Consider the following 72,089-nt stretch of genomic DNA (forward strand, 5'->3'; position numbering starts at 1 on the left):
TGTTTAAAATAAGTTTAATTTTATTGGCATATTATTCAGTAAAATAAAAACATCCGACGGCTCGCAGATTTATTTATAGGTGTTGTAAGCCATTATACTCATAATGGAGCAGTAAGGATACCAGGTAACCACAGACGCCGTGAAGGGACATAACTCGTTAACAACTTTCGTTTGGTCGTGATTGACACGTCTCAAATTACAGCGACGTGTCTCAAATTACAGCGCGGCACACATCTCTGGTTAGGTTATTAAGCCGTTGCCAGTCCATGTATTATAAGGTCCATGGTAATATTGCTGATACAGCAGATAGTGCAGAACTATTTTGCAGTAAATTTGGCATGTATAGCCCCACTTACACTTGGTCGGTACCAAGAAATTGACACGTTTACATTACTGTAAAATAACCGGTCTCGAAACTGTGCCAGGCAAGCCAAATGTGGAACTCTTTACAGAAAAGTTAATTTCAGTCCCTACTAAAATGACCCGAATGAAAACAATTATGGCCATTGATTTAGTTTGAGCAGCCATTTTGACAGAACTGATGAAAGACCTGTCAAAGGTCGCGGGATAAAAGGTCAAGGTTCATTTGGCGCATGCGCAGTAATCGTACTGAAACTATGCTCTGACCGGAGAACGTTTACGAAAATTTAACCGTGCCATGCCTCGCAGCGTGCCGAGACCACCTCACTTCAGTGAACCAAATTGGCACGGTTCTCAGTACGGCACGCTTATGTTTGACCCGCTTACACTACAAAAAAACTAAACGTGCGGTGCCTTATGGTGGCTGAAAGCGTCCATTTAGATCGACTTGCTTAACGCCGACTCTCGCCTCGGAAGTTTATAGTTAGTTACATGCGCAATGGCTACATTTTACTTCTTGTATATAACATGGGGGAGCTTTTGGATGAGTTAGGACTTGTAGGCTAGCCTACTTTCTGCCACAGATGGAGCAACATGTGGCAAACTCTTGCACAAAAGCATGTATGAGGTTTACCATGAAAAACTTGAAATACACAAGCTGGAAGTAGGGACAAGTAAACATGCAATTTTCGGCCCTACATTTCAACCTAACCGACCTCTCAAAATCATGAATATTCACCAAAACCTGGCAGAAAATGTATTTTCAAACCCCTTTCTTCGATTCTACACCAAAAATCGCCATGCAAAAGGGGAAAAGGGAAAGGGAGAGAAAGACAAAAAAAAACTTTCGCCCTACATTACGGAGTAGAAATATTTGATGATCTGTGTGCGTAAAATGTAGCCATTGCGCATGTAACTAACTATAAACTTCCGAGGCGAGAGTCGCCGTTAAGCAAGTCGCCGAAAAAGGCGCCGATTTTTTCGGCGACTATTTCCGCGCGTGGCTTAACGGCGACTCTCGTGTTGTGAAAGTCGCGGGTCGCCGATAAGGTAGTACGACGAAAAAGTCGCCGATCGGCGCCTTTTTCGTCGTGCTGGCTTAACGGCGACTCTCGCGTTGTATCTTGAAACCCGCCGATCTAAATGGACGCTTTCAGCCACCATAGTGCCTGGTACGTTTAAAATTTGTAATGTAAACGGGGTTTATGAGAAACTGGCAGCTGTAATTAAATATGGAATTGACCCAGGTAATGCAGCAATCATTAAAGAAATCATGTGTTTTAAACCAATTGTAATATTGTGTTGGTGAGACGTTAAATTCCTTTCCTTTTGATTTCAGACGAAAATTACAAGTTCAGTTACGCATTTGTGAGTTGCTCGCGTTAGATAGATCCTTGGCAATATTTATTATACAACCTGTATCCGTTCTCTACCGGAAATGAACTTGGGGGAAAGAATACAGACACGTTTTACTCTTCGTTGTTTTCCCTTATTTTGTAAGCAGAGTTTGAATCTCGCGAAAGGACAGCTTACCAGGCAACTGATCATTTAGGAACAGAACTTTACAAACAAAATAATGGTGCGTATTACTGTTACTATCCAAGTCACATGGCATATAAACAAAACGCCAGGGATGGCCCGACGGTACCCGGACCACTCGGACCAAAGACCAGTCGGACCAAAATAAAAGACCAGTCGGACCAAAACGGAGACCACTCGGACCAACCCAAAAGACCACTCGGACCAATATTTATGTTGCCTCTCGGACCAATCAATTTATTTTGGAAGACCACTCGGACCAATCAATTTATGTTGGAAGACCACTCGAGCAAGCGCTGAAATAAGCGTCCGGATACGGACAATGTCCGGGCGAATTGACCCCTTTTGACAGGCCAAATTGCCTTTCGTCCGGACATAATTGTCCGACCGTGTTTTTGTAAAACATTAAGTCAAAAATATTCGAGTCGATCGCTATTTATTATTAGACTCGAAAGTCCAGGACCAAAAATATCAATGACCCGAGTCATAGTGAAAATGTTACTATTTATATCTCAGCCGCGTGCAGATAAAATCTTCAGTAAGTTTTAGAATCGACTCTTTTACACTGGTTATATCAACGACCCGAGTCATAGTAAAAATATTACTATTTATACATGTATCTCTCTCGGCCACGTGAAGATAAAATAATGAATAATATTGAGAATCGGCTCTTTTACACTGGTTATTCGAGTCTCGTAGCTAACTTTGCGTTACTTTCGTATATGATTAGCTCTAAATCACACCTAACATGACATGTAATTATAGAAATTATTAGTAATAAAAGTAATAATATTTTAAAATTAGTTTACAAGAAAATGTTCAAGTTGACTATGGATGTAATTAGGGACAGACTTTTTATACGAAAATATCTCACTTTGTTGGACACTTCCGATGTGAATGTAAATAGAAGAGCCGTGAAAACATGTCGAATAAAATAACTTCTTACTTTTCCCAACCCTCGGACACGGATATCCCGGCTAGTGGGACCGTTCCAGAAAATTCAAAGACTGGTACTGTGTCTTATGTCTCTCATAAACACACTTCTAAACTGGGGCCGTCGCCGTCACCAGTTCGAAAATTACAAACACGAACCGTAGACTAGAAAAGTGGATCAAAAATGACTTGGCAGATTCTGAACCATTTACGACAACTCAAGATGTCTATTCTTTAGTTAAATTTGAATCTTAATCAGAGTTTTTAGGATTTAGTCCCCAGCCCCACCAAAGAGATTAATGACATTATTATATGAACTATAGAGTTGTATTCCATATACATATAAAAACTTAAAACTCCAGGTTGTATGTGAGTCATCAATTTATTTTATTAATAAATGTATGTATAATAATATATATAAACATAGTAAATTTCAACAGTTTTTTTGTTTAATATACTTTATAAAATATTTGTCAGGCTGAAAATCTGAAATGTCCGGCCGAAAATCAGTTCAGCCTGCATGATGTCAGGCTGAACCTTAGCAGTTATTTCAAGGCTTGCACTCGAGCCAACCCAAAGGATCGCTTCTTGATCCAATTATTCACTTAAGAAATAAAATACAGATTTTAAATTAAATAAATATTATTTATTAAAAAATAACAATACAAAGAAGCGAATAATTTAAAGGTGTATCTATACATAATTTAAAAATGTCCTCCTTCCTTACATAAGAGCAAATATTCATATTTACTACATCAACAATTTATAAAATAATTTTTTATTTTTAATATGCCCGTGACATATGGTACAGGTAAGTAGCATATTCATATTTATTACATCAACAGCAATGGTTTTAAAATCGTTTAATTTTACATGATTCGATTGAAGGGCTTGGACATTACTCCAATCACACCAATTAAAAATGAATCAATTTTCTTTCATGTGCTTCATCTACTTTATTACTATGTAACATGGGTGAGTACCTTATCAATACATACTAATGTCTTAATCACTACTCATTTATCGTTGTTTTGTTAATTAATCTTCTTTGATGTGCTTCATTATGATCAAATACCACGGGTAAGTACATAACACTTATAATTTTCATATTAAAACAAACACAATTTATTAAAACAACAATTTATTAGCGATCCGAGTAGTCATATTAAAACAAACACAATTTATTAAAACAACAATTTATTAGCGATCCGAGTAGTCATATTAGAACACAATTTATTTAAACAACAATTTATTAGTAGTCATATTAAAACAAACACAATTTATTAAAACAAAACTTTATTATTGGTCCGCGTGGTCTTTTTGTATGGTCCGAGTAGTCTTTTTGTTTGGTCCGAGTGGTCTATCAATTGGTCCGAGTGGTCTTGGTCCGAATGGTCTTTGGTCCGAGTGGTCATGCATTCGGCCCGACATGCTTATATAGTTATACCTTTTTTTTACCTTTTCTTCGGTCTACCATTAAACCTCGATGGTTTGTTGACCACCTTAATTATATCTGGTACTGAATGGTTTGTGCATGATCGAACCTAAACGTGTCATATTAAAATAAAATTCTAAACGGTGTTTGGTCTAAAATTACGAAAAAATTGTACTAATAACGGCTTGGGTTGAACTATATTTCATCATTTTTATATGTCGCCTCTGTCCGTCCACACCTAAAATATAGGTCTATCCCAATAAGATCTTGGTTCTTTTCGATATTGGCATGTATCGGACTGTAATTTCCTGGATTATGTAAGAAAAAATGCGTTTTTAGCTTGTGGACCCTATAGAGGTCACAATTTTTATCTGGTTTTGTTGAAATTTGAAATGTAAGTTTATAACCCAAAGATCTTGGTTCCTTTCATTATTCGCGCATATCGGATCGTAACTTCCTGAATTATTGTCCCTGATTGTATTAAAAATTATGTTTTTAGCTTGTGGTCCCTCTAGATGTCACAATTATTATCCGATTTAACAAACCGTTCGAATTTATCACCGTTACACCATAATGTCGGTCAAGTGTGAATTTCTTAAAAATGGGCCAAAACTGCCGGACAAAATGGCCACCCCTTGTACGCAAATAGTGTAACATCTGGTATATCAAGGTTGTGGAACCTCTAGAGGTCCCAATTTTTATCCGATTTTGATGATACTTACAACATATCTTTATATCCCAAAGATTGCGTTTGTTTTTAGCTTGTTCTCTATCCATCTCTTGGAAAATGTGGGCATATCCTGCCTGGCAGCCGCTGGTTCCAGAATTGGTTGATGCATGACTTGAACTGGTTAAGGGTTTCAGCATTGACAACATAGAATGGTAATGTATTCCTATCGTTGATGACTGTGACTGAGAAATTGTTTTATGTATATCCAATCTAGAATGATGTTTTTCTATGGTGACGTTTAGCATTTCTTTGTTTACAGCCACATCTCTTCCTGGAAGAATCCTATTAACTTGAATAATATCATATCCCTTCCTCGTGTAATCCAAGAAGGGTAAACTAAGACATGGGTTGTTGGTAGCTGAGTTTTTTCTAATTCCTTTACTAGTTTAGTTGCTCTGTTAGATGTTTTCAACTGGCCTGATATCTTTCTTAAGTATGGGGCACATAAGTGTCATTGAATTAAGAATTATATCATTGTTACAACATTTCTTTATTTACTTCACTGAAGGTTAGTCATATCATTCCCAAAAGACGGTTGGCTTTCTTTTTTACATTGGTTGCAATATGGTCATTAAATTTTAAGTTATCCTGAAATATTACCCCTAGATCTTTTGCAGTATTGACTTGTTGAATTTCCATGGTTTGTTGTTTATTCTACTTCCTCTTTGTGTTATTGTATCGGGGGGGGGGGGGATTGTGGATGGCCGAATGGTTAGCACGTGCGTGCTGTATCATACGCCCTGTCATTGAGTCAATTGGTTTCGCATCCCTGGTTTTACGTGACAAGGAGTAGGGTCGCCTGTCCGACCTCGTGGGTTTTCTCCGGTCAAGCGAATTACTGAAATAAAACTAAACCATATGTTAGCCCTGAAATGACCTAGTTTGTATCGAGTGGATGTTAAACCCCATTTCTCTCTCTCTCTGTTATTGTATCAAAAACATAACGACTTATATTTCTCTAGGTTACACTATAAGATTGGTATCCTTTATAATAGGGTTTATAACTCTAAAAACTATGCATAGCCTTTAATTTCAAAACATCGTTTGATAATTGATAATAACAAAAATGGTTTAATTAGTGCTATGACTTAATTTAATGGTACACCGTTTAATTTCTCCGAGAGGGGTTAAGAAATGGACGACTCGAAATTAAAGGCTATGCTTAGTTATTAGATTTATAAACCCCATTATAAAGGATACCAATCTTCTAGTGTTAAAATGGAGTTGGTTGACATCTCTTTCTTTGCATGGTGTTTGATTCTTCAAAAGATCCACTTTGACTATATTATCAAAATTAATCAGTCAGCTTTAAACTGGACACAAGTACAAATTAGATGATTTTTGGTGATTTTAAACGATTTTTACGAATTTTTAAACAAAGATTTGATATTAAACGATGTGAAAGAAATTAGTGCTAGATACACAAGATTAAATGATACCTGGGTTACAGTAGTAAAATTCAACTATACAAGTAACCACCTAAATGCTCTAAAACAATCAAGAAACGTTTCAGTATTCAATACATATAGGTGATAAAAAATCATAATAATAAGGGCGATAATCCAGATAAAATAACGTTAAAAGCTTAAATCTATAAGTTTTAGCGACTAATCGGAATTATTAAGTTATGTAATTGTACGATTTATAATATATTAATATAATACCCTACACAAGAAATGCAAAACAGGTATGCTGAAGAAATTGTACGATGTAAGTGTATTTATAAAGGTATAAAAAATAAGGGAGGTAATTCAGACAGGATTAGGTAACTACAGAAAATCTAAAATAAAATTTAAATTGGATCATTATCCAGTATGTAGTCGGTTATATACTTATGAGAAATGTCAAACTTGGTATGTTGAAGAAATGGAAGTTTTGAAATTTCTTTTAAAATGCGTAATTGTGTGCCGCCTTTGGCAGTGCATTTAAAGTAAAGAGATTTTATTCGAGAAAGAAATAGTTCTTTATTGTTACATATTGTCAAAAATCGTAATGTCTGTGAATAGAAAACACTATATAGCGTGGTATCTGGTATGTTACTACTTCAAAACCAAATTTGTCCGTTTTGTCGAAAATACCGACATTAAATTTATTGTTAATTAGATTGATGTCCAGGTGGGTTTTGCAGCCAATTCAGGACTAGAAATTCATGCGAATCTCCGAATCTAATTCGCGCAAGGATCCCCACAAGAGCTAGCACTGCGAATCGACAAGGATTCGTGTAAAATTTTTCTAAAAGGGAGAAATAAATCTCGGAGAATTGTCGAGTCCAACTATTGAATGTTAATCATGGTCAGTGTTCATCATGGAGCTGTATTTTGTCGGCTTAGCAAATTGGTTAAACAACGAATCGGCCACTATGGTATCGTAAATAATGAATCTACTTTTGGCTAAATTACAACGGATTAATTATTACTCGCTAAGAATAAGTTCGCGAGAGAATCATGCAAAATTTAAAAAAAACGGCACAAGCAGTGTCGGGCGAATTTGGCCAAACTTTGCAGATTTGGTCATTGGGTACCCCGTATACCCCACATGAAATATGAGGTTCACCAACCTTGTAGTTATGGAGAATCAGCTATGGCCATTTTAGAGTAAAATAAAACGTCATTTTTTAAAAAAAAATCCCTAAATTCAAATATTTCCCATAAATTGCCTACTGATTTTTTATTTTTTTAAATAATTTTTTTATGAATGATCTTGTCTACTACTTCAATATATGTGACTATTAAATTTTTCCGAAACCATTTGAGGCTATGAGGAATTTATTTTGAGATGTAGTTTTTGCTATATGCTAAAACATATAAATTTCATGATGCTATATCTCACCCACTGCGGGGCTGAGGACAATTCTATTAATAATGGAAGTTGGGGACTACTTATACTAATATTTGCTTTTGACAAAATGACTGGCACAGATTTCTTTCATATTAAATTTGATGGTCGAACGTGAAGAAAATGACTTCATTTTTGTCATTTTTCCAATAAAATCATTCATTGCCGGGATTATTAGGCCAGATAATGCCCCACGCAACCAACTTCCAGCAACCCTGTGTAGGGCCGGTACAGATGATTTGGACTTCCACAAGGATCAGTCCTTGGACCTGTCTTTTCTTTAATGTATACTAAGAATTTAGGACAACTATGCAGATGATACACAGCTGATCGCAAATTACTCCCTTTCAAAAACTGTTCCGTCCCCTAATTGTACACATGACATTAAAGCATAGAACTAGAATACTAGTTCTAAGATTAAAGATAGGATGACAAGAAATATGTTGAAATTAAATTTAATTGAATTAAGTAAGTCAGAATGTATTTTATGTGGTCCAATACACATCTGAAAAATACAAGTTCAAATGATGTGGTTGTACAAGATGCAATATTTGTATCATGAGACACTGTACCATGAGCATGGACAGTCACATTCGTGAAATTTGTCGAAACTGTTATCTTCTAGGTAATGGGGGACATCTCCGAATAACCGTACCGTTGAATTCAAACCGTTTAACCGTCCAGTTCTAACCGTTTACGGCTATCCGACTAGTCGTAGGAGCACTAGTTGCGACCCATTTGGGTCAATTTCTAGGTCCCAAATATTAGCAATTTAGCTCCTTTAAATATGATGTGATAAATACGGCCCCAAACTATAACAGCCAAAATTCACTTTGGTCAAAACAGCCAGAAAATACTAATTTATTGGTAAAACAATATATTTGATGAAATGTTTCTATCAATTGTTTTTTCAAGTGCAATTCAGATTTCAGAAACGGGAACAAAATTGCTTCTGTCTGTCCAATGTTTGTCTTTAAAACTGTCACAGTTTCTTTCCATGAGTCAGGGCTTGCCATGAGACACGAGCGATGGCTCACACAGATTTTTTTTGCGCGAGCAACTATCTACTATCAAAGGATAATTTTTACCGTACCAAACTCGTCGCTTTTTGGGTTAATATTTATCGTTTTTACAAATCAGTCTAAATTACAGCAAGTTAATTATTACTTGTTGATTAAGAAGTCAATCAGCTTAAATATCGACTCAAATAACAGTCATAACATGTGGTTCAATTAATCCGAGTAATTAACACATTTAATGGTAATAATTATGATAATCCAGTAAAAAAAAAAAACAAGCTTTCTGATTATTCATAAATGGTCCAGTAAGTTGCCTTTTATGACAAAAAGCCAAGTGGTGAATGAAGACGTTCTCGGCATTGTGAATCTTGGGTTTCGCACCATTTTTGACACTCAGTCAGTACAAATTGCAGGTAGATATTAAAATAATAATTTGATTATACATTTAATGGTTTCTCTGACCAGTTGTTAGTGAAAGTTAAATCTTTATTGAATATAATCCACTGATCGAAAACCGAATGCACCGAGAAACGGTCATTAATAATATATTTTCCAACAGACTCTCCAATGCTGACTCCCTATGACACGTGACATGCATGGGTTGGAATTAGGTCAATAAACCATCGATGCTAGATTAAGTTTTAGATAGTGTTCACCATGTTCAAACATTTCACTTTATCCTTAGAATAAATGAAGACAGTAATTTATTTGTGAATTTTACTGACGTCACCTTCAAGCTGGTACGTGAATTAAATAGGAAAAATTTCCAGAAAGGTGTACAATGTACCTAAAACTTTCAAAAGGATGTACAATGTACCTACTTGACATTAGTTCTTGTGGTAATCCCATATATTAGCCTAACAAATTACTAAGAATTATTTTTGTTGGAAGTCTGGTTATGTTAAAGGGAATCCTCATTTGGCCAAATTCTGGCAGGTTTGTTACTGATTAAACAACTATTTTATCCCACATACAATTTTTTTGTCTGATATGCGGCCTATTGCTCACGTAAAGCAAATTTGCATGAGTGGTTAAAACCACTCGCCATACTGTTGCAAGGTTAATTTTGTGGAAGTGCTTAATTGCTCTTAACTTTTATATTACAGGAAACTAATGATGTTATCACCGAATAGTGATATTAATTTTTAGTCCTTTTTCAAATTTTATTTTAAGAATACATAATTTAATTCTTAACTCTTTATTCATGTACATAGGCAATATAGCTAACATTAAGGTTATTAGTCTGTCTGCCTTTTCTTTTAATGTTAATAATTTGATTTAAAGTCTATACAGTAATTGCCTAAAATTGCCTAAAAGCAACAATGGTCTTGACTGTGTTATAATCTTTGGATGCCTTGAGCAAAGAGTTATGGTTAACAATGCAGTCAGATTAATACCAAACAAGTGTCAAGGCTTTTATTTAGGACTTAAAGCTTATTAACTAATTACATTAATTATATTTCATTATGAAACTTTTACCCAATGAAATTTATATATTAATTTAACTTCTATCATTTGATTTGTTACAATATATTTTTAACTTTAATCTGATTTGTTGAAATAAGTGTCCTTTTGTCTGTATGCAAATTAGTTTGTTTAAAAGATCCCCTACACAGACAGAATGACGATGGAAAAATATACAGGGAGATCAGATGAGATAGGAGATAATGTTAAGAGATTTAGTAACCCTTTGATATGATCTTGTAAATAATGTATTTTTATTCGCCCACATTTTCATGTGGACGTATATTGTCGTCGCCCCTGTCCGGACATCCGTCCGTCCACAATTGTTTGTGAACATCCTACAGGTCACAATTTTTATCCGATTTCAATGAAACTTGAAATAAAGGTTTATCACCCTAAGATCTCGATTCCTTTCGATATTGGCATCTATCGGACCATAACTTCATGGATTATGGCCCCTGATTGTACGAAAAATCACGTTTTTGGCTTGTGAACACTGTAGAGGTCACAATTTTTATCCGTTTTTGTTCAAACTTGAAATATAAGTTTATAACCAAAAGATCTCGGTTCCTTTTGATATTCGCACATATCGGACTGTAACTTCCTGAATTATGGGCCCTGATTGTACGCAAAAATGCGTTTGTCTTGTGGACTCTATAGAGGTCATAATTTTTATCCGATTTCAAAAAACGTATTATTATATCACCGTTAAACCCTAAGGATGGTTAAGTACGAATTTCGTGAAAATCGGCCCAAAACTGACAGACAAAATGGCCGCCGTTCGTTCTCAAATAGCGTAAAATATGGTATATCAAGGTTGTGGGACCCTATAGAGGTCACAATTTTTATACGCCCACATTTTCATGTGGACGTATATTGTCGTCGCCCCTGTCCGTCCGTCCGGACGTCCATCCACAATTGTTTGTGAACAGTCTACAGGTCACAATTTTTATCCGATTTCAATGAAACTTGACATATAGGTTTATCACCCTACGATCTCGGTTCCTTTCGATATTGGCATGTATCGGACTGTAACTTCATGGATTATGGCCCCTGATTGTACGAAAAATCACGTTTTTTAGCTTGTGAACACTGTAGAGGTCACAATTTTTATCCGATTTAGTTAAAACTTGAAATGTATGATTATAACCCAAAGATCTCGGTTCCTCTTGATATTTGCGCATATCGGAACGTAACTTCCTGAATTATGGTCCCTGATTGTACGAAAAATTGCGTTTTTAGCTTGTGGACCCTATAGAGGTCATAATTTTTATCCGATTTAAAAACCCGTATTATTATATCACCATTTTACCTTAAGGACGACTGAGTTCGAATTTTGTGAAAATCGGCCCAAAACTGACGGACAAAATGGCCGCCTTTCGTTCTCAAATAGCATAAAAATATGGTATATCAAGGTTGTGGACCCTATAGAGGTCACAATTTTTATCCGATTTTGTTGAAACTTTAAATGTTAGTGTATAACCCAAAGATCTGGGTTCCTTTCGATATTTGCGCATATCGGACCGTAACTTCCTGAATTATGGTCCCTGATTGTACAAAAAATTGCGTTTTTAGCTTGTGGACCCTATAGAGGTCATAATTTTTATCCGATTTAAAACCCCGTATTATTATATCACCATTACACCTTAAGGACGACTGAGTTCAAATTTCGTGAAAATCGGCCCAAAATTGACAGACAAAATGGCCGCCGTTCGTTCTCAAATAGCGTAAAAATATGGTACATCAAGGTTGTGGACCCTATAGAGGTCACAATTTTTATCCGATTTTGTTGAAACTTGAAATGTAAGTTTATAACCCAAAGATCTCGGTGCCTCTCCATATTCGCGCATATCGGACTGTAACTTCCTGAATTATGGCCCCTGATTGTACGAAAAATCGCGTTTTTACCTTGTGGACCCTATAGAGGTCATAATTTTTATCCGATTTAAAAACTGTATTATTATAACACTGTTACACCCTAAGGACGACTGAATTCGAATTTCGTGAAAATCAACCCAAAATTGACAGACAAAATGGCCGCCATTCGTTCTCAAATAGCGTAAAAATATGGTATATCAAGTTTGTGGACCCTATAGAGGTCACAATTTTTATCCGATTTTGTTGAAACTTGAAATTTATAACACAAAGATCTCAGTTCCTTTCGATATTCGCGCATATTGAATTGTAATTTCATGAATTATGACCCTTGATAGTAGGAAAAATCACTTTCTTGTTAGCTTGTTCTCTATCCATCTCTCGAAAATGTGGGCGTATCCTGCCTGGCAGCCGCTGGTTAAACTGTATATAAAGTAATATTGAAATGGATTTGGAATTGGACTTTTAATGCAGTGACCGCCTTCACTATAATACTTCTCCACAAATGAGCTATACACTCCCAATCCTAGCTCATCTACAAATATTACATATGTATCACCTGGGTGCATATTCTAACGCAGAATAGCCCTGAAACGTGGGTGATAATGTTATAACTTTTATATATTACAGGAAACTAATGATGTAACTTTTATACACATGATACTAATGATGTTATAACTTTTATATTTTACAGGAAACTAATGATGTTAAAACTTTCCATCTGTGTATTGTATGTGATGCGATTTTTCAACAGTCTGTTGATTTAGAACAACATTCCAAAATGCATGTTAAAGAAGATAAAACCGATGATATAGTTGGATATTGGGATGTTAAAGAAGAGAAAACTGATGATGTGGATGAATATTGTCATGTTAAAGAAGAGAAATCTGATGATGTAGATGAATATTGTCATGTTAAAGAAGAGAAAACTGATGATGTAGATGAATATAGTCATGTTAAAGAAGAGAAAACTGAAGATATTGAAACTGTTTATCAGTGTAATTTGTGTGATGAAGACTTTAAATTAGAAACTGATTTAGAAAAACACTGTGAAATACATGTTAATCAGCAAGGGCAAACAGGTGAAAAACCTTATAAATGTGATGTTTGTAGTAAATCATTTACTTCAAACAATAAGCTAAAGATACACATCAGAATTCATACAGGTGAAAGACCTTATAAATGTGATGTTTGTAGTAAATCATTTACTTGTAGTAGTCATCTACAGAGACACATAAGAATACATACTGGTGAAAAACCTTATAAATGTGATGTTTGTAGTAAATCATTTATTGATAGTAGTCATCTACAGAAGCACATGAGAATTCATACTGGTGAAAGACCTTATCAATGTGATATTTGTAGTAAATCATTTACTTGTAGTAGTCATCTACAGAGGCACATCAGAATTCATACAGGAGAAAAATCCATATAATTGTGATGTTTGTAGTAAAGCATTCACACTAGTGACAGGGCTTGCCACGAGACGCGAGCAGTTACTCGCGCTCGCGTAAATCTACATTTACGCGAGCAACGAACCGCTCGCGTAAATGTAAAATTTTAAGAAAAACCTGTAAAAATAATCAAAATATTGATAAGGTTATTGCCGAAACTAACCCGACAGTGTCAATAACGTCATAAATTCGTCTGTCAAACTGAGATTCACCCAGCTGCACGCGTCATTTCCTCCTTAAATTTGATTGGCTAATGAAGTTGCTCACCACTCGTGTTACTAAAAATACACTTGAGACCTGAACATCATGACTGGTTTTCCCACGAACACCAGTAACAAACGCGTGATAATCGAGTCTAAAGTAAAGAATGGTTACATCCGGCATTTGGCATTCACGCTAAATAAACACGTTTCAAACTAATATTTATCGGTATTTCTTATTTTATCAGAACTTCAGTTTTTATTCCATTGTGCAGTCGTATAATTTTAAATCTAAGCGTAATAATGGCCAAAGGAAACCCGATTGCCCTATCTACATTGATGTATCCACATTTATGTCGTGGGGTGAAGAAATCCATACGGTGATTGGTTTTAAAGAAGAGTCGTATGACTATGACTGTCAAAAACAGAAAGCGATGGTCACACATGTTTACTGCAAAGCCAGGAATAGCAATTTCATATGATTTTAAATTGAAACAATGTTACAAAATGTGTGCTCACGGAAACAACATTTTGCGTGAGCAATTTTTATTGCTCGCCTTGCTCGCCCAAGCCTAAATTTGCGTGAGCAGTCATCTGCTCGCCATCAATTTATTCGTGGCCAGCCCTGAGTGATGGTCCAATATGGCTACTATCGGTTTTACCAATATCAGATGTTGACAGAGAAATATAACGGCTGATACAGATACAATTACCGATAGTGCTGGATATGAAACTATTACACATTAAAATGTCTCGAATGGTACCGTATGGCATGATAGTCAATGTATATAAATATCCTTGTTAGTTGCATTGCCCAAGAAAGTTCATCAGGATTTTCCACCGTGGTTTCCCCTTGTCAGTGGTGCAGGATGGAGGGCCTGACAAGAACATTGGCGTGCACGTAAAAGATCCCTTGGCAGTTGGAATTCGATATAAGAGTAGGCCATAGTGTCGCTGCCCGAGCAAAATTTCCCTGTATGGCGTATACCGGTCTTCATTAGCCCAGTCAGAGTTTTACATTAAACCCCATTTGATTTCATTTCCTTGTTAGTCGGGGAAGCGTCTAGTACTATTTTACCTCGGAGAATCAAACACAAACTCAATTTTTTAAGGGAATAATTGGATCACGCTTCCTACGCAGTCCCGTCTTCATTAGCCCAGTTCGGAGCAAAACAGTAGGACGTTAAACCCCATTTCATTTCATTTCATTTCTTCCTACACAGTCAAAAATACACATCATTTATTTGCTGTATGATTAATTAATAAAGTCGAGATTATCAGTTATTAAATGTTGATTACGAGTAATGATACGAGATCAGAGTGATAGTTTCCCTGTCTGTCAACAGTAGCAATCACGTGACATTCTCCTGCCATTTCTGTAACTAGAGATGAAAATAAAACCATCTATTGTTTGTAATATTATGAATTAATAAAGTATGGTCTATATTTTATGAGTTATTAAATGTCGATAACGATAAAATTTATGTCTACATATTTAAAGCTACAATTTCATATGTTTAAGTTATATTTTTAAAATTTATTAAAATAAAGCCTTAAAATAGATGGTATCCAAAAACAGTCCTACCTTGTTAAAGAATAATCCTTTTCTTCTCAATCACACGTAAGCAAAGAGATATTTTCCCACCTTTTTTAAAACTTCTACTCATCATGACAGTGTGCAGACAATAGTGAATTAGATAAAACAAAGAAAATAATTCTGTGAAGTAAGGTCAAATGTAAGACTTGCGATGCTTCAATTTCCCGGGGCGGTACTAGTGTAAATAATTACACTATATCAAATTTGATGAGCCACCCACAGTTCTTTTGCACATGACAATGGTTGACAATGATGCCAGAAGATATACTGTTTATTGAAAATAACCCCGTTTACATTACAAACTGTAAGCGTTCCAGGCACGGTACCAAGTATGGCACGGTTCCTTCTTTTTTTTTTTGTAGTGTAAAAGGGTCCAACATAAGCGTGCCGTGCCTGGTACCGTGCCAATCTGGCCCACTGAAATGAGGTGGTCTCGGCACGGTATAAGGCGCAGTTAAATTTACTTAGTGTAAACGCTATCCGGTCTGAGCACAGTTTCAGTACGGATAACTGCGCATGCGCGAAATGAACCTTGACCTTTTTCCCCCGCAAACTTTGACAGTTCTGTCATCAGTTCTGTCAAAATGGCTGCTCAAACTAAATCCACCATCATAATTGTTTTCATCTGGGTAATTTTTATAGGGACTGAAATTAACTTTTCTGTGAAGAGTTCCACATTTGGCGTACCTGGCACGGTTCTGAGACCGGTTATTTTACAGTAATGTAAACGGGTCAATTTCTTCAAATTCATCGCGGCCTGGTACCATGCCCCTGTACGGCACGCTTATCACGGCCAAGTTTAAACAGGGCTAATGAGTGCAAAGACTTTTCAGAATGCAGTGATCTGATATAACATTGTGAGTGATTTGTCATACCAGGGTACATTGTTAGGACAATTCAATATAAGCCCTTACCCTTTAAGCTCCCTTAAGAATGAGATGTCAAACATCTTTTCATTGATTATATAGAAACAATGTATCAAATTTTTAACTTACTAGGGCGCCTGTCCAACCTCGTGGGTTTTCTCCGGTTTCCTCCCACTGCTAAAGACCCCTAAGCGCAAGCGAATTATTGAAATAAATTAAACCATATGTTAGTCCCGAAATTACCTAGTTTGTGTCGAGTGGACGTTAAACCCCATTTCTCTCTCCCTCTCTTTAACTTACTATATCTGAACACATAAATATATTAAGCTTACTTAAAGATACATTATGGGAGATAAGATAAAGAGATGGCAGTTCTCGCTATAATAGTTAAAAATTAGATAGTGTAAAGGTAATTTGCTGAAAATTTCAGTCAAATTGATCCACTATGAGCCGAGAAATAAGCGGGTGAAATTTTTGCATAGTCTCGGTCATCATTATTAAAATCATTTATATAAACAGCATAGTCTCAATTATCCACTTTTTCTGATTTAATTATCAATGGCCGTTAGCGGCATATAGGAATCTTATCCAGCCAACATCGAAGGCTGGCCTTGACATCGAGAGTTTATTATGGTCTGGGTAAGTTAATTAATGTCTAATTGATAATTTAGATAACATTTCTGGCCTAAAGAAAGACTTGTAATAAGCAGATTTTGCTCTTGAATAATGCATGTTTAAAGCTCTATTAGAATGGATTTTAGCGGCCAGTTTGAAGAGCGTTCTCATTTTTTACCTCCATATTGATTATTTGTCAGACAAGTAGATTCTTTTCAAATTACTTTATGTTAAACTAATGCAAAAAGATGTCAAATGCACCTGAATAATATTTTCATTACCTACCCAGGCCCATATCCTTTTATCAAAGTTGTAAGCAGCCATTTTGAAGTCCACCCTCATCATTTTACCTCTTTATAAAATGTGTGGTCTAATAAATGCTTAATAAAAATACATACAGTTTATCTATCATTTTGGCAACCACTTTGAAGAGCGCTCTCGTTTTTTATCGCTTTCTAGAGTCTGGGGGATCACAGTAGCTAAGTGGGTAAGATGCTGGCTCGATAGCCTGGGGTTCGAGTGTTCGATCCCTGCATTGGTCGAGGAAGTTCATCCAGATTTTCCGACGTGGTTCCCCCTTGTCAGTGATACAGGACGGAGGGCCTGACAAGGACAGCTGTCTAGTCATTCAGATGGGACGAAAACCGAGGTACCGTGTACACATTAATGTGCATGTAAAAGATCCCTTGACAGTTAGAATTCAATATAAGAGTAGGCCGTAGTGCCGCTGTCCGGGCAAAATATCCCAGAAGGAGCAGAACAGCAGGACATCAAACCCCATTTCATTTCATTTCTAGAGTCTAGAATACAATCGTAGCTTGTTTGGAAAAAACTCTAATAAAAACGAATGCAAAAAGTGGTCCAACATGCATCATTGTTAATTATTTAACCCACATAGTCACTATATATGAGATTTTGGAGGCCATTTTGAAAAAAGCGCCCTCACGGAAAAAAGGATCAGAAAGCAGCCTGTTTACCTCATATTTTCTTGTTCAGAATAAAAAACTGGTCTAGAAAAACCACATGAGAATTTCTACCTCTCCAGGTGGCACCTCCCTCAATTATTACCTGGACTATTTAATGTATCAAATACATCAATAAGTAGGCGGAGGACTGGGAAGTTCTAACTTGCTTAGTTTTCAAAAGTCGTTGCAACTCACCGCTGTGGAAAGTTTTAATATTTATTTCTCGAGAAATAACCCTAATGTATTGTAAACAAAACTACCACACTCCGATTTATGTGCCAGAAACGTTTTAAATAAATAATCTAAACGACAGCATTTTTTGTCCTCGCAATAATAAAAGTAGTGAGATGGCGAGCTTTCAGCCAATGAAAATCTAGTAAATAGCGAATAACAGTAAATACACGTGACCTTAAGGAGAATTTAATAGATCAATGTTGTTTTTCTATAATATAATTAGGTCGATTTTTTTTAGCCAAACTCGTTGTAAATCATATTTCTAATGAAAAGAAAGTGCGCACTATTAATAGTGGTATTTACCGGTGTCGGCTAAAATGTAATAAGTGCATAAATGTGAAAGATTTAGGTCAGCGATGGCTCATTGGGTAGAGTGTCCAACTGACAGCTGCTTACCACTTGGCAATTATGTCACATGTGCCGTGTTTTCGGACCCTCCACCCCATCAGACGGACAGTTTTCCCCGATGCCAGACAAGCTTTACCCCTCTTACCCCCGTGAAGACGCTGTCAGTAATACCTGACAGGCTTGTCCTCTCTCAACAAATTTTAAACTGTTTGTAGCCTGTGTAAATGTGATGAATCAATTTATTATTCTTAAGAAAGTAGGCCAACACGACACTGTGGATTTAATTTTTGCATGCATCGCGTTTAACGTCCCACCACAGCTCCGAGTATTAAGATAATTTGAGAAGGGTTGGAAATGTTGTTTGATAGCAATGATATAGGCCTATATATAATCGAATATAAATATAGATAATTGCCAAATATCAAAATCAATGAAGGTGTACGTGAAGCTATATTTTATCAGAGGCTCTCTTCCTACTGTAGTCTTTGCGTGTGTAGACATATGTTACGGTCCAGGCGATTCCAGTCTTTCGCACGTCGTTTCCGACTGAGAGTGTCAAAAAAATGAGACCAGCTCCCTTGTAGAGTTCACGCCCGAAACACATTTATATAACAATGTCATACATTACCATGTATCACAATATAATGCCCGATATCCATCTTGTCCTTTTCACATAATTATATTTATAACATTCCTGTTAGGCCGATGAATTGACACAAATCAGTTAGCGAAACAAGCGACATCAAACAGCCGGCGGCCATGACACTTTGGCGCGGTCAAGGCTATAACGTCGTCATTGTTAGTAACGCTCGCATTGATTGGTCGACAACTGACGTCATCGGAATCCCCTTATAAATAGAAGCAGACGACAAGGAAATCCTCAGTGGACACTCGGTGCACTCGGGAAAGCTCCTTACGTAATTGGCAGCAATCCAGCTATTTTAAATTGGATATGGATCACCAAAAATGGGTAAGGAATTAATATCCTAGCTTTGGCTGTGGTAATTTATCCATAACTGGTCTCCTATTTAAAGACTCATAGGTTGGTTTAACCTTGACTGGCTTGATCCAAGATAGGCCTAGTTGTGGTTCACCCATTCCCCCAAGGCCAAGTCTTACCAATTCCTTATGTCACCAAATCTCCGATTTAATCCCGTCATATCCACCGGCCTGACAGGGCAAATGTATTTATTTACCTAATTCCTGTTTCCATACCTGGGAATTTATCCAAAGGGTTGGCGTCTCACCCAAATTATCTCCCCTTAATGCGATGTATCCCAATTATAAATTGATCCAAATAAAGATGTTTATTTTTATCTACACCCGAGTTTGTTAGTTCTTTCGATTGAAGTGCTAGGCTGGAACGAACCCCTAAAAAGTCTCTAATAAATGTTGAGACGTTACATTGGTGTCAGAAGTGGGATTCAAATTAAATTGATTTCATTGAAACTTATTCCAGTGTCTAGTGGATCGGAAGTTCTAATAAACACAAACTCCAAATAAATAAATAAATTAGGTTCCTTTATTAATATTAATAATAGTAATAGATTCTAAATACATCTATAAAAATGGCCACCAAAGCCTTGTCCCCAGAGTTCGAAATTATCCCAGACACTGATCCGGATATGCCCTCGGTAGAATCAGTTGATGGTGATGTCTCAGGAACTGAAATAGAAAATCAGAATATGGGTGACGATGGAATTCTTAAAGAAATTAGCCGACAATTTAATCAATTCTTCCTGGAAAATGCTCAGGTTCAAAATGATTTTTTAGACAATTTAAAGGAATTAAAGGAGGATGTTAGATTACTAAATGACCATGTTAATAAATTGGATGAAAAAGTAAATGATCCAAATCCTGCCACATTTTACTCAAATGGAAATGGAGATGCTCAAAACAGAAGCACACCAAGCCATAATCAAAATTCTAATCATACCTCAATCCAAGCACATGTTCCCACCAGTCCTAGAATTAATAACCCCCTTAGGATCAAACCACAATCATATGATGGAAGTGAAGATTTTGAGGAATATATCTCCCAATTTGATATAATAGCTACGAAGAAAAATCCCTTTACCTAGCCAGTAGTTTGTCTGGAAACGCCAGGACAATCTTGTCAGAATTAAATACTATCCAGAGAACGGATTTCCATACCCTCACAACCCTCCTAAGTATTCGTTTTGGATCAACGGAAAAATCTGAAATATATAGAGCAAAATTACAAACTCGTATTAGAGGAAGAAACGAATCCTTATCTGAGCTGGCTCAATCCATTCGCAAACTAACGAGACAGGCCTACCCCCTGGCAGATGCATCTCTCACCAATATTTTAGCCTTAGAACATTTTATAGACTCCATACCAGACTCAGAAATGAGATTACGAATTAGGGAACTAAGACCCAAGGATATCAATGAGGCTGAGATACATTCTATTAGACTCGAAGTCCACAGACTGGCAGATAAACAAAGAGGACGTTCAGTTCATTCTGTAGATCTAAATCATAATATAAACCAGGTCGGAGCTGGAGCTGTAAAATCTGATGATATGGGTCAAAGCAAAATTGATATACTTACCTTGAATGGTTCAATCACATCATTGGATAAAACTACCAAACACTTGATAAATACCCTAAATAAGGGACAACCATTGCAGCAATCATCACGTAGCTCCTGGAATAAAAATCTCAATTACAGTCGGAGTCATTGGCCAAATAACCAACAACATACAAACTCTAATAATAATTATGGCGGGTATCAATATAACTCCAATAGGAGAACAGATAGGCCTCAGCATATGGCAAACACAAGAAATGGATGGTCTCGTCCACCATATAATTGGAATCAACCTAATCATCAAAACCCTGATGAGGAGTCACAATCCAAACCAAGGGAGACAACCTATAATCCCCATTTACAGAGGAAAAGGGATCTCCAAAACCAGGAAAACTAAATGTTGCTGAACTCGAGGGTCAGAATTCAGCAGAAATTGAAAATAACAAAGGGCCCAATAATGTAACAATAAGTAATATTAATGATGATAAACATGGATTTTTTATTACTGCAAATATAATGGGGAAATTTATATCCTTACTTGTAGACACTGGAGCTAATGTGTCTATACTTAGTACGCAATTTATGAAAACATTAGGGGCTTTGGATGAATTAAATATAAAGCCTGTTAATTTTAACCTGGTAACTGCCACTGGCGAAAAGAAACCGTTCCATGGTAAATGCTGGATCGATATAACCCTTGGTACTCATAGGATAAAACATGAGTTTTTAATAGCTGATATTACACAGCAAGGAATTATTGGCATTGACCTACTTACTTCCAATTCAATAAATATATTTCTCGACAGGAATTGCCTGAATATTAAAGGAGATGATCTACCATGCTATAGATTTCAAAGTTCTATGGAGCAAACTTGCAGTAGGATTTGCATGAATGAGGATATTACTATACCCGCTAATAGTGAGACTTTTGTCTTTGGGATCTTAATGGATCCGATACCTAGAAGTGGTGGCGCAATTGTCGAACCTACTGAGAATTTTCTGGAAAAGACAGAACTGTTAATGGCAAAAAGTGTTGTTAACCCTAGCTCGGGGTCTGTGCCCGTACGTTTAATGAACGCTACCAACACAGAAATAAGAGTCCGAAAAAACACAATTATTGCCCGTATTGACACAGTTCAGCTGGTCTCAGAAATGAAAAGTAATATTCCCATTAATGAAATAGACACTAATCAATCTCCTGCATTGGATTCAGACATCCTTCCTGATTATTTGATGGAAGTTTATAATAATTCAATAGATGAATTAACTGAGAACGAGCAACGTTCATTCAAATCCCTTTTGTTAAAATACAAACATACCTTTTCCAAAGATTCATCTGATATAGGCATCACCAATGAAGCTGAGCATTGGATTAATACTGGTTGTGCTCCACCAATTCGTCAGCATCCTCGTCGCGTCCCCCTGGCAAGCAGAAAAGAGGTTGAATTGGAAATAGAAAGCATGGCACAGAAAAATATAATAGAAAAATCTGATAGTCCTTGGTGTTCTCCTGTCGTTTTAGTTAAAAAGAAAGACAATACACTACGGTTCTGTATTGATTACAGACGTCTAAATGATGTCACCATAAAAGATAGTCATCCATTACCTCGGATTGACACTACTCTTGATGCCTTGTCTGGTTTCTCTTGGTTCTCAACGATTGACTTGAGATCGGGATATTGGCAAGTCAAGATTGCCGAACAAGATAGGCCCAAAACTGCTTTTTCTGTACCCAGATGTGGACTGTGGCAGTTCAAAAACATGGCATTCAGATTGTGCAACGCGCCGGCCACGTTCGAAAGACTGATGGAGAAGGTCTTAGCTAACTTATCATGGGAAATATGTATGGTGTACCTGGATGATATCATTATCTTTGCAAAATCCTTTGACGAGCACTTATCCAATTTAGAAAAAGTCTTCCAGAGGCTCCAACAAGCAAACCTGAAAATGAATCCAAAGAAATGTTTTATGTTTAAAAAACAAGTATCATTCTTGGGTCATATAATTAATCAGGATGGAATTACCACTGAATCATCTAAAACAGACGCAGTACGCAATTGGCCTATTCCTCAAAATGTTAAAGAGGTCAGACAATTCCTTGGGCTATGCTCATACTATAGGAAATTTGTCAATAAGTTTGCAGATATCGCTAAACCCCTTCATAAACTAACAGAGATAAGAACAAAATTCCAATGGTCCGATGAATGCCAATCTGCCTTCGATAATCTCAAAGAAGCTTTAACCAGTCCGCCTATACTTGCATTCCCTAAATTAGAAGGGCATTTTATTTTGGACACTGACGCATCCAATAATGGTTTAGGTGCTGTGCTCTCACAAACACAAGATGGTGTAGAAAGAGTGATAAGTTACTATAGTAAAGCTTTTAGTAGAACGGAGAGGAAATATTGTGTAACCAGAAGAGAATTACTAGCAATTATAAGTTCAGTGAAACAATTCCACCATTATCTCTATGGTCAACCGTTTACAGTCAGAAGTGACCACGGTGCATTAACATGGCTTATAAATTTTAAAAATCCTGAAGGACAACTTGCTAGATGGTTTGAGTTCCTGTCTTCCTACCAATTCACCATTCAGTACAGGGCAGGACGAGTACACAATAATGCAGATGCACTATCTCGACGACCATGCATAGTTGACTGTCTCCACTGTACCAAAGCGGAACAGAGATACGAGCATAGTATTATCGAAGATCCACGTACCTCCAATGAAAACCTTAATGTTTTGGCTTGCACAAGTGCTCCAATAGACCAATTAAACAAAAATCCATTATCTTCCTCTTCCCTTCCAGAAAATATAAATAAAGAAATAAATATATATGACGACAAATTAATAATCAACCTACAGTTGGGAGACCCTACACTCCATGAAATAATCCAGTGGGTTAAGCATAATGATAAACCTTCGTGGCCAAACATATCGGACAGAGATCAGCGCACCAAATACTATTGGATGCGGTTCGAATCCCTTTTTTAATTGATCACGATCGGTTATGCTATATCTGGGATAAGGGGAAAGGCCAAGATCCAGCCATCTTAATTATTCTCCCTCATATCCTGAGAAATTCTGCATGGTCCCAACTTCATGAACACAGAACAGGGGGTCATTTAGGCTATAAAAAAACATTATCTAAGATCAAAAACCGATACTTTTGGTATCAAATGCATAATGACATAAGGAAATGGTGTGAGACTTGTGATATTTGTGCCTCTCGCAAATCCCCTGCCAAGGTAGCCAAAGGCCCTTTAAAAACCTACAACGTGGGTTTACCTATGGAAAGATGGGCTATAGATGTCCTGGGTCCATTACCGGAAACAAAGCATGGAAATAAATACCTACTAGTGGCAGCCGATTATTCTCTAAATGGGTTGAGGCTATGCCAATACCTGATCAAAGAGCTATAACAATAGCCCAAACCTTTATTGACCGAATTGTAACAATTTTTGGTACCCCCATGCAAATCCATTCCGATCAAGGACCAAGCTTTGAGTCTGAGGTGTTCCAAGAAATGTGTAAAATTTTAGATATTGAGAAAACTCGAACCACCCCCTATAGACCCCAATCCGATGGAATGGTTGAGAGGGCCAATCGTACCATAAGTGCCATGTTGTCAGCATTTGTAAATATTAATAAAAATGATTGGGATGATCACATATACTTACTCATGTCAGCGTATCGTTCTGCAGAACACGAATCACTGGGCGTTTCTCCATGTGAAATGGTCTTCGGCCGCAACATCCGTCTTCCAGTAGATCTCATTCTCGGATCAGTGGAACCTACAAATTTAAAAATAAAGTCAGACTATGCTTTTGACTTACAAAATAAAATAGAACGAATACATAGTTTTGCTAGAGGGCGTTTAAAACAAGCCACGGCAAACATGAAAGTTGATCACGATAGATCTATTCAATTAAATCCATACAATGCAGTCCTGTATGGTATTATAACCACAAATACAAAGGTGGAGGTTCAAAGTTAAGGTGTCCATGGGAGGGACCCTACCTGGTGACAAAATGTCTTAATAATGTAGTCTATAAAATACAAAAATCCCCAAAGACCCAACCTAAAGTGGTCCACCATAATCATCTGAAACCGTATACGGGAAATAATATACCCAATTGGTTAAAGATGTCATAAATTATCAACTCTTTATTTTTATTTTTTTTTATAGAACATACGGTATGGGTGTAAACTATGTATAAACGCAGAATTCGCCAAATATCAGTATGCGGAGAGGCACGTCACTTCATGTCATAGTAACTTTGGCTATCAGTGCACGCACTGTTTTGGACTGGCCGCGAGAGCGGACATAAAACATCCAAAATGTCCTGGAACTGCCAGGATGAAACTGATCAATAAAGCAACCATGACCTTCAATCAAAACGACGAGGATGAATATAAAGCTTTCTGTGGAAGGAGAAGGGCATTAATAATTACACGACAATCTTTACCTACAGATAAGCATCCACAAGCCCCGTTTCGAAAGCGTACGATACCAGAAAAACCATACAATAGGATGAAGCACCTGAAACTATCGATTGACCCGCCTGCCCCACCTATTCAGTCAAACAAAAATTATATTCATCCTAAAGTTAAATTACCAGTTCCTACAATACCAAAAATTACATTAAAGAAGATACCCGATACCGTACAGAAGACATCAGCTGCATCAGACAAGACATCGGTTCCTTTACAGAAAAAAACAATTTCGTCAGAAAAAACACCAGTGTTGTCAGAGAAATCACCAATTTCACCAGAGAAGACGAAGACACCAGTTTCCATAATCCAAGATCTACTTTTATCATCAATATCGTCATCGTCGTCATCATCATCCTCATCATCATCATTGTCATCCGTGTCGAAATCTAATAATAATTGTAACAATAATAGTAATACAATTAACCCAGCCATTCCTGGGGCTGTTGCCTTACACCCCCACAGTAGCGAACTCCAATCCCCCACGTACATCCCTACGAACAGAATAACCTTAAAACTGAAATCCTTTCAAACCGCCCAGGACAACCGTATTGCGTTAAATGTTGGAGGTACCCTATTTTACACAAGCAATTTCATTTTAAGCAAAGACCCATCCTGTATCCTGGCCAAGATGATAACCCCTGACTCCCCTTTTCAACCCTACAAACAAGACAACTATTATTACTATAGTTATTATTTTTTAGACCGTAGCCCTGATCATTTCCCCATTATCTTAGAGTATCTTCGAAATTTAAACTCCCCCATATCTTTTAAACATTTGTTACCTATCCAAGGTCTTAAACTCGCTGCCATAATCCAGGAAGCGAAATTCTATGAACTAGATGCCTTACTAGAAGTCACTAAAGAGAAAATGAGCGAATATTAATGTATTATACCTGTTATTAAAATCTTGTTATAAAATTATGTTAATTCCATATTATAATATTAATGCTCTTATCATTGTGAATTTTGTTATCATTATAATAATATAAACATATCTAATTCAAAATTGTAATTAACTTAAATGTAATTTTCAAGTGAGGATGTTAAACTTTAACATATATGAAATTGTATATACTATTTTTACTCAATATTATTACCCCGTATGTTAATATTAATGTTTATAATATAATATTATATTGAGCCACTCACCTGTATTAAAATAAAAATTAATCTTGTGGCAATAATATCCACGTTTACCACTGCAGAAGTGAGTTGTTCTTTCCTTATTTCCAGTCATCACATGGAAGATAACATTGGCAAAGTCAATCACGTCAGAGTCAGTGTGTGTTGGAGAACCGTTTTAGCGTTCGGGACGAACTTCTCTGAGGAAGGGGGCAATGTTACGGTCCAGGCGATTCCAGTCTTTCGCACGTCGTTTCTGACTGAGAGTGTCAAAAAAATGAGACCAGCTCCCTTGTAGAGTTCTTCCCGAAACACATTTATATAACAATGTCATACATTACCATGTATCACAATATAATGCCCGATATCCATCTTGTCCTTTTCACATAATTATATTTATAACATTCCCGTTAGGCCGATGAATTGACACAAATCAGTTAGCGAAACAAGCGACATCAAACAGCCGGCGGCCATGACACTTTGGCGCGGTCAAGGCTATAACGTCGTCATTGTTAGTAACGCTCGCATTGATTGGTCGACAACTGACGTCATCGGAATCCCCTTATAAATAGAAGCAGACGACAAGGAAATCCTCAGTGGACACTCGGTGCACTCGGGAAAGCTCCTTACGTAATTGGCAGCAATCCAGCTATTTTAAATTGGATATGGATCACCAAAAATGGGTAAGGAATTAATATCCTAGCTTTGTCTGTGGTAATTTATCCATAACTGGTCTCCTATTTAAAGACTCATAGGTTGGTTTAACCTTGACTGGCTTGATCCAAGATAGGCCTAGTTGTGGTTCACCCATTCCCCCAAGGCCAAGTCTTACCAATTCCTTATGTCACCAAATCTCCGATTTAATCCCGTCATATCCACCGGCCAGACAGGGCAAATGTATTTTTTTACCTAATTCCTGTTTCCATACCTGGGAATTTATCCAAAGGGTTGGCGTCTCACCCAAGTTATCTCCCCTTAATGTGATGTATCCCAATTATAAATTGATCCAAATAAAGATGTTTATTTTTATCTACACCCGAGTTTGTTAGTTCTTTCGATTGAAGTGCTAGGCTGGAACGAACCCCTAAAAAGTCTCTAATAAATGTTGAGACGCTACACATACATACTTTGCATTGTCGAGTTCACCCTAATATTAACTGGTTAGAATAGATCCCCTAAGCCCACCCTTCCTCATCTCTAATAAAGTCGACACTGTAGCATCCATATAATATAACTATGCATAAATCAAAGGCAAGGCCCAGCACCCACCCCCCCCCCCCCTCATACACTGCTTAATCTCCCACCCTTTTAATATCAATATACCCACAAAACGGAAATTCCTAAAGCCCGACCACATCCATACCAAAAGCACCCCTAATAAGGTTTGACAATGTAATAACAATTAACTGATGTTTTCTGGACAGTTATTTGTGTTTGCTAAATTATGACTTTTTGAAATTAATGCATAGGTATAATACAGGTTGTGTTCTAACAACTGGCTAAAATGTCCCTTGTTTGTCCATACCCCTATTTTCAAAAATATATATAGACTACTTGGTCTTTATTTTTTTTAACATTATTTATTAAAGATAATTGGATTATAGAGCAGGCAACCCCACTCTCCAAAAAAAAAAATACAGATATAAATATTACAATCAAAACATAATGAAATTACAATAATAAATCAAATACATAAATATACACATATATATATTACATACACTCACACACACATGTACACACTACATATACACTAATTCATTGATAATTAACATCAAACAACTGAGAAAAAATATGTATGCTGCACATGTCTGATATATAAAGAAATAGTTAAGATTTTTAATACATGTAGTTCAAAATATAAACATTAGAGTAGCTAAGTCTCTAACTCAATATCATCCAAAATCTTCAACATTGAAAACACGATTTATTTGTCAAATTAAATCAACATTCATGTTGTGATCTTACCGGAAAAAGATGGGCTTTTGATATCCAATATTTAAGAGAGAGAGAGAATTGGGGTTTAACGTCCACTCAACACAAACTAGGTCATTTTGGGACTAACATATGGTTTTTAATTTTATTTACATAATTCGCTTGCGCGTAGGGGTCTTCAGCAGTGGGAGGAAACCGGAGGACCCAGAGAAAACCCACGAGGTTGGACAGGCGACCGTACTCCTTGCCACGTACAACCGGGGATTCGAAACCACGCCAGTCGACTCAATGACAGACTTTATGATACAGCGCGCGCACGCTAACCATTCAGCCATCCACCCCCCCCCCCAATATTTAAGACAAAATAAACATTTAACCATTTGTACACGAATCGTGTACCATAACGCGCTTCAGACCCAGTTGTATCAAGAGACTCGAGGGACGAGGCTAGACACATTGCACCAAATCAAACGGCGTATGTAGACTGGAATAACCAGACGCTAGAAATTTGCACTCGCTTGAGACTGCTGGCTTATTTCGCCAAACATAGATGATTTGAAATTGGAGTAAAAATGGAAACTATTGAATGTAAATCAGTTTATATACATTCATACTAGGTCTCAAGTGTTAGCGATTTAGCTCCTTTAAATATTACTGTAATGACTTTAATTGACAAAAGTTCTGATTTTAATGAAAATGAATATGGAAAAAAACAGTATGTACAAGCTCTGTTGATAAGATATGAATTTATAGACTTGAATCAGCATACAATAGGTATGTAAAAACTTATATACAAAGTCATTTTAAAATTTAATAAAACATGTTGATTTTGATTTTATAATTATACTAAATCATTCATGGACTAAAGTGTACAAAATATGCATAATGAATTTGTTATGGTTAATATATGTTATAGCGAGTTCAATGATAGGTTCAATATTAACAAAGATTACTTGAATTGTAAAACTGTTCAAAATTTAAACTCGACTAATGATACAGATTTAAAACATTAGTTTTACATAAGATAAAACAAAATTATAATCCGATGGAATAACTTGATTTTAAAAATATCAGAAATTAAGAGAAAAAAAAAAATCACTAAACTTCAGCCGATCATAAGGGACAGACACAAAAAAAACCCTGATGTAAGAGTTATAAACTATGTGAGAATGTACGTTCAACTGAGGATAAAATCCATGCTCCCATATATTGCTTTAATTTTAGTAATGCCAGGTTAAAGGTGTACAAAGAATTGGGGATAGAAAATCATTTTAAAGAAAAGGAAAAAATAATAATACTTTTAAAACAAATATTTGTTGATGTAATAATGAAAATATATATATTTATTTTTTTTTATTGAGAATGTATTGATTATTATCTTTGTAACAATATATAGTTTTTACATTCAACATTCTTCTTCATCATCATAATCATCCATAGCCATCTCTGTGGGTGTAGGTGTGGAATTTTGACAGTCTTTACATCCACATAGATCTGTACAGGAAAGAGCAGTAACTTTACAGGAACATCTTTTTGATTCACCTTTGAAGCTTCTTCCTTTGTTCCTAAAGAAAATAGGAAATATGATAGAAAAAACATAATTGTATGTCACATGTGTGAATTTTTTTTTTGAGCAATGCAATCTAAAATTGCTTATTTAAATAACATTTCCGCCTGTAGGATCAATAATCTTTGCAGATCTTTTTACGGCTTAGACTAATTGCCTTTGATTTTTCTGTAAATTTAGGCTTTTCCAAACTATGCTCCCACAAGATGGCAGGTTTTGTTTTAGACCAATCACCGACAGAATATAAATTTGACAAAGTTCCATGGAACCTGACTAAAATGATTCTAATAAGAATGTAATTTTAAATATTATGTGCTGTACTCCATATTTCTAATATTACTTTATTGAAAATGATACTTCATAACCCTTGACATTGTAATTAATGACTAATGTAATTTGTTAGTTATGTTTCATAAAAATGTTTTGCCCTTCACCAGTTTAGGCTTCAGTTTTGTTTGAAAACTTGCCCACCACTGGTTTGCGTGATACCATGTATTGTGAACAAGTACTTTATATATATTTTTAACAACAACCCACGTGAACACTCACAGCCTAGAAAAAATTTAAATACTAAGACTAAGAAAATAATAATAATAAAATAACTAATAATAACATTAAACATACATACCTTCGAACACATCTCGATACGTGATTGCAATGTTTTTTTTCTTCTCCATCCAAAGTCTGCCACTGTTTTGAATATTCCACACAATGCCTTCAGGTGTTGCCGTTAAAAACCAGTAACTTGCAGGGCTGTGTTGCATTCTGATGAATAAGGCACTTCATTTTTCTGGTCAGAATGCCAGAAAAATGTGTCCTTGTTGACTATGTACGCCATGATTGAAGGATCGGAGCTAAAAGTTTTCTTTATTTTGATTGGCCAAAATGGCACTCGGCAACAAACTTCGCGTGTATTCCTACGTGTGTAATGTTTATTTTTTAGGTGATTAGGTTAAAAAGAATTCCATTTTTAAAAAATAATTATTAAATACTGGCACATGCCGAATGTGTGGAGATCATGGTTTTTAAATTAGTAAAAAGAGACGTGTAATTTAAATAATTAAAATCTCCCACAGAGGTTGTTGCAACGAACTTGAACGATAAATTGCTTCGGTCTTTCGCCTAAAGAGACTGCAAAGTTTTGTGTTTCTGGATCAAAGATATTTCTCAAAGACAATGATTGAAAGTTGAGTAAATTCTTAACTTAAGTCTGAGAATAGTTAGTGAACGCAGGACCTGAAGGAATTCCCTTTAAGATGTGATTATCCAGGTCTACTTATCTATCACGAATGGAACCTGCCTAAAATAAAAAAAATTTGAGGGTCAAAGATTACTATTTTTTGAATGCATAACACAAATTTTATTTCAAAACTTGTGGAAGTATTCAAAGAATTAACCCCAAATCACAAAATCTTGTTTGAATGTAAATAATCAACAAAAATATTAAAAGATGTGTCAAAATGTTGCATATAACCGCTACTTTCTATCTAATAATAACGAAATTTATATTGTGCAACAATTCATCCCACTTGGGGATGCTCTAGGCCCATGAAAGTGTTTCCATGGGTTAGTTATAGTGCCTAAACAGCCAGGTTTTCACAGTTGATTTGAAGATAGACAATGCTTCACATTTTCGAATGGAAGGTGGTATCAAATTCCTTAGAATTGATGCATTATACTGAAAAGTCTTTGAACCAAATTTCTTCATCTTATAAACCGGTACATCTAACAATCATTTATTCTCTGATCTCAGTGACCTGTTTCGTTGGTAGTGTGTCAAGAGATTCTGAAGATATCTTGGTGCTGTTTTATTTAATGTTTTGTATGTCAGAGTTAAAATTTTAAAGTTATTTCTCTCACGCACTTGAAGCCAGTGAAGATTATTAAAGATGGGAGGGATGTATGATTTTCATCTAGCTTTAATCACAATTCGTACAGCACGATTTTGGAGTGATTATCGATATCTCTTTTTAGCATGTACAAATAGAATTTACAAGAAAACTGATCGTTTTATTTTTGCGTTTCCATAGATACCAGACAGACCACAGCCTATAGCCAAAAAATGTCGTACTTTTTTTTGACTGACAATTAGCATATTGCTCATACAAATATGGTGAAAATCCAGGCAGACATAACTGAGAAATTTTGACGTTTGTTTTCATCAGCACCCTTTATTATCATGCTTAGGGGCCAGGTTTGGAACATAGTTCGTAAATGAAATTGGTATTTTTTTGGTCATTAATATGTAGTTTATCACCCCAAATAAGAAAACATTTCATATCTTATCAACAAAAATTAAAGTGCAAGCTTTAAAATGTGCATTTATGACTGCTCAACGCCCTAAACAACAAAAGCTTAAATTTATTTAAAGTATCTATGGTAATATGACTTTGAAGTAGCTAGGGTAATGTAGCTTTAAAAGCATTAGGTTATATAGCTATAAAGGAGCTTTGTTAATATAGCTTTAACAGGGCTAAGGTAATATAGCTTTAACAGGGCTAAGGTAATATAGCTTTAACAGGGCTAAGGTAATATAACTTTAACATGGCTAAGGTAATATAGCTTTAAAGTAGCTAGGGTAATATAGCTTTAACAGGGCTAAGGTAATATAGCTTTAAAGGGGCTATAAGTAGCCATGGGGAATATAGCTTTAACGTATCTATGGTAATATAGCTTTAACGTATCTATGGTAATATAGCTTTAAAGTATCTAAGGTAATATAGCTTTAACAGGGCTAAGGTAATATAGCTTTAAAGTAGCTAGGGTAATATAGCTTTAAAGGAGCTACAAGTAGTCATGGCTCTGGACTCCCGACTTCCATAAGGGAATAAAGCTTTATAGTATCTAAGGTAATATAGCTTTAATGTAGACAACAGATAGATCTCATCTCGGGATTTATCAACCCCGCTTCCAATGAAAGACCCAGAAGTGTAGTGTTGACTTGTCTTTCTGAATTCCCACCCCTGTAGAACTGGTCATGTACGTGAAAGAAACAACAGCTGGAATAAGTGTACCCTATGAGAAACGTACAGAACTAATTAAATGTGGGATTGACCCAGGTAATGCAGCAATCATATCGACTCAGTTATTACACCAATCATATAATTTAAACTAATTGCAATGTTTTGTTAGTGAGACGTCAACGTCTTGGGATGAGATGTGTTTAGGATGAGTTGTTAGGTATTCGCAGAAATCTATCGACTCAGCCATTACAGCAATCATATGTTTTAAACTAATTGCAATATTGTGTTGGTTAGACCTGAAATTCCTTTCCTTTACATTTGGCAAAAATTAAAAATTATTAGGTTACGCGTTGTGTTTGACGTTTGTGAGTCGTTCGAGTTGAATAAATGAATACCTGACAACTCATCCCAAAGACAACTCATGCCAGACAACTCATCCCAATAAAAGACAACTCATCCCAATATAAAAGACAACTCATCCCAATATAAAAGACTACTCATCCCAACTTTAAAAAACCCAATCATTCCAAGTTGCAAATAAATACCACAACTAATATTGTTTTTTTTTTATTTATTAAATCAGTAATATTAAAATTTATTACATCAACAATTTATTACATCAACAATTTATTACATCAACAATTTATTACTTTATTACATCAACAATTTATTACATCAACAATTTATATAAGAATTTATTACATCAACAATTTATATAAGAATTTATTACATCAACAATTTATATAAGAATCATTTATTACATCAACAATTTATTAAATAATACATTTTATTATTTATTACATCAACAATTTATTAAATAATACATTTTATTTTATCATAATCAACTAATACATTTTGATAAATATGTTTTTCAAATATCTTAAATTAACATACCTGAAGTTCCTTTTCTTGAATCTTTCTCCAAACTACCTGACCCCAATGAAAAGCACAGCCATGTATAATAGGATCGTTAAAAACGGATCTTAAGGCTTGCCAGATTCCTGCCTCAAAATCTACAACAAAGGCCTGTACTGCTGGGGCTGATGGTAGCATATCCAGGATAGCCTTTGAATACCTGCAAAGAATAATGTTAAATGCTAAAAAAAATAATGCCACTGCTATGAAGTCATTAATATGTCTTTGCTGCTGGTCTTAATAATATTTTTTAAAATATTTACATACCTTCTTGTAGTCTCTTTTAGACTTTCCTGACATCAGTATAAATGCCAAAGGAACCTGCTTGATGTTGTCACCGGATTTTAAGAAGCCATGTACTGATAACAGTTGATAAAATGGTCTGTTGACTATCATAAAAGTCCCATCTATATACCAGGTCTTTGCTTGACAAAGTAATTCAATTTGCTTTTCTGTGGCAAACAAGCCTACAGGCAAAGACAGTCTAGTACTTTCCGCCCTCGGTGGAGTGAAACTTGCGGGTTCATCAGGTGCTGCACATTCGATACATTTGAAGGCCACCATTGTCAATTCCTTCACCATCCTGCGCTCTAGATATATCTGAAATTTGAAATAATTAATACAACATGGGCTCTAGGATACACTGCATATCTGAAAATATTGTTGAATTTAATACAATATTGTTGAATTTAGTACAATATTGTTGAATTTAATACAATATTGTTGAATTTGATACAATATTGTTGAATTTAAAAAAATAACATTAAATAACATTAATACAATATTGTTGAATTTAATACAATATTGTTGAATTTAATACAATATTGTTGAATTGTAGTGCTTTGAAGTGCTTCATGATGAAAAAATAAAACAAAACACAACTACCAATCTGTTAAAACAACAAAGTACTAAAACAGTAATAAAAACAGTAATCATCAATTTATTACAACAACAATATCAATTTGATTAAAACGACAATATCAATTTTATTAAGATAACAAAACCAGATTGGTTTTGGTCTGAGTGATCTTCAAAGAAAGCAATTGTATTAAGACAAGCACTTATATTTTATAAACAGTAATACAAACAGTAATCATCAATCTATTACAACAACAATATCAATTTGATTAAAACAACAATATCAGTTTTATTAAGATAACAAAATCAGATTGGTTTTGGTCTGAGTGGTCTTCAAAGAAAGCAATTGTATTAAGACAAGCACTTATATTTTATTTGTTGGGATGAGTTGTCTTATAACTTGAGACTCTGTCTTTGGGATGTCTATATACCGTTTTAAAGTTGGGATGAGTAGTCTTTTATATTGGGATGAGTAGTCTTTTATATTGGGATGAGTTGTCTTTTATTGGGATGAGTTGTCTTGGGATGAGTTGTCTTTGGGATGAGTTGTCTGTATACCGAATAAATCCAGGGCCATATTTATTATACAACCCGTAATCCCTACTCTACCGGAAATGAACTTGAGAAAGAACAAAGACTTGTTTTCCCTTTATTTTCCCGTATGTTAAAACAGATTTTGAACCTCGCCAAAGGACAGCTTACCAGACAACCGATCATTTACTGTAGCAGAACTTTACAAACTAAATAATGGTGAGTATTTACTATTCAAACATCATGTAAACGAATGACATGGATACAATTAAAATTGACCCGATTTAGATTACTCCAGGGTGCCTTGAGGTTTCGTTCACACGTAACCTCCAGGATCTTTAAGCCGTCCCAGACGTCTTGGAGCGATGAACCACTGAATTATTGGCGCATCAAATAGCCACGAGCTGAAAGGCGTCAGTCGATAAATTCTAAATGCATGTCCTACCTTATTGTGCTATCCACCTCTGAACAACAATAACACTTAATGACAAACAAACGTTGTTCAGTAAAACATGTTTATCCAATATCACATACACCAGCATTTCTTTCAGTCGCCATGTTGGGATAGTTTGACCTTTTTTGACGTCATATCCTCCGCACTGAAATTTGAGGATCCCTGTTTTACGCGAAACGAAATGCATTTTTGTACAATATTTTAATGGATTGCGTATATGTACTGATTTTGTAGAGGTTTTATATCGGGATAGAAGACGATGTTTGTTGAAGAATAATTAGGTCGCTCTTCACACGTAGTTGAAAATACACAACGTCTATTGAGAACTTAATAATTATTTGTTGAATGATTAATCAGTATTAGTAGGCCTAGATCATGACCAGTGCTCTTGAAATGAGGATTCTTCTACAACGGAACCAAAAATTTATAAATGCCGTAGCAAAAATTAGCTGACAAGGCACGGCTGCCTTTCTTCATATTTAACAAATATACTGTTGTCATTTTCCGTCACTGAACGTACAATTTTTATATTTGTAGATAGACAAACGGTCCGTTATTTTCCATGTCAATTAATCTGGTTCTAATTGCGTTTGGTTGTACTGTCATCAGTATAAAATTTACAGATTCCTATTGGAGTAATAAAGTCATCGAAATTTGTTTTCCTTTGATCCTTTAGTTATTCGTGTTCCCAATGGTTGCCATCATGTCAACCATAACTAAAATTGATTCATCAAATTTCCCACGGCTCTGCCATAACCTTCTATAATAAGGGCACTATTTTAGAAAGTGAACATTCTTATATAAAAATGAACTATAAGGGTAGGCTTGGGACACTATTTACAACTAATCTTGCATTTCTGAATTATTGACCTAATCCCAAGCCCAGCCGCCCCTGAACGACTGTATGATATATTGAAAAGTTATTACCTATGCATTTCATACGTCTACATGTATATAAAAGGCATAACTTTTTGATACGTGTACACGTGGACAACAGCGCAATTTGGGCTATTTTTATTACCGTGGCAGTCCTTGTTTGCTTCAGCTTTTACTTTTTATGACAGTTTTGCCGTTATGCCGTGGTAAATTCTATCATAGGCAGTATGATTGAGATAATTATTTATAAAATGTTATTAAATGTTCATTACAATATAAATCCTTAAATTTGTCGGCGTTTCGGAGAATGTTTCATTGCTACCGATTGATTATGATAGCTTCTCTCTTGTCAATGTCACGTGACATTTTCCCGCTTTTTCTATTGTTGAAAATATCTATAATAAAGCATTGTGTCTTGTATCACACACATGACAACTAAAATAAAAGGGCCGAGTGCCATTTTAAGTAAAGACTAAAGAGAATGCTTGGTTCACAATTTGAATAATATTTTATGAAAAGATTTATTGGCTGCCGAGTCATTTTGAACAGATATCGGCTACGCAAATATCGGTAAAATTTCTTCTGATGGGCCACTCATCGGCCAATTAGGCTACTGAATAGTGAAACCGATAATCGGACCATCACTGAAAATAAATTTAAAATGATCGCCTTCAAATTATAGTCTCATGATTTCGTTTCGTTTAAAGAATTCCGTTCGTAATATGCACCATGCCAGATTTCAACTATCGCCAATGTAGGTCATTTCCTGTTTCACAGTGTTTTGATGCTTGTAGGCGAAGATTTTTGTGAAATCTCTCAAAATAGACAGCAAAAAATAATTTTTGGAACATAGATGGATATGATATGTAAATTTAATGTGTTAGCAGTGCAGATAACTGAAAATTGTGAATTTTGCCGTTATCAACTTTTGCGACGAGCTTTTGACCGTTCAGATGTTAGATGTTACGTCCTCAGAATATCAAAGAGTAACATCTAACTTGTTGGATTAGATTTAGATGTGGTCAACACGGCCCCAAACTATAATGACCAAAATTCACTTCAATCATAACAGCCAGAAAATACTGATTTATTTGAAAAAACAATACATTTAATGGAAACATTTCTATCAAGTGCAATTCACATTCAGATTTCGGAAACAGGCAAAATTGCTTCTGAATATTTGTTTGTCCAGTGTTTGTTTTATTGTTGGAAGTGGATAAACGACCGGATTCGGTTCCTGGCGAAAATTTACTACGAAACCGGATATCGTCTCTGATTGGCCAATTTTATCACATGGTTATTAGCGGTCTTTTCCAATATGGCGGCCTCTACAGGCATCCTTGTTGGTGCTGAATTTAGAAGCGATGAAACAATTTGAATTTAGGAATAAAGTGACATATTGGCAAAGAGATACACAGACATTAGAAAATGCAAGAAAGCAAGGAATTAACGTTCCTAGGGTTCGGGTTAGGGAGAAATGTTGTAACCGAACCTGCCGCGATAGAATAATGTCCATAATTGTGTTAGTTGTTTCTCTCTATGTAGGGAGAGGTGGGGGTCAATGGTCAAGTGTGTGAAATCCCAAGGTCTGTTATTGGAATGGCAGTTAACTCGTCTACATACAAAAATCGTCCACACAATAAATCTGTTGATCAAGATATAGGATATAGAAATATGTTGGTTTAGTCGTCCACACGACATTATTTTTTAATGTTAGGGACACAGAGAGTTTTCTTAATCAGGATAATTTAGTGTGTCTTCATATTGTTTTATATGAGTATAATTTTCTTTACATCAATTGGCAGACTATCACCAAGCGGTCGTGTACATGAATAACAACAAAATAAATCACTTTATTCAATAAATAATCAATACAAATTTCATGAATATATAACAAATTCAATAACAAAGGTCATTAACAAACAATAAAATCCCCCTAAACCGTCACTACACAGCCACTAAATGACCCACCTCTTTTAATAATAGGGGATCACGTGGCTAAGTGGGTAGGACGTTGTCTCGCTAGCCTGGAAGTCGGGTGTTTCGATCCCTGCATTGGCCGAGAAAGTTCATCCAGATTTTCCGGCATGGTTCCCCCTTGTCAGTGATGCAGGACGGAGGACCTGACAAGGACAGCTGTCTAGTCCTTCGATGATACAAAAAACCGAGGTCCCGTGTATACATTGGAATGCACGTAAAAGATCCCTTGGCAGTTGGAATTTGATATAAGAGTAGGCCGTAGTGCCGATGCCTGGGCAAAATTTCCTCACAGTACACTGTATGGTGTATGTCCAGTCAGAGCAGAACAGTAGGACGTTAAACCCTATTTCATTTTATATATTGCAGGAAACTAACAATGTTAAAACTTTCCATCAGTTTGTTGTATGTGATGATGATTTAGAACAACATTCCAAAGTACATGTTAAAGAAGAGAAAACTGATGATGTCGATGAATATTGTCATGTTATAGAAGAGAAAACTGATGATGTAGGTGAATATTGTCATATTAAAGAAAAGAAAACTGAAGATATTGAAACTGTTTATCAGTGTAATTTGTGTGATGAAGAATTTAAATTAGAAGCAGATTTAGAAAAACACTGTGAAATACATGTTAGTCAGCAAGATCAAACAGGAAAAAAACCTTATAAATGTGATGTTTGTGGTAAATCATTTTCTAGAAACTTTAATCTACAGCAACACATCAGAATTCATACTGGTGAAAAACCTTATAAATGTGATGTTTGTGGTAAATCATTTACTAAGAGTAGGTGTCTACAGAGACACCTCAGAATGCACACTGGAAAAAAACCTTATAAATGTGATGTTTGTAGTAAATCATTTCTTCATAAATGTAATCTACAGAAGCACATCAGAATTCATACTGGTGTAAAACCTTATAAATGTGATATTTGTGGTAAATCATTTAGTAACAAAGGTCATCTGGATACCCACATGAGAATACATACTGGAAAAAAACCTTATAAATGCAATGTTTGTAGTAAATCATTCACCACTAGTAGTAATCGACAGTCACACATAAAAATTCATACTGGTGAAAAACCTTTTAATTGTGATGTTTGTAGTAAATCATTTACACACGGCAGAAGCCTACAGATACACATGATAAATCACACAGGTGAACAACCTTTTAAATGTGATGTTTGTAATAAATCATTCACACAAAGTAACACTCTACAGTCACACATGAGAATTCATACTGGAGAAAGGCATTTTAAATGTGATGTTTGTAGTAAATCATTCATCACTAGTAGTAATCTACGGCAACACATCAGAATTCATACTGGTGAAAAACCTTTTAATTGTGATGTTTGTAGTAAATCATTTACTAATAAAAGTCATCTTAAGAGACACATCAGAATGCATACTGGAAAAAAACCTTATAAATGTGATGTTTGTAGTAAATCATTTTCTGATTGTAGTCAACTACAGACACATATGAGAATTCATACAGGTGAAAAACCTTATAAATGTGATGTTTGTAGTAAATCATTTACCACCAATGGTAATCTACAACAACACATGAGATATCATACAGGTGAAAAACCTTATAAATGTGATGTTTGTAGTGAATCCTTCACATCTAATAGAAACCTACAGATACACACGAGTATTCATACAGGTGAAAGACCTTTTAAATGTGATGTTTGTAGTAAATCATTCACACGTGGTAGAACCCTACGGTTACATATGAGAATTCACACTGGAGAAAAACCATATGAATGTGATGTTTGTAGTAAATCATTTAGTCAGAGTGGAGGCCTACAGAGCCACATGAGAACTCATACTGGGGCAAAACCTTATAAATGTGATATTTGTAGTAAATTATTTACACGTAGTAGAAACCAACAGAGGCACATCAGAAATCATACTAGAGAAAAATCAATATAATTGTGATGTTTGTAGTAAAGCATTCTCACTAGTGATGGTCCAATATGGCTACTATCGGTTTTACTGATATCAGATATTGACAGAGAAATATATCGGCCCATACAGATACAATTACTGATAATGGTGGATATAAAACTACTGCACATTAAATGTTCCGAATGTCATAATAATCCATGTAGTTACATGTCATTTTTAGTTGAGAAATGCCCGAACGTGATTTTTTAAAGGGATAATTGGGTCCCGCATCCTACGCAGTCAAAAATACACATACTTAATTATTAGCTGTATGATTAATTAATAAAGTCTAGATTATCAGTTATTGAATGTTGGTTACGATATAATTCCCTAAATTGATCAGCATCTGTATGTCTATCACAGATGTCAGAATGGTTTATGGGGTAATAATACGACATCAGAGCGATAGTTTCCTTCCACTGTTAAAAACCCCCACGCGCAAGCAAATTATTGAAATAAAAATAAACCATATGTTAGTCCCGAAATGACCCAGTTTGTGTTGAGTGGACGCTAAACCCCATTTCTCTCTCTCTCCTGCCATTGCTGTAACTTGAGATGAAAATAAAACCAGATGTTTGTATATTATTAATTAATAAAGTATGATCTATATTATAAGTTATTAAATGTGCATAACGATACATGTAATACTTTTAGTAGAATTTTTGCTCGAGAAATAACATATTCACATAATATGTGATATGTACTTAAAATACTTAAATAAAGTTTAATTTTAATTACAGTAAGATTTGCTAATACGTTTTCGAAATAATATATTAATAATAATGTTAGACATAAAGTTTAAAAAAAAAATAGTAATAGTTAGTTCTTGGTCTGATGGCAATGACATGTTTGATTGATGGATAAAATTGTACAAACCAATCATAATTAGAAGAAAAAAAAAAAGTTTCAACTTGACACTATGGTAGCTGAAACAGACCAATACAAATCCAAGAAGAAGAAATGGTTTACCAGTTTACCAAATTGACATTTCCTGAGACAGAATTTAAAGTGAATCCTGAACTTTATAAATATTATGTGATGCGTTTTGAAATTAGGACACTTGAAGATTTAAAAAAGACAATTTGTGTTTTCTGTGTTTAGGCTTAGTGGATTTTCATAGGATTTTACAGTGATGAACTTTTTGGAGAACTTTTGCATGCAACTTTTGATTTTTGATTATTTGTGTTTTTATTTCATAATTTTGTTATATAGTATAGTATCATTGATATTTGCCTGTTGCATGAATAATTATAGGGTTTAGCACATAGAAGTTTTAAGAGCCTCCTACCTGTTCATTTAGCATAAATCTTGCAAGTGGGGGAGGTGATATATGTTGATTTTCTAGATTTCTGCTACATTTATGAATAGTTATATAATCCACAGATGTTGGTATGGTTATTATAAAGGATTCAAGGGATCTTTTACCCAATACCGAGCAAAAAGTCTTAAAGAAAGGGACGAATGTAATACTTTTAGTAGAATTTTTGCTCGAGAAATAACATATTAGCATAATATGTACTTAAAATACTTAAATCAACTCAGTCTGTAATTGACAGTTGACACATAAAAAGAGCTATTTATTGAAAACATAGTCAATAATTTACCACCAGAATTACACGTGAGTGGAATTATTCTAATTGCATCATTTGGTTTAAAGTAACCAATCATATCGTTAATTGCACAGGTTCAGGGCCATGAACACGCTTATTTCTGCGTGATAAACGTGGGTGCTATATAAGATATCTATTTGAACCTTTCAAGCCAGACTTCCATTAGATTCCAGAGAGCTTCCATGTGAGTTCTTAGACAGCCGCCAGGCTGGCTAGGGTGGAGAAATGGTTTTAGTTAGTATTGTTATATATTATGCTTGTATCCATGGCTATGCTATATAAAATGTAGAAGCGAACTGTTGCATTGTTATTGTAAGAAGTAAATACACAACGTGAAGCAGAAGTAAAGACAGCTAGAGACAAATTCTAGACAATCACAAGGCTACAGAAATATGTAGTAAGAAAAGATGCATGGGTTCTACGTAGGATGTGGCGACCGGTTCCCTTAATCCGCTCTCCACGTCAGACAGAAGACTCATGGTGCTACATACAAAGGATGTCTACATAAGGCCACATGTGGTCGTATATTGCCGACACCCCTGTGAACATTTATCATCTGATTATCTTGAAATTGATATATGTTGTTTACATTAGTGAGAGGAAGAAGCCTAGTTAATTTCAATAATTTCATTTAATTTATTCTGGAGTTATGGGCCTTGTTAACACTCTAACATCAAAAATTATCATCCAACCAGTATGAAACATATATGCATCCTTTAAATCAATGAAACGAAGAAGCCTATTGAATTTCGCCAATTTCCATTAATTACGCCTAAGAGTTATGGGCCTTGTTGAACGATGTGGACAAAAGTTATCATCCGATCTGTATGAAATTTATATGCATTATTTAAGTTATTAACACTTATATGCATTATTTAAAGGAGCTCAATCTCTAATATTTGGGACCTAGAAATTGACCCAAATGGGTCCCAACGCATATAATATTATAATAATGTAATCTGATTGTATATGAACTGATCTACATTCAATTGTTTCCGTTTTGACTCTAATTTCAAATCAGTTATGTCCAGCAAAATACGGCATGAGTCTCAACGGAATGGCAATTTCTAGCATCTGGTTATTCCAGTCTATTGTGCATGCTCTCCACATAAGATATGGCGTCACCGTTTCACATTCTGAAACCAGATGGTGTCCCTTGAACCTCAACGGTCTCTCCTAACGAATTTCTACACGGTGTTTGCTCTGTCAAATCTCCATGATGTCTAACCTATGGCGCACATTCTATTAATTATATATTCTCAGATTCACAGCCATTAATTATTCTATTGGCTAATTATGATGTAATTAATCATGTGACAAAGAATCTATCCTTGAACTTTGACCCCCTTTCCTCTTATCTCACAATATTTTATAAACAATTTAATTTGCGTTTTAAATAACTAATATGCTAACTATGGGAAATAATTAATCAAGGTCATAATATTATTATACATATGTTCTTTAGCACAAATCACTGCCATCCATATTACTGAGCAATTGGTGTGATGAACGCAGTACAATTTCAGAAAGAAATATAGAACCACTGATCACATATACTGACGTCCAAAAGAAAGTATACACACTAAAAGTATGACTAAGTTTGGGTTAGATTAAAAACAATTGATAAAGCATTACTGAGTTTGTCTCTTGCGTCCAAACTCAACATTTCTAAGCAAAATAAAAATGTGAAACAAACTGACATTCTACCTTAATACCGTATACCATGGAAAAACGACTTTGGTTGATGCAGCACAAAATGCACAGTGTATACTTTCTTTTGGACGTTAGTATATTTAGTCTACGAGAGCTTGAGAGTGAAGATTTGTCCAAAAAGGCGGTTGCTTGTAGTGTTTGTTTATTGACTTCCGTTGGTGCATTTGATTGCGTCAGACACGAGTATCTGTGGTCTTGCCCAATAAACTGTGGTATCCATGGTAAATTCCTAAATATATTAAGGAATGTATATCATAACTGCAAATCGTGTTAAAAACGGAACATGGTCTAATTGAAACGTTCCCGTGCAGCATAGGTACTCGACAAGGTCTATTTTAAGCCCTGTAATGTTCTCACTGTTCATCGACCAGTTCGTATCAGAATTAGAAAACCTGGGCTGCTGTCAGGGCGTGTTAGTCCCTGGGGATTATGACAACGTCTTTTGTTTTCTCACTTTCATTTACACACGATATAAATAATATTGCTGATACAGCAGACAATATAAGTAATATTGCTGATACAGCAGACGATATAAGTAACATTGCTGATACAGCACACGATATAAGTAATATTGCTGATACAGCAGGTAACGTACAAAAACAAGTATATAGTGTAGAACTATTTTGTAGTAAATTTGGCATGTACAGCCCCACTAACACGTCACTTGGGCGGTACCAGGCCACAAGAAATTTCAAGAAATTCGCCTGTGTACATTACTGTAAAATAACCGGTCTCCAAACTGTGCCAGGCATGCAAAATGTAGAACTCTTTACAGAAAAGTTAATTTCAGTCCCTATTAAAATGACCCGAATGAAAACAATTATGGCCATTGATTTAGTTTGAGCAGCCATTTTGACAAAACTGATAAAAGACCTGTCAAAGGTCGCGGGATAAAAGGTCAAGGTTCATTTGGCGCATGCACAGTATTCCGTACTGAAACTATGCTCAGACCGGACAGCGCTTACACTACCAAAATTTAACCGTGCCATGTCTGGCACCGTGCCGAGATCACCTCACCTAAGTGGGCGAAATTGGCACGTACGGTACTCGGCATGGCACGCTTATGTTTGACCCATTTACACTACAAAAAAACTAACCGTGCGGTGCCTGGTACGTTTAAAATTTGTAATGTAAACGGGGTTTATGAGAAAACGACAGCTGTAATTAAATGTGGAATTGACCCAGGTATTTCAGCAATCATATCAACTCAGGCATACAGCAATCATACGTTTTAAACTAATTGGTGAAACGTTAAATTCCGTTCCTGTTTGATTTACATCAGACGAAAATTAAAAGTTCAGTTACGTGTTTGTGAGTTGCTCGCGTTAGATAGATCCATGGCCGTATTTATTATACAACCCCAATCCGTTCTCTAACGGAAATGAACTTGGGGAAAGAACACAGACACGTTTTTCTCTTCGTTGTTTTCCCGTATTTTTTTTTAAGCAGATTTTGAATCTCGCCAAAGGACAGCTTACCAACCGACCATTTACTGTAGCAGAACTCTGAGAACTTTACAAATAAAATAATGGTGAGTATTAATGTTACTATTCAAGTCACATGGCGTGTAAACAAACCACCAGTTAGGACTTGACAAATTTATAGTTATAGGCCTACCCTTTTATACCTTTTCTTCGGTCTACCATTATGCCTCAATGGTTTGCTGACCACCTTAATTATATCTGGTACTGAATGGTTTGCGCATGTCTGAACTTAAACGTGTCATATTAAAATAAAAGGATTTTGGTCTAAAATTACGTAGAATTGTAATTGGGTTGAACTATATTTCCTCATTTTTCCAGAAGGGTGCAGGCTGTTTCGTATTAAGTTCATTCGTACCTCACATGAGCCGTTTCGTACTTCACTTCGTACCTCAAATTCAAGAATCCTGTTAACTTTGATAATATCATATCCCTTCCTTCTGTATTCCAAGAAGGGTAAACTAAGACATGGATTGTTGGTAGCTGAAGTTTTGTAATTGCTTAAATAGTTTGGTCGCTCTGTTGGATGTATTCAACTGGTCTGATGTCTTTCTTAAGTATAGGGCACATAAGTGTTATTGAAAACATCCAACATTGCAACTAAACTAGTAAAGGGATTAGAAAACCTGTTTATCCTCCTTGGATGACAGAAGGAAGAGATATGATTTATATAATTTTAACAACATGTCTTTATTTACTTCACTGAAGGTTAGTCATATCATTCCCAAAAGACGGTTGGCTTTCTTTTTTACATTGGTTGCAATATGCTCATTAAATTTTAAGTCATCCTGAAATATTACCCCTAGATCTTTTTTGGTATTGACTTGTTGGATTTTCATGGTTTGGTTGTTTATTTCCATCTTCTACTTCTTCTCCGTCTTATTGTTTCAAAAATGTAACAACTTATATTTCTCTAGGTTAAAATGGAGTTGGTTGACAACTCCAGGCCTAATGGGGCTTCAGGGGGCGTCGATGTGTTCGTAGTGGGCGCCCAATCAAAGTCACTTGGCTTTATAGAGCACCCATACTTATATGGGCACGTTAGTCGTTGGCTTCGTATTGCGTCCATTTGAGGGGCGCCTCATATATAACGACATGATTGGTGAGGCTCCCATAAAATCAAGTGACATTGGTTGGACGCCCTGCCAATCTCCTCGTGTGTGCCCAACCAATGTCACTGGCCTCGTATTGTGTTCAATGGAAAGGGTGTTTGATTCTTCAAAAGATCCACTTTGACCATATAATTTTTGTGTCGTCAGCAAATTGTTCTGTATATTATTTATGTAGATCAGGAATAGGATTGATCCTGGTACGCTTCCCTGAAGTACTCCACTCTCTACATCGGACCAGGTGATTTCGGGACTAACATATGGTTTAATTTTTTTATTTCAATAATTCGCTTGCGTGTAGGGGTCTTTAGCAGTGGGAGGAAACCGAAGGACCCGGAGAAAACCCACAAGGTTGGACAGATGACCCTACTCCTTGTCACGTACAACCGAGGAATCGAAACCACGCTAGTTGACTCAAGGGCTGTGTCGATAAAGTTCATTTATGATACGTATTGATGATACGGCAAACCGATACGCGATACGTATCACGATATGATGACATCACGAATTATGCCCAAAATAATCTCAAACTACATTCTGTTTCAAGATGTTTGAGATGGGTAAGCATCAGGGTTCTTAATTCATTTTGAAACGAACCGGCCGGAATTGGGTCAGTTGAGAACCCGTAGGATATGGGTTAATTATTAGCTCCATCCCCTTTAATATAACTAGACTTCAACAAAAATAATTCTTGGAAATTTGTTGTGGAGACTGTCGTATTTTAATGTATGTGATTACTACAAAAATAACGACGGATACACCTTTTGAAAATTTTCCATATTTAATTCATATAAAATCTTGAAGTTCACGTCCCTAATATTCCAGAATAAATTAATTACTGTTTTCGTTTATTCGATGAAACGTTCGCATTTCATAAGTCGATGATCCAAAATATTAGCATTTTTCATCTATTGCCAGTATCAGAAAATGACGTAGCTAAAATAAGCTGATACGGCACCATAACACAAATTGTAGTCTTTGTCGATCAGGTAACTAGTCACATAAATTGGCAAAAGTTTTTATTCATTCATCAATTGATAGATAAACAGCACAATTGTCATGTGACAACCATACTTGAAATTGCTTTAAAATCAAAATTCCGTACGATTATGATATAGCCTTCAATAAAAACAATATTTTTAAAATAAAGCCTTTGTCAGAATGTGTATAAAATAAAAAAAAAATAATAACGGTAAGCGCTGTTTAGAAATGGTTTATTGACCTAATTCCAAGCGATGTGTCACCTGTCATTGGAATTCTATCAGGAAAATATATTATGAATTATTATATTCAGTGAAGATTTAAATTTACCTAACAACTGGTCAGTGAATCCATCAATGTATGATCCAGTTATTATTTTAATATGTACCTGTATCTGCAATTCACACAGAGCCTGGAAGACACTCGATTGGCAAACCATGCCGAGATCGTCTTCTTTCACCACGTGGGTTTCCTGGTCTTTCTTAACTGAAGAATTTTTTCACCGATACGGCGATATTATGTATCGATATAAATATCGCTGGAACGTATCGATACATATTGGTGAATCAATATATCGATACAGACCTAGTTGACTCAATGACACACTTTATGATACAGCTAATCATTCAGCCCCCCCCCCCCCCCCCGAGTTTGTCTAATTTGTATATTACAGGAAACTAATGATGTTATAACTTTTATATATTACAGGAAACTAATAATGTTATAACTTTCCACCAGTGTATTGTATGTGATGAGATTTTCCAACAATATGATGATTTAAAAAAACACAATAAGATGCATGTTAAAGATGAGAAAACTGATGATGTAGATGAATATTGTCATGTTCATTTTGAAGAAGAGAAAACTGATGATGTAGATGGATATTGTCATGTTAAAGAAGCTCCAACTGATAATATAGATGAATATTGTCATATTAAAGAAGAGAAAACTGATGATGTAGATGAATATTGTCATGTTAAAGAAGAGAAAACTGAACATATTGAAACTGTTTATCAGTGTAATTTGTGTGATGAGGAATTTAATTTAGAAACTGATTTAGAGAAACACTGTGAAGAACATGTTAGTCAGAAAGAGCAAACAGGAGAAAGACGTCATAAATGTGATGTTTGTAGTAAATCATTCAGTCAAAATGGTAAGCTAAAGATACACATGAGAATTCATACAGGAGAAAGACCTTATAAATGTGATGTTTGTAATAAATCATTTAGTCAGAAAGTACATCTACAGACCCATGTCAGAAATCATACTGGTGAAAAACCTTATAAATGTGATGTTTGTAGTAAATCATTTACGGATCGAAGTACCGTACATAAGCATAGGAGAATTCATACAGGAGAAAGACCTTATAAATGTGATGTTTGTAGTAAATCATTTACTGATAGTACTGGTCTGCAGCGACACATGAGAATACATACAGGTGAAAAACCTTATAAATGTGATGTTTGTAGTAAATCATTTAGTCTGAATTGTAATCTACAGCACCATGTGAGAATTCATAAAGAAAGACCTTTTAAATGTGATATTTGTGGTAAATCATTTACTGATCAAAATACGCTACAAAAGCACATGAAACTTCATACAAGAGAAACACCTTATAAATGTGATGTTTGTGGTGAATCATTTAGTCGGAATGTTGGTCTACAGAACCACATGAGAATTCATACTGAAGAAGAAATGAATAAATGTGATGTTTGTGGTGAATCATTTAGTCGGAATGTTGGTCTACAGAACCACATGAGAATTCATACAAGAGAAATAAACTTATAAATGTGATCGTTTGTAGTTAAACATTTACTACCGGTACTAGTCTGTGAAAACATACGAGAACTCGAAATGTTGGTCTACAGAACCACATGAGAATTCATACTCATGAAAAACCTTATAATTGTGATAGTTGTAGTGAACCAATCACCTTTAGTAGTGATCTACAGGCCAAAATATGAACACGTACTGGAGACAAAACCTTATAAATGTGACCAGAAGGGGGGTTGGATGGCTGAATGGTTAGCGTGCGCGCGCTGTATCATAAAGTCTGTCATTGAGTAGACTGGCGTGGTTTCGAATCCCCGGTTGTACGTGGCAAGGAGTAGGGTCGCCTGTCCAACCTCGTGGGTTTTCTCCGGGTCCTCCGGTTTCCTCCCACTGCTAAAGACCCCTACGCGCAAGCGAAATATTGAAATAAAATTAAACCATATGTTAGTCCCGAAATGACCTAGTTTGTGTCGAGTGGACGTTAAACCCCATTTCTCTCTCTCTCTATGTGACCAGAAAGTTGGCTATGGAATTGTATAGACTATATTATTGTTTTTATTACACTTTTCCATAGCACAAATCTGCCACATAATGTTCACTTTACAAAGACATATTATATAACAAGACAATATTATATTTACATAATAAAAAGAGCATATTTGATATTTTAAATAAAATTGAGATTTACTTAGAAATTAAAATAGTTCTATATGGAAGGATAACTGGGTCACTGTGTAAAAGTCTTTTTATATAAATATTTCTTTAGTTTTAAAAGTAGCAATAGCAGTGACATTATTAATTTATTCCATAACAATGGTGCATGTACATAGAATGACCTGTTACCATATGATGATAAATAGTGGAAGGCCTGTATATAGAATGACAGGTTACCATATGATGATAAATTATAAAGGTGTTTATGTACATAGAATGATGTGTCAGGAGAGTATCACAGATGTCTGGTAGGTTTATAGTATTCAAGAAGCTGTGAAAGATAGAGTGGGGCCAATATATTCAGGTATTTAAACACAAGTAACAATATTTTATTGGTAGCCAGGGTGTAGAGAGTATATGACAGAGCTGATATATGAGCATTTTGTTCAAGAAATTAATCATGCGGTCGAGTTTTGTACCTTTTGATACGCCCACATTGAAATGTAAATATGTAAATCTCCTACGAGTCTTTTTTGATATCAAAAAGTATCAACACAAGTCGAAAATGTAAAAAAGGACACAGCTAAAGACCCTATATTTTTTGCAAAATGACCTAATCTGTGTTGAGTGGACATTAAACCTAATTTCTTTCATGCTTTCATCTTTTAGAGTTTCAGCCTGATTTTAAAATCCAGGGCCCTGTTTCACGAAATTTTAACTAAAGATAAAATCCAAATTTTAGTAGATACTTCAATTTTGATTGGCTAAGCACTAAAATCAATTTAATATTATCCAATCAAATTACTAAAATTTGGATTTTATCTTTGTTAAAATTTCGTGAAACAGGACCCAGATTAACAAGAAAAATGTCACCAGTTAAAATTTGAAATGAGAGTAGGATGTAAGACCGCTGTCTCGTCTCCATTAGAGAGGATCAGGATGTTTAACTATGTTTTATTTTATTTCTGTTGAAAAAGTTTGTCTTACAGTATTTTGATGTATTTTCTGTTGAAGATACTTGTCTTATAGTATTTTGATGTATTTCTGTTAAAGATGTTTGTCTTACAGTATTTTGATATATTTTTTAAATCTATAATTGAATAAAATATTTAAAAAAACAAAATTATTTTTTTTACATTAAATTTTTTTTATTTGGACACTTATGACATCATAAGAGCATGCAACATGCTATGGTGATATAGATTTAAAGTGGTTTGGGTAATATAGCTTTAAAGTAGCTATGGTAATATAGATTTAAAGTATCTATGGTAATATAGATTTAAAGTATCTATGGTAATATAGATTTAAAGGACATAAGGTAATATAGATTTAAAGTAGCTAGGGTAATCTAGGATGTAAGGTGATATATCCTTAAACTACATATCTTTAAAGGATCTAAGGTAGTATATCTTTAAAGGATCTAAGGATCTAAGGTAGTATATCTTTAAAGGATCTAAGGTAGTATATCTTTAAAGGATCTAAGGTAGTATAGCTTTAAAGTATCTAGGGTAATATAGCTTTAAAGTATCTAAGGTACATGTAATATAGCTTTAAATGATCTAGGGTAGTATAGTTTTAAATGATCTAAGGTAATATAGCTTTAAAGTAGCTGAAATAATATAGCTTTAAAGTATCTTGGGTAATATAGCTTTAAAGTGGCTTGAGCCCCACTCAAAAAAGAGACGGTATATTTTTCCCAATTTCAAAAGTATTTTTCATTTCACAAATTTATCAAAGTTTCCCATTCAGAGCCCCCCAATTATCTCATCGCAAACGCTTATTTCTACTCAGGTAAATGATGTCAGTACACCACACGTGCATTTCACGGTTTAAATCAGGTCAGGGAAAATGTTCGTAACAGGGATATTGATTGGTTGAGAAAAGCAAACGTCATCCAATCATTTTGTACAATAGCCATTTCTTGTTGTTTTGCCAACATCCTGGCTGCGTCGATTGTAGTGGATGGCAGAAATGAATGCGGGAATTCGTCGAAGAATCCTACTTTATAATGTCACAGATATATATTTCTAAGACCGAGAATATCAGTTCTGCAAGAGATGTCAATGATCGCGAAGATTTAGAATCCCGATCCTTCACAGAACAAGAAATTAACGCCATGCAGATGAGTCAAATTCAGCCAAACACGAGGAAAAATACTAATTGCATAATATGGTGACACTTCGAGATCAGTACAAAAGATTGGATTTTAACTTTTTTGATAAGCAATTCATTAACTTCGCGAGGTATTGACATCCACCGACAGACAAAAACAAGAACAGCCATTAAATGAAGACGAGTTGGAATTGTAGAGTTCTCAAGTTTGTAGTGTAGAAAATGCCAATGGATTAATTTATACTAGTAATATATTTGGATTACGTGCTGCGGATGAGCATAAACCGCGACAAAATGTGAAAGTTTTTAGTGTTGAAAGCCAAGAGATTAATTTATAATAGTAAAATATTTGGATTATGTGCTGCGGATGAACATAAGCCGCGACAAAATGTGAAAGTGCGACAAAATGTGAAAGTGCGACTAGATATCAAAATGTGAGACAAAATGTAAGAATAATTGCATAATATGGTGACACTTCGAGATCAGTACAAAAGATTGGATTTTAACTTTTTTGATAAGCAAGGTACATTTGCTAATTTCCGCACAGATCAATTCATTAACTTCGCGAGGTATTGACATCCACCGACAGACAAAAACAAGAACAGCCATTAAATGAAGACGAGTTGGAATTGTAGAGTTCTCAAGTTTGTAGTGTAGAAAATGCCAATGGATTAATTTATACTAGTAATATATTTGGATTACGTGCTGCGGATGAGCATAAACCGCGACAAAATGTGAAAGTTTTTAGTGTTGAAAGCCAAGAGATTAATTTATAATAGTAAAATATTTGGATTATGTGCTGCGGATGAGCATAAGCCGCGACAAAATGTGAAAGTGCGACAAAATGTGAAAGTGCGACTAGATATCAAAATGTAAAGAAATGTGAGACAAAATGTAAGAATATGACTGAGAGTGACGCACATTTGAAAAGTGCTGAGACAGTTGAAAATGATGACTCTTTGACCATAACATGTTTAAAACGGGTTGTAGATGTTCAAATAAATATGTAAATCATGATTTTGTTATTTTTGTCCCTTTTCAACTGATACACGGCCACTTTTGAAAAGTGGCCGTGTATCGGTGTATGACCTCCCATTTCCATCAAAGAGTCGAGAAAAAGTATGGGTATAAGTATCTGGGGTAATATAGCTTTAAAATATCTGGGGTGATATAGCTTTAAAGTGACTTGGATAATTAGGAGATAAACATGTTTAACAGGCAGTGGGGTCGTTCCTGTTTGACTTGATTGGGGGATTACATGTCGTTTAATGTCCATTGAGAAACTTTTAAAATACGACATATATTCTTAGCAATGGCAACTACATTCAAATAAAGTGAACATGTGGGTTTCTCAAATATCAGAGGAGATATTACGGATGATATCAACTTTTTACTGAATGAAGTGAATTTCAAATGAAATAATATTTTTGTAAACTATTCGGGTTGGAGAGATCCGGGACTATATCATGTATACAACCTGTTACCGGAAGCTAACGGCACTTTGTACTTCACCGAAGATCTGTTTACTAATACTAAATGAGTACCTATTTTCTATGACTTGTAGTTGTAGAAGAGACTGATCAGCAATCCCCTGTTGTGTTTTTATAATAAACAATCATTATTCAGTCACACAACAGCATCACAAATAAACAACAGAAGAAATTGTTAAAATAATGGTGAGTGATTTTGGATTTTCAACAAAACAACACATCCCTGATAAACTCCTTTAGAAAAAGTGTTGGTTCCGATAGAATTTTGAGAGATTCTATAGAAGGCTGTAGAATACTATTATAAAGATAGACTCTATATGATATAGGGAAACAAACACATACTTTCTGATACCCAGTATTGATCTGTATAGGCCTACAGTGGGGGGGGGGGGGTTGATTGGCCGAATGGTTAGTACTTGCACACTGTATCATAAGGTCAGTCATTCAGTCGATTCCCTGGTTGTACGGTTTCCTCCCACTGCTAAAGACCCCTACTTGCAAGCGAATTATTAAAATAAAATTGAACCGTATGTAGTCTCGAAATGACCTAGTTTGTGTCGAGTTGACCGCAAACCCCATTTCTCTCTCTCTCTGCGACAATGTTTTATGAGGATGTGTCTCTTGCCGCACAGAACCAGGTGGCTGCTTATACCAATCAGTATCACTTTTCAAATATATTCATAATGTTGATCCTTGAGAATCAGCTAAATACTATGACCATATAACAACCATAACAAAGCATAAGAGGGTCAAATGCACAAAAGTCGGCCTTTAAATACCCAATAAAAAGACATGCATGTGCAAGCTGTACGTCATAAATGGCCCAGTCCGTTATGAATCTGGGGCACATTTACAACAAGAATTCTGTAGATTTGTTCTCAGATTAGGTATAGGCAAGCAAATTTTTAAAGTGAATAAAAACACATAATTGCAGTATCAATAGTTTCATTTTGCTAAGATAAAAACAACCTGAAAATTTCAACTGATTATCTCTAGTAGTTTGTGAAATATGGCCAGTTACAGGATTTGGGGTACCCACCAACTTCGGACATAGCAAAAATAAGTGGTTTTGACCCCCCATATATCAAAAAGTAAGCTTTTTACACAACTGTAACTTCTTTAACATAGAGTACCTACTGCCTAGTTGGAATAAATGCAAGGAAATGCCTGTGTCTTCACTCCTGTTGAAACTGTTGACCCTTTAAAATGACATTTTTTAGCCACTGCCCATGACAAAATCTGCTTCTGGAGCCATTTGACCCCTCCATAAAATTAATTCTAAGTGTACCGCAGGTTTTTCCTTCCACATATCAGCTGACAATGGCCCCCATAGTAACCCTAATTCTTTTGACAGCCTTGAAAAGGCCCTAAAGAAAGATATCAGACACAGAAAATGGTCCCAGCCACTGTTTTGCTCCGCGGGAGCAAAAAAGCCGAAAAATGCCCGTTTTCATTAGCCCCGTCTCGTATCACATCACCTTTACAGAAATGGATAATATATTTTTGTGTATTTGAGAACTAAAATAAATAATTTCAAAATCCATGCTGTCTTTATTGTATTCATACTAAATTTATCACAGAAACATTTATAAATTCAATTCAAAGTGTGAAAAGAAATATTGTTGTAAAATTTACATATTTATGAGCCTTTCCACCAATCAGGTATTTCGTCGACTTAGTCACGTGACAAAATATACATACCTGATTGGTGGAAAAGTAAACAGAAAGTAACTGAAGTCACAGGTCGAAAATGAAAACTACCCGTTACTGTTAAAAGACGTTTTCTAAATTCATGAAGACGATAGATAATTCAGAATCCTAGCTTCGCTGAATATGTATTCATATATCTAGCTGACTATGTTGCCAGAATGCTTGAATTCAGCCGTGAAAAAAAATTAAAACCAGTGTTTTATTACCGAGTGCTTTGTTCGTTTGATATATTTTTAAATTACACATCGTCAGAACACACCAAATATAAATATATGGGGAATAGTTTACGGATATGCTTTACATATAGTCTTATTCTTAATACGTTTATCAATAAAATCATGATTTTACTTACATATTTCTGCAATTAGAGGGGTCGAAATGTTAAAAACCGAACAGCTATTTGACCAATGACGTCACTAGCGTACGGCAGTTTGCATGCTCTTGGCTTGCGCTACCTTGGAACAACAGGTGCCGGAGAAAACGGAAAAAATATAAAATCTAAAGATCATAACGAACATTTTTGTACCTAGTTTTGCTGTATTATTTTGATGGGTTCTATGCTTATTTTGCTGCTAAATTTGAGGTTTTATAAACTACTTAAAATTTTCGATTTTTTTGGCATCCAACGGCCGGACAATGTGGTATGTGGTAAAAGCTCTACGGACATGCTAGAATATGGTAGCCAATACATTTTTCATTGAGAATTTGCAAGAGAGCGCTTTACGAAACTCTAGAACCCATGCTTTGCAAAAAAACAAAGTTGACATGGATTACGGCCTTTGCGGCTGAAACGAGTCATTTAAAATTCCCTTTTTACTGTTTCTCTTGCAATAAATATATAAATAGTGTATCAGTGATAAAGAGAAAGAAAAGACGATTGCAATGGTGTAATTTATTTCAAAATTGATACGATAGTTATTTAGTGACGATCATGGAAATATGACCATGTTTTCTACTAATTAGCGACAATGTCACACATTCCACCGCTTTGTCTTAGCCGTTGCCTATACCTACTCAGATCTGAAATGATTTATTGTAGTTTTGTATAATAATCGTTGGTTGAGTTTTTTCCAAGTGTAATTTCCTAAAGAATTGTATAAAATACTGTAAGAAACCATGGAAAAATGACTTTATAAAATCTTCTCCCTCTATTAGTATCTTTAAATGTAAATTTAAACAAGTTGACAAAGAAGTGCCATCATACTTTAGTTCCGGAAAAGGAAAAATTAGATTTTACATTGTTGACTTCCCCTTTCCTGTAGTGACTTAAATGGTCATAAGTTCTTAAGGTACATCTCAGTCTGTAATATAGGAGAGAGGTAATATAGGGCTAACCTGTTCCTCAATCCTTTTCTTAGAATAAAATATTGTTAATAAAAAAAATCCTGTTTGTGTTGCTTATATACTGAAGTCGATTGTGTAATTCTGTGGTGAAAACTATAGTTTACTATAGAACTAACTTGTATTCTCATGTCAGCTGTGGTTCCTATTGATTTGGTGGTAAAACTATAGTTTTCTATTGAACTAACTTGTATACTGAAGTCGGTTGTGTGATCCTATAGTTTTCTATGATATTCTGTAGAAAACTGTAGAAAGAATATTTTGTTCTGTAGATTTTGCTGAAAAGCAAAGAACAGATGAGCATTCTATAGTTTTCTGTAGAATTTGGATGGATGAGCAATAGTGTTGGAACTCGGTGTAAATTTGGCTATCCAAACGTATTGCAGTTTATTTCTAATCAAGCTAAGATTGAAATTCGGATCTTCATTTAAGTCGGATAAAATTGGTCAGTCCAATTAGATTCGACTTATATACGAAGTTTACTGTATTGTCATTATAAAATATATATATAGCAGCATGTGGCTTTACTCAAACTTTTATACCCACAACAGTTTTATTATTATTATAGTCTAAATTACAAGAAAGAATTGAAATGAAATGAAATGAAATGGGGTTTAACGTCCTAGTGTTCTGCTCCTATACTGGGCTAATGAAGATGGGCATATGTCATACAAGTGTGCTATGAGGGAAATTTTGCCCGGGCAGCGGCATTATCGCCTACTCTTATATCGAATTTCAACTGCCAAGGGATCTTTTACGTGCATTCCAATGTATACAAGGGACCTCGGTTTTTAGTCTCATCCAAAGGACTAGACAGCTGTCCTTGTCAGGCCCTCCGTTCTGCACCACTGACAAGGGGAAACCACGTCAGAAAATCCAGATGAACTTTCTCGGCCAATGCAGGGATCGAACACTCGACCTCCAGGCTAGCGAGCCAGCGTCTTAACCACCTAGCCACCGTGGCTCCCAAATTACAAGAAAGATCATTTCATGAGCATCCTAAAACTTTTATCTGAACCAATTTATTTTCAATGATCAACCCTTTTATATTTCAATAAAACAAACCATAACGGACACAGGAAATGCCGACATCTCAAAGACAGGGTTCTATACTTGACCACAGGAAATGCCGACATCGCAAAGACAGGGTTTTATACTTGACCACAAAAAGTTATATATAACAAACCACAATAAATCACCATGAACTGTTCAAACAACAAGTTTTAATTGATTAGTAATCGTTTTTTGTTTTTTAAAACCTCACGTAAGATTATTAGAATACCAGTGTGGATGCTCAACATGCTAGAGTTAATATCTGATTGACTTTAAATTTATAAACAGTGTTTAAAGTAATGATTTTCAACAATTTCCGATAATTACTTTTATAATGATGTTATAACTTTTGTTCTCACCCGCCTTTCGAAGAAAGCAGGGGACTATTAAAATGGGTCATCCATCTGTTTGTCTGTCTGTCTGTCCGTCACACTTTTTGGGACACAATAACTGTCCTTCTAATTGACCTAGAATGTTCAAACTTGGTGTAGGTATTTATTAGGTCAATGCCTTGATCGAGTTCGAAGATGAGCATTTTCTGCTTAGGGTAAGCAGAGATAAGCAATTTGATTGGTTGATGCTTTGGGACACGATAACTTTAGTTCCAATTAAGTGAGAGTGATGAAACTTGGTGTATAGTTTCATTACATCAATACCTTGACTAAGTTCGATGATGAGCATTTTCTGCTCAGGGTAAGCAGAGAGATAAGCAATTTGATTGGCCGAGACTTTGGAACACAATAACTCTCCTGCTAATTTAGCTAGAATGTACAAGCTTGGGGTAGATGTTTATGAGGTCAATGCCTTGATGGAGTGCAAAGATGAGCATTTTCTGCTTAGGGTAAGCAGAGATAAACAATTTGATTGGTTGATGCTTTGAGACACAATAACATTAGTTCTAATGAGAGTGATGAAACTTGGTGTATAGTTTCATTACATCAATACCTTGACTAAGTTCGATGATGAGAATTTTCTGCTTAGGCTAAGGAGCAAAAAGCATTTTGATTGGTCAAGACTTTGGAACATAACAACTCTGCTTCTAATTGAGGTAGTGTGTTTAAACTTGATGTACATGTAGATGTTCATCTTGACTGAGTTCAATGATTAACATATCGAGCTAAAGCTAAGCAGAGTTAAGCAATTTCCTTGGTCGATGCTTTGGGGCAAGATAACTTTGATTCTATCTGATAGAGAGTGATGAAACTTAGTGTATAGGTGATAATCAGTTTGATTTCTTGATACTTTTGAAAAAAATAGATGTGCGATTAATTAATATGTGTCATCTATTTATTTGAGGATTTCGGCGGGGGACATCAGCCTCACTGTTGGCTTGTTATACATTACAGGAAACTAATGATATTATAAATTTTATATATTACAGGAAACTGAGAGAGAGAAATAGGGTTTAACATCCACTCGACACAAACTAGGTCATTTCGGGACTAACACATGGTTTAATTTTATTTCAGTAATTCGCTTGAGCGTAGGAGTCTTTAGCAGTGGGAGGAAACCGGAGGACCCGGAGAAAACCCACGAGGTTGGGACAGGAAACTAATGATGTTATAACTTTTTATATATTACAGGAAACTAATGGTGTTATAACTTTTATATATTACAGGAAACTAATGATGTAATAACTTTTATATATTACAGGAAACTAATGATGTTATAACTTTTATAAATTACAGGAAACTAATGATGTTATAACTTTTATATATTACAGAAAACTAATGATGTTATAACTTTTATATATTACAGGAAACTAATGTTATAACTTTCCATCAGTGTGTTGTATGTGATGAGATTTTTCAACAATTTGATGATTTAGAAAAACACAATAAGATACATGTTAAAGATGACGAATATTGCCATGTTAAAGAAGAGAAAACTGATGATGTAGATGAATATTGTCATGTTAAAGAAGAGAAAACTGATGATGTAGATGAATATTGTCATGTTAAAGAAGAGAAATCTGATGATGTAGATGAATATTGTCATGTTCATTTTAATGAAGAGAAAACTGATGATGTAGATGAATATTGTCATGTTAAAGAAGAGAAAACTGATTTTGTAGATGAATATTGTCATGTTCATTTTAATGAAGAGAAAACTGATGATGTAGATGAATATTGTCATGTTAAAGAAGAGAAAACTGAAGATATTGGAACTGTTTATCAGTGTAATTTGTGTGATGAAGAATTTAAATCTTACACTGATTTACAGAAACACTGTGAAATACATGTTAGTCAGCAAGGGAAAACAAGAGAAAAACCTTATAAATGTGATGTTTGTCGTAAATCATTTACTACTAGTAGTCATCTACAGAGACACGTGAGAATTCATACTGGTGTAAAACCATATAAATGTGATGTTTGTGGTAAATCATTTACTAATAGTAGTCATCTACAGGAACACCTGAGAATTCATACAGGTGAAAAACCTTATAAATGTGATGTTTGTAATAAATCATACAATAGACTATTTACTCTTCAGAGACACTTGAAAACTCATACAGGGAAAAAACCATATAAATGTAAAGTTTGTACTAAATCATTTCCTAGAGTTCACGACTTACAAATACACATGAGAATTCATATTGGAGAGGAACCATATAAATGTGTAATAAATAATTTACCATTGGCAGTAATCTACAGACCCACATGAGAATTCATACTGGAGAAATCATTTACTGATAATAGTGGTCTACACCAACACATGAGAATTCATACTTGTAAAAAAAACCTTATAATTGTGATGTTTGTGGTAAATCATTTACTGATAATAGTGGTCTACACCAACACATGAGAATTCATACTTGTAAAAAAACCCTTATAATTGTGATGTTTGTGGTAAATCATTTACTACTAGTATTAGTCTACAAACACACATGAGAAGTCATACAGGTGAAAAACCTTATAATTGTTATGTTTGAAGTAAATCATTCACTGCTGGTTCTAATACTGGAAAAAGATATATAAATCTGCAGAAACATGTCAGAATTCGTGCAGTAAAAAAACCATTTACTACCAGAACTCTTACTAGTAGTGCCGGGTAATCATCCCAGATTTCTTTATGAATCTACTACATGTAGTTTCGTACTTACGCAAGCTTTTCAGGCTTCAGTGAGATTGTGTATCTGTTCACTTTATATTGTCGTGAAGGACTGGATTGGAGCACAGTAGTAGTAGCCTTAGGTGGACCAGGGCAATCTGTTTCACCAGAGTTGTTTCCGTAATTATGCAGGGATAGACATTCGGTATTTTTTGCGAGAATCTAAGAGGATTGTCATATATGGAATCCTGTGAATCTTAATTAATAATACTGTCTAAAAAACAAAATTGTGTTTATTGTGTTATTCCAAAACACCAAAATACAACAATGATAAAAAATGGCAATCAGATGAAGTTTTTGGTTAATACTTAAAGTGTATCAAAAGTAATATCCAGAAAATGCTGATACAGCACCATGACATTTCTTCATAGCACAATTTGTAGTCTTTTGTCCATCACGTAACTAGTCACGTAACTTGCAAAAGTTTTTATTCATTCGTCGATGATAGACAAACGGCACAATGATCATGTGACAACCATAACTGAAATTGCTATAAAATAAAATTCTGTACGACTATTCTGTCAGCATGTATATAAAATAAAAAATCATAACGGTAAACGCTATTTAGAACTGGTTTATTGACCTAATTCCAACCAATATGTTACATGTCATTGGAATTCGGCATTTGAGATTATGTTGGGAAAATATCCACTGTTTCTCTCTCTGTGTATTCGGTGTTCTATCAGGGGGATTATATTCAATAAAGATTTAAATTTAACTAACAACTGGTCAGTGAATCCATCAATGTATGATCCAGTTATTATTTTAATATCTACCGGTACCTGGTAGTCACACAGACGGATTTGCAAACCATAACCTTGCTGAGATCGTCTTCATTCACAACATGAAATTTTCCTGAACCTCGTATGAATTATCAGCAAGCTTGTTTTTTTTTTTACCGGATTATGAAAATCACCGTTAAATGTGCTAATTACTCGGATTATGAACCACATATGGCCGATTCTCACTAAGGTATGACTGTTGTTGTAGACAACACTTCTTTATTAACAAGTAATAATTAACGCATTGTAATATTAGCCAAAAGTAGATTGATTTATGATACCATGTGGCCAGTTCATTGTTTTACCAATCGGCTAGATTAAACACCAATTGGCTAAATCAGACAAAATACAGAACACTGACCCTGACTGACATTCAACAGTAGGACATAACCATTTAAGGGATTTTTTTTTTTTTAGAAAAATTTTATGTGAATCCTTATAGATTTGCAGCGTAAGTTCTTGCGAGAATTAGATTCGGAGATTTGCGTGAATTTCTAGCCCTGTTATATGCTGTAATAAAAATGCTTATTTGCGTAGATTCTATTATTATTATTGCTCAGTTCACAGATGTCTTGTAGATAGAATGACCTGTTATCATATGATGACGAATTTTAAGGGCGTTTAAACAATATTTTATGCTATTGGTAGCCAGTTTAGAAACTTTATCTATACGAGTTTAAGTGGAAGGCCTATGAGTAGGGAGGTACAATTATCAAGCCTTGAAGTTAGAAATATTGCATATATGATAATTCCAACATTTGCAAAGGTTATTACTGTGGGCTTCCATATTCATGTTAGAATCTAATATTGTGTCGATATTGTGCGCTGATTGTCATGGGGATATTAGGCAAGTTCCTGTTGAAATTGAATTGTTTTCATTAAGTTTTTCGAGCCAATAATAAGATATTTGTTTTTTTCATCGTTTTATTTTAGAAAATGTTGTGACATTCAACATCTCATATCATCAATACAATTTGCAAGATTAAATTTAGTGTAGTTAGGCCTGTGAGTAGGGGATTACAATTATCGAGCCTTGAAGTTATAATTAAACTGGTTACTTAGTGAAGAGATGGATTTTCTAATTTTGCCAATATTGCATACATGTACATGTATATAGAGAATCTCCTACGAGTCTTTTTTGATATTAAAAGTATCAACACAAATCGAAAATGTAAAGACCCGTACTCGCATGCAAATTATTGAAATAAAATTAACCCATATGTTAGTCCCAAAATAACCTAGTTTGTGGATGTAAGACCCCACCTCTCTCTTTCATCTTTTAGATTTTCAGCCTGATTTGAAAATCCAAGTTAACAATTAAAATGTCACCAGTTGAAATTTGAAAAAAAAAACCCCACATCGCTGTCCTGGCAAAAATTTCTCACATAGCCCATTGGAATGAAATGAAATGAAATTGGGTTTACCATCCTACTGTTCTGCTCCAAACTGGATTTGTCACATTCTTGATCAAAGACGTTTTTTTTACATCCATTAAAGGCCTGGGGTTGATCACAGCTATGACACACCCACAGACAATCCCAAGTAGGCACCACGTTTGTGACAGCCATAAAGGGCAGGTCCCCCTCCAGAAGACCCAGGGGGTCAAAGCATCGTTTTTCGAGGTGTACGGGCACAGGAAGGTCTAAGGAGCCGCAGATTTGGAGAAAGTGGGGGGGGGGGTCTGGGCATCCGGCGGGCAGGGCTGGGGGTGATCACAGTATTGCAGCATTAGAGTCAATTCCTAGTCAGCCTAAACCACGCTGTCCAAACTCGTGGGTTTTCTACGGTTTCCTCCCACTGTTAAAGACCCTACGCGCAAGCGAATTATTGAAATAAAATTAAACCATATGTTAGTCCCGAAATGACCTAGTTTGTGTCGAGTGGAGGTTAAACCCCATTTCTCTCTCTCTCTTTCAATTTTTAAAAAACATGAAGAATGAAAGAAGTCTTTGGGTTTCCCAGCAGAATTCTTTAAAATGTTGTGGTCAGACTTAGGGCCCTTTGTAATTCGATCTATAAACAACTGCTATGAGGAAAATGAAATATCTATAATACAAAAATTAGGTATAATAACGTGAATACACATTTTGAAAAACTTAAAGCCTTTAACATAATCTTAACACTGTATATAAAATAGCAGCAGACACAATAGCCAACAGAATAAAAAAAAAAAACATTTGAATAAGATTATTGATAATGACCAAACAGGTTTTATTAAGGGTAGATATATTAGCAAAAATATTCGTTTAATATATGACGTCCTTGAATACACAGAAAAAAAACAAATACCAGGGCTATTGCTAATGATAGATTTTGAAAAGGCTTTTGATAGATACAGCTCTTGACATTTTTGGCTTTATTAACTCCATTAAAAAATGGATATCAACCCTATACAAAAATTCAGAATCAAGAGTTATAATAAATGGGCATTAGAAGTATTGTTGATTTGTCTTTCTGAATTCCCACTGAACTACTGGTCATGTAAGTTAATTAAAATAATTGAAGGCCTACCCTATGGGCAATATAGCTTTAAAGTATATTGAGGAACTGACCCCTGTTATTAAATGTGGAATCAACCCAGGTAATGCAGCAATCATATTGACTCGGCCATTACAGCAATCAAACGTATTATTAAACGTATGAGAAACTGAAACTGTGACAGCTGGAATTAAATGTTGAATCAACCCAGGTATTTCAGCAATTATATCCACTCAGCCATTACAGCAATCATATGTCTTAAAATAATTGCAATATTGTGTTGGTGAGACGTTAAATTCCTTTCGTTTTGATTTACATCTGACAAAAATTACAAATTAAATTACGCGTTGTGTTTGACGTTTGTGAGTCGTTCGCGTTGAATAGATCCATGACCTTATTCATTATACAACTGGTATCGGTTCTCTACCGGAAATGAACTTGGGAAGAACAAAGAAACGTTTTTCTCCTCGTTATATTACCTTATTTGAACCTCACAACAAAAGGGCAGCTTACAGACAACCGATCATTTACTGTAACAGAACTTTACATACAAAATAATGGTGAGTATTACTGTTACTATTCAAGCCACATGCTGTGAAAAAGACTGACGTGTGAACGATTTAAATATTTAGTGTTGCATTTCAAGACGTTAAGTAAAGCTATTTCACGCACACACACATCTTACTCAGCCAGGCTATATTAAAGGAGCTAAATCGCTAACATTTGGGACCTAGAAATTGACACAAGTGGGTCGCAACTCATATAATACTGTAATATGAATGTATATAAACTGATATACATTCAATGGTTTCCGTTTTTATTCCAATTTTAAATCAGTTATGTTCCGCGAAATAAGCCCGCAGTCTCAATCGAATGCAAATTTCTAGCGCCTGGTTATTCCAGTCTACATACGCCGTTTTGGTTTGGTGCAATATGTCTAGCCTAGTTCCTCGAGTCTCTTGCTAGAACTGGGGCTTAAACGCATTATGGTACACGATTCGTGTACCAATGGCAAAATGTTTATTTTGTCTTAAATATTGGATATCAGAAGCCCATCTCTTTCCGGTAAGATCACAGCATCAATGTTGATTTAAATTGACAAATAATTTGTGTTTTCAATGTTGAAGATTTTGGATGATATTGAGTTAGAGACTTAGCTACTTTAATAATAAAGTTTAGTAATTATCTGTTCTGATTTAGTTGACTTTTGTTTAAAGAATCGATTCTTCTTGCTTTAAAGCTCCACATAGACTGACTTTTGTATTGAAGGGTGGGGTTAAATATTTCTTAAAGTGAAAACATGTATCACAGTTTCATTCATATAGATTACGGTACATTAAACATACATTATGCAAGAGCTAAATCTGCCAATTGCACTTCTTTATTTAGTCCTGAAATGTTATCTAAATTATTAATTAGACATTAATTAACTTATCCAGACCATAACAACTCTCCATGTCATCGCTAGCCTGCCATATTTACTGGATTAGAACCCGGTCTGCTGCTTCTGATTAAATAAAAAAATGGATAATTGAAACTATGTTTTTTTATCGTACCGACTTTAGTAATGATGATCGAGGCTAGGCCTAAAATTCTATCGCTGGATACTCAGTTCAGGGTGGATCAATTTGACTGAAATTTTCAGCAAATTCCCTTTACATTTTTTAGTTTTTAACTATTATAGTGAGAACTACCAACTTGTTATCTCATCTTCCATAATGTATTTTTAAACAAACTTTTATTTTTATTCATAGTAAGCTATCGGTCAATTAGGAAAATTCTGCTGGAATCTGTATAATCTTTGCAAAGTCCAGCTTAGTGCTATACTAAATTCTATAGTAAGTTTTAAAATACAGATGTGACGTCATCCTTTGATGTTGGAGTACCATTATTTCAAATAATCGTACGGGCAATGTGCCAAGCGTAACTTCGTAAAATATTGAACTCGAGTGACGTATTTCATTGCAAAGCACGTGCAAGTGTCTGTATTTTAAGTTGTTTAATGGTCTCGAGCTTAAGACATTGCGTAATATATTGTAAAAACATGTTGTTACAATATATTACTTAATGTCTCGCTCTCGACCATTAAACAATACATAATTAATATTAATAAAAGATTTCCAGTTATGATATCTGTGGTATAGAATAATTCTCCTACATTATTCTGCAGTATACTAATATTATAGTATTAAGTATCCATCCAAATTCTTCAGAAAACTATAGAATTCTCATCTGTTATATGTTTCTCAACAAAATCTACTGAACAAAATATTCTTTCTATAGTTTTCTACAGAATATCATAGAAAACTATAGGATCACACAACCGACTTCAGGATACAAGTTAGTTCTATAGAAAACTAAAGTTTTTACAATAAATTCTATAGCAGCAAAAAACTATAGGATTACACAACTGACTTCAGGAAATAAGTTAGGTCTGTTGAATACTACAGGATTACACAACTGACTTCAAGATATAAGTTAGTTCTATAGAAAACTATAGGATTATTTTTTTTACCATAGTTTCTTACAGTATTCTATAGAATTCTACAGGAAATTACACTAGGAAAAAAAACTCAACTACCGATCCTATACAAAACTAAAGTAAATTATTTCAGATCTGTTTCCCTATAGTATTCTCTAGAGCATTCTATAGACTCCTTCAAAATTCTATAGGAACATACACTTTTTCTATAGGACTTTGTCATAAGGGCATCCTGATTCTAACAAAGTCTCAGTGATATGAAATCAGTGTACGTATGAAATTGAAACGCCAAAATACAGAGGAATGGTGTATTTATCTTGCCTCAAAATTTGAGCTCAAAAGTGACCTGATAATTTATTGCCGTTCCTTTAGAGGTCTATACATTGCATGACCTAAATGCTGTACTTGATAACGAAAGGTAAATTTCACCTACACGTTATTTTTATGAGAAAAAAAAGATTGGTTTTATCCAGACACTATATAATCCAGCTAGGGACACCTGTCTCCATTTCCAGACGAAGACTGATTGGTTTAAGTTGTTTGAAAACATATCAGGTATATTGAGTTACTTGCTCAGTGCTAAGGTAGAAGATTTTAAAGGCTTTTAACACAAAATTAAGCAGTTTTATTCTCCAAAATATAATCGAGATGGCTCTTTAACCCAGAGTGAGCACTGCACACACAAGCAGTTTTAGACATGTTTATTTTATTTTACTGTGTAATCAAATACATGTTGCTCTATTCAGCCAACTTGCCTGAAGTAAATATCTGTTGCTCTATTCAGTCAACTTGCCTGATAGATAGTTTACCATAGCTTTCTACATTGTTACTAATGATGATATAACATTTATATATTACAGGAAACTAATGATGTTATAACTTTCCATCAGTGTGTTGTATGTGATGAGATTTTTCAACAATATGATGATTTAGAAAAACACAAAAAAATCCATATTAAAGAAGAGAAAACTGATGATGTAGATGAATATTGCCATGTTAAAGAAGAGAAAATTGATGATGTAGATGAATATTGTCATGTTAAAGAAGAGAAAACTGATGATATTGAAACTGTTTATCAGTGTAATTTGTGTGATGATGAATTTAATTTAGAAAAAGATTTAGAAAAACACTGTGAAATACATGTTAGTCAGCAAGGGCAAACAAGAGAAAAACCTTATAAATGTGATGTTTGTAGTAAATCATTTACTAAAAGAAGTCATTTACAGTCACACATAAGAATTCACACAGGCGAAAAACCTTATAAATGTGATGTTTGTAATAAATCATTTTCTGATAGTAGTCATCTACAGTCACACATAAGAATTCATACTGGTGAAAAACCTTATAAATGTAATGTTTGTAATAAATCATGTACAACTAGTGGTAATCTACAGAAGCACACCAGATCTCATACAGGTGAAAAACCTTATAAATGTGATACTTGTAGTAAATCATTTTCTGAGAGTAGTAGTCTACAGAGACATATCAGAGTTCATACTGGTGAAAAACCTTATAAATGTGATGTTTGTAGTAAATCATTTTCTAATGTAAGTAATCTAAAGAGTCATATCAGAACTCATATTGGAGACAAACCTTATAAATGTGATGTTTGTAGTAAATCATTTTCTAAAAGAAGTCATTTACAGTCACACATAAGAATTCACACAGGAGAAAAACCTTATAAATGTGATGTTTGTAATAAATCATTTTCTGATAGTAGTCATCTACAGTCACACATAAGAATTCACACAGGTGAAAAACCTTATAAATGTGATATTTGTAATAAATCATGTACAACTAGTGGTAATCTACAGAAGCATACAAGAATTCACACAGGGGAAAAACCTTATAAATGTGATGTTTGTAGTAAATCATTTTCTGAGAGTGGAAGTCTACAGAGACATATCAGAGTTCATACAGGTGAAAAACCTTATAAATGTGATGTTTGTAGTAAATCATTTTCTAATGTAAGTAATCTAAAGAGTCATATCAGAACTCATATTGGAGACAAACCTTATAAATGTGATGTTTGTAGTAAATCATTTTCTAAAAGAAGTCATTTACAGTCACACATGAGAATTCACACAGGAGAAAAACCTTATAAATGTGATGTTTGCAGTAAATCATTCAAACAGAGTACGAGCCTACAGAAGCACATTAAATCACACAGGTGAATAATAGTTTGTAGTCAATTATTCAAATGTGGTAGAGTATTACACTAGTGATGGTCCAATATGGCTACTATAAGTTTTACTAACATCAGATATTGACAGCGACATATATTGTCCGATAGTGGTGGATATAAAACTATTACACATTAAAGTGCCCCAAATGTCATGATAATCAATGTAGAAATGTCTGGTGCTATTTTATCTCGAGAATTAAACACAAACATTTATTGTGAACTTAATTATTTGCTGTATGGTTAATTAAAAATTTGAGGTTATCAGTGATTAAATTCCCTAAATTGATCGGCACCTGTAGGCCTATCACAGATGTCAGAATGGTTTATGGGGTAATGATACGACATCAGAGCGATAGTTTCCCATCTGTCTGTTTGTAATGTTATGAATTAATAAAGTATGATCTATTTTTTATGAGTTAATAGATGTCGACAACAATACAAATTATATCTACATCTTTAAAGTATGATCTATTTTATGAGTTAATAGATGTCGACAACAATACAAATTATGTCTACATCTTTAAAGTATGATCTATATTATGAGTTAAGTGTAGGATAAAGCACGAGACTGAGGTTATGCTGGGGAAAGAAAGACTGAAGAAAACAACCTGAGGTTTTTCTGTCGAGGGTCTTTTCTGTCAAGGGTCTTTTCTTTCTTTCTTCCCCAGCATAACCAAGTCGAGGACTTTATCTTGCTTATAAACCGTCTATGTTTACATATACGCAAAATGAGAATATCCCAGAATTCCTGTAAGAAAAACCTTATATCATGTTTTCTTATGGAAAAAAACATACCCTGGAAGAATAACCCGTTAAAGAAACACTTTCAGAAGAATAACCCCAAATTTCCCTGTATATATCCAAGGCCACCCCCGACTTTCAGACCGCAAGTTATTCTAGGCATAGAATATACCCCAAAGATCAAAGAGATTTACCGTTACAGGTTTATAAAAGTACATAACAATACAAATCACTAAATTATGTCTAAATTTTTATCGTCATCTATAATCCTGATGTGACATCTATAAGCCTGTATGGCAGGTGTAGTTCTGACAGTAATCATGTGACGTTATATCAAAGATCATCCCAACCCCTTTCATCCTTCTTGTCAATGACGCGTAAACAAAGTGATATTTTCCCACTTTTTTACAAAACTTCTACGCCTCATGACAATGTGCAGACAATAGCAATAGTGAATTAGATAAAACAAAGAAAATAATTCTGTGAAGTAATAAGATTTGGAACTATTTCACGATCAGCGACAGTGGCCAAAGTAAGGCCAAATGTAAGACTTGCGAGGCTTCAAATTCCTGGGGCGTTACCAGTGTAAATAATTACACTATATCATATTTGTTGAACCATTCTATGCTCGAACTCTGGAATAGAATTTGCAGAATTCCATTGTATGTTAATGTCTGTTGAAACATTTGTATAAGTGGGTAATGGCAGACGTGATTTTCTGACGTGGTGTTCCCTTGTCAGTGGTGCAGGATGGAGGGCCTGACGAGGACAGCTGTCTAGTCATTTGGATGGCATAAAAAAACGAATCCTGTGTATACATTGATGTGCACATAAAAGATCCCTTGACAGTTGGAATTTGATATAAGAGTAGGCCATAGTACCATTGTCCAGGCAAAATTCCCCTCATAGCACACTGTATGGCGTATGCCTGTCTTCATTAGTGCAGGTTATGAGCAGAACAGTAGGACGTTAAACCCCATTTCAGTTTCTCAAAATTCATGAACTCTTCTTATCTATAAATATGCATGCGCGCAACCTAACACGGTCACAAATCATTTAAATCGAAGCACAAGTACCGTTGCTATGGTAGACACTTAAGTGACTTAAAATTCTTCTCTTGTGAATAAACAATACCAAACAGACTCCGCTCATTGCTACATTACTATATTTGGACTTTACGCAGTGTGAGCTATAAGCGTCAGCAAGTGAGTGACAGGCCATTACCATATTTGGGTGATACGCAGTGTGGGCAATAAGGGTCACCTAATGGTTTGATATAAGCGATTTCCTCATTTCTACAAGTTACCCCATTTTATTGAATGTATTGATATGATAGTATTAATATTATTTATTGCTTGCAGTGTATGGACAGTAAGTGAGTGATATAAGCGATTAAATGTATTGATATGATAGTATTTATATTACTTATTGCTTGTAGTGTCTGTGTTATTTGTCTAAAGTGATTTGTCCCAGAGTTTGTCCTGGGATTCTTTGGCTGTTCTCCTGCACTTACTATTAACACTCATAATAAAATATTTTTCAACATCATCCCCTCTACTCCCCATAATGAAATATTTCTCAACACCACCCTTCTACTCCCCATAATAAAATATCTCTCAACATCACCCCTCTGATTCATAATGAAATATCTCTCAACACCACCATAACAATGTATAAAATTATCCTATAGGGTCACACCATGTCAAGTTGACCAGTGGTTGTCGGGTGATCCCCTCAGAATATTATGAAAAAAAATAATAAAATTGGGGGGTAATGTTCCTTGAGCACGTGTATCTATTAATGGTAAAAGGTCTATTGATTTTTTTTCACAATGTTCTGAAGGGGTCACCCGACAACTATCTATAAGTCTGGTCCACTAGTGAGAATACATTTATAAATAAAAACGAAATAATTAAAGCTGACAGCAATTATGTGTAAAACAAAATCAAACTAACAGATGAGTAAAACACAGGTTGAGAGATATGCAGTAAAATAGTTTGATTTTCCATTTTGCATTTATCTGGCGAAGCTACTGTACAGTTTCGGATTTCACATTTATGACTTTTATATATTACAGGAAACTAATGATGTTATAACTTTCCATCAGTGTGTTGTATGTGATGAGATTTTTCAACAATATGATGATTTAGAAAAACACAATAAAATCCATATTAAAGAAGAGAAAACTGATGTAGATGAATATTGTCATGTTAAAGAAGAGAAAGCTGATGATATAGTTGGATATTGTCATGTTAAAGAAGAGAAAACTGATGATATAGATGAATATTGTCATGTTAAAGGAGAGAAAACTGATGATGTAGATGAATATTGTCATGTTAAAGAAGAGAAAACTGATGATGTAGATGAATATTGTCATGTTAAAGAAGAGAAAACTGATGATGTAGATGAATATTGTCATGTTAAAGGAGAGAAAACTGATGATGTAGGTGAATATTGTCATGCTAAAGAAGAGAAAACTGATGATATTGAAACTGTTTATCAGTGTAATTTGTGTGATGATGAATTTAATTTAGAAACAGATTTAGAAAAACACTGTGAAATACATGTTAGTCAGCAAGGGCAAACAGGAGAAAAACCTTATAAATGTGATGTTTGTAG

The 72,089-nt window shown here is 35.0% G+C and overlaps 3 protein-coding genes and 1 long non-coding RNA gene across 4 annotated transcripts; 3 read left to right on the top strand and 1 right to left on the bottom strand.

The window, feature by feature from the left end:
• Positions 1 to 19,973: 19,973 nt before the first annotated feature.
• On the bottom strand, positions 19,974 to 24,953 carry LOC130012483 (uncharacterized). Its single transcript, XR_008787916.1, has 7 exons — positions 24,703 to 24,953; positions 23,743 to 23,824; positions 22,877 to 22,963; positions 22,342 to 22,444; positions 21,044 to 21,139; positions 20,547 to 20,667; positions 19,974 to 20,134 (listed from the first exon to the last, which is right to left on the bottom strand). It is a non-coding gene; the product is annotated as an uncharacterized LOC130012483 (long non-coding RNA).
• Positions 24,954 to 35,500: 10,547 nt separating this feature from the next.
• On the top strand, positions 35,501 to 42,562 carry LOC126817646 (zinc finger protein 235). The gene is made up of 2 exons (XM_050544752.1): positions 35,501 to 35,629; positions 39,087 to 42,562. The coding sequence occupies exons 1-2, from the start codon at positions 35,627 to 35,629 to the stop codon at positions 40,647 to 40,649; spliced, it is 1,566 nt and encodes a 521-aa protein (XP_050400709.1). The 5' UTR covers positions 35,501 to 35,626; the 3' UTR covers positions 40,650 to 42,562.
• A 2,821-nt stretch (positions 42,563 to 45,383) lies between these two features.
• Positions 45,384 to 49,546, top strand: LOC126818470 (zinc finger protein 239-like). Its single transcript, XM_050545905.2, has 2 exons — positions 45,384 to 45,518; positions 48,267 to 49,546. Exons 1-2 carry the CDS (start codon positions 45,516 to 45,518, stop codon positions 49,344 to 49,346), a joined length of 1,083 nt encoding a protein of 360 aa, XP_050401862.1. The 5' UTR covers positions 45,384 to 45,515; the 3' UTR covers positions 49,347 to 49,546.
• Positions 49,547 to 64,518: 14,972 nt separating this feature from the next.
• Positions 64,519 to 69,136, top strand: LOC126818018 (zinc finger protein 226). The gene is made up of 2 exons (XM_050545196.2): positions 64,519 to 64,622; positions 67,405 to 69,136. The coding sequence occupies exons 1-2, from the start codon at positions 64,620 to 64,622 to the stop codon at positions 68,716 to 68,718; spliced, it is 1,317 nt and encodes a 438-aa protein (XP_050401153.1). The 5' UTR covers positions 64,519 to 64,619; the 3' UTR covers positions 68,719 to 69,136.
• Positions 69,137 to 72,089: the final 2,953 nt, after the last annotated feature.

This window comes from Patella vulgata, chromosome 1 (assembly GCF_932274485.2).
Source record: "Patella vulgata chromosome 1, xgPatVulg1.2, whole genome shotgun sequence".
Lineage (NCBI taxonomy): Eukaryota > Metazoa > Mollusca > Gastropoda > Patellidae > Patella > Patella vulgata.